Source organism: Pollicipes pollicipes, unplaced genomic scaffold, assembly GCF_011947565.3.
Source record: "Pollicipes pollicipes isolate AB1234 unplaced genomic scaffold, Ppol_2.1 Scaffold_4219;HRSCAF=4965_pilon_pilon_pilon, whole genome shotgun sequence".
In the NCBI taxonomy this organism is placed as follows: domain Eukaryota; kingdom Metazoa; phylum Arthropoda; class Thecostraca; order Pollicipedomorpha; family Pollicipedidae; genus Pollicipes; species Pollicipes pollicipes.
In genome coordinates this window covers 35,423,753-35,495,012 of record NW_023596448.1, presented here as the reverse complement: position 1 = coordinate 35,495,012, position 71,260 = coordinate 35,423,753, and the positions used below count along the sequence as shown (strand labels likewise).

General features: G+C 48.4%; 4 protein-coding genes and 1 pseudogene across 6 annotated transcripts; 3 read left to right on the top strand and 2 right to left on the bottom strand.

Annotated features, from left to right (window-relative positions):
- LOC119095522 (sialin-like) overlaps positions 1-4,175 on the top strand; it is an 11,136-nt pseudogene extending 6,961 nt beyond the window's left edge.
- Positions 4,176-8,028: 3,853 nt separating this feature from the next.
- LOC119095261 (C-type lectin PAL-like) lies at positions 8,029-8,541 on the bottom strand. The gene has a single exon (XM_037218122.1). It carries the CDS (start codon positions 8,539-8,541, stop codon positions 8,029-8,031), a length of 513 nt encoding a protein of 170 aa, XP_037074017.1.
- A 6,238-nt stretch (positions 8,542-14,779) lies between these two features.
- On the top strand, positions 14,780-35,073 carry LOC119095260 (putative inorganic phosphate cotransporter). Its single transcript, XM_037218121.1, has 12 exons — positions 14,780-14,819; positions 21,406-21,488; positions 25,349-25,542; positions 26,876-27,020; positions 27,595-27,680; positions 28,068-28,155; positions 29,043-29,281; positions 31,909-32,061; positions 32,413-32,545; positions 33,040-33,276; positions 33,627-33,673; positions 34,870-35,073. Exons 1-12 carry the CDS (start codon positions 14,782-14,784, stop codon positions 35,071-35,073), a joined length of 1,647 nt encoding a protein of 548 aa, XP_037074016.1. The 5' UTR covers positions 14,780-14,781.
- A 6,173-nt stretch (positions 35,074-41,246) lies between these two features.
- On the top strand, positions 41,247-49,785 carry LOC119095506 (protein disulfide-isomerase A3-like). Its single transcript, XM_037218348.1, is given in 11 exon segments — positions 41,247-41,507; positions 43,686-43,773; positions 44,120-44,240; positions 45,200-45,348; positions 45,716-45,903; positions 46,669-46,769; positions 47,235-47,251; positions 47,253-47,471; positions 47,865-48,059; positions 48,539-48,676; positions 49,412-49,785. Coding segments are annotated over 11 exon segments (1,455 nt in total). The 5' UTR covers positions 41,247-41,373; the 3' UTR covers positions 49,517-49,785.
- Positions 49,730-53,879, bottom strand: LOC119095507 (U6 snRNA-associated Sm-like protein LSm6). 3 transcript variants are annotated; one of them, XM_037218350.1, is made up of 4 exons: positions 53,700-53,879; positions 52,652-52,714; positions 50,952-51,059; positions 49,730-50,130 (listed from the first exon to the last, which is right to left on the bottom strand). In XM_037218350.1, the coding sequence occupies exons 3-4, from the start codon at positions 51,052-51,054 to the stop codon at positions 49,985-49,987; spliced, it is 249 nt and encodes an 82-aa protein (XP_037074245.1). In that variant the 5' UTR covers positions 51,055-51,059; positions 52,652-52,714; positions 53,700-53,879; the 3' UTR covers positions 49,730-49,984. The 3 variants fall into 3 exon arrangements, with proteins under 3 accessions (XP_037074245.1, XP_037074246.1, XP_037074244.1); XM_037218351.1 differs by having other exon boundaries at positions 50,952-51,056; XM_037218349.1 differs by lacking the exon at positions 52,652-52,714 and having other exon boundaries at positions 53,700-53,878.
- Between the last annotated feature and the right edge of the window lie 17,381 nt (positions 53,880-71,260).

Below are 71,260 nucleotides of genomic sequence, written 5' to 3'. Positions count from 1 at the left end.
TCACCCGTACACATCACACATCCACCAAGTCTCTGACCTTTCAAAGGAGTGAGGCATACCACTGGGCAGATCTTGCGTGAAACGCGTCGCGTTTTATGTTCAGCTTGCGCCGCGACCAAAACATTTGTCGGATTCGCATTTTCCACAGCTTTATTACGAACCACTCCACTATCGCCTCATGTTCGTCTCGCATCGTGGCTTCGAAAATATATATATATATATATATATATATATATATATATATATATATATATATATATATATATATATATATATCCCGAGTCCGAAGCCAGGCAACCTGCAAGGAGAAAGTCGGACATTCATGCCCATTGGACATACATGAATCCGTGTGTCCATACAAACATTGTCCATGTTTTGACCCGACCCCTCCCCCTGGCGGACAGGCAACACCTGGGGCACTATACTGGGGATGCCGATCTCTGGACTGCTGGCCGGCTCGAGCCTCGGCTGGGAATCCGTCTTCTACTTCTTCGGCTGCAGCAGCATCTTGTGGTGCTTGATCTGGGCGCTGCTAGTCTACAACTACCCGCACCAGCATCCGCGCATCACGCAGCGCGAGAAGATCCTCATCGAGACCAAGAAGAGAGAGTACAGCGAGGCACTTGGCCAGGAGCACAGCGCGGTAGGTGGCTGATTCACTGACCCGGTTGTTCGGCGTTTGTTGGAGGGGGGATGAGGGAGGGGAAGCGAATCCGAGTCATAATCATCCCCATTGTCCGACAGCCGCATTGGAAGCTGTTGATAGCCCAGTCTCCTTTTAGTCAATACCTTAACACCTTAGATGGACTCAAATGACCTCGTGACGTTGCTAACAAGGCATGCTTACCAGTCACCAATTGTAATGAAGTCGTTAACCGGACATCTGAGGGCGACCACTAACTGGCGGGCGGTGCCGGCAGACGAGACCGCCGGTGCCCTGGAAGGCGATGTTCACCAGTGTGCCCTACATCGCCTCTGTCTTCGCCGCCTTCTGCTACAGCTGGGGCTGGTACATGCTGCTCACCGAGCTGCCCACGTACATGAACAACATCCTGCATTTTAACATCGACCAGGTGTGTGTGTGTGTGGTAAGGCGGTTTGCGGCTTGAGCGGTTTGTAGACCATGACGTGAGGCCGGTCTCGAGAAATGGTCTGACATTCAGAAACTCAGACTGCTTGACTGCTGGACACGTGGGATAATGACATCGAGCAACCTGCATCGTATAGCGCACGGTACTATTTCAGTCATTACGCAAAATTCATAGCATGCACGTATTTACGAGTCAAAGTGCCCGCAGAAGAAACCACGTTCCGATCAGGAACGCGGTTCGAGGAAGAGCACTTTCGTGCGGCGCGGTTGGCTTTTTCGCGATGTGTCCTCAAGCGCCGTGGTCTCCAGCTGGCATGCTGATTGATATCCTATTTGCAGAACGCGTTTCTCTCGGCGCTTCCTTACTTGTTTATGTGGATCGTTTCGAACATAGCCGCCGTGAGCCAGGATAAGCTGATGAAGCGCAAGACATTCAGCAAGACCGTCGTCAGGAAAATATTCGCAGTCAGCGGTAATTGAAATCTTACCAGCACCAATTCTTATCTCAACTGGTGAACTTTGTCAATACCCCTGAGATATTATGCATAAGCCACATGTTGAATACCGTCTTGTTGATACGCGAAATTCATTCGGATAAGACCCGAATGTTCATAATTAATTTTGCAAAGGTATGCGGACGAACCCGAAGGTACCACCCAGTCGTATCCTCAACTGCGCTTGGGATGTAACAAACTTGTCTGTTACAATGAAGCCGCTGATGAAAGCCCTCCGTTAGTCGTTCAATACCGACCCTCTCATTATTGAATCTCAGTTCCTGGACCCCATCGCTTCGTTGCCCTCGAAACCTGTTGACGTTGGGCGCCGGGATTCCCGGGCCTATCTGGGACACTCACTGGCTTGACATCATTGGGGCCAAAGGTTGTCTTCACCGGGGCGTGGCTTACTCCAGGCTGTAGACCTCTGATGCCGTCTTAACCACTCAACCCTGAACGCCACCCATTCCAGGTCTGCTAGGGTCAGGCATCTTCCTGGCAATCGCCTCATTCGCCGGATGCGATCACGTGGTTATTGTTGTACTGCTCTGCATCGCGGTGGCTCTGGTGGGCTGCATCGCCTCCTCCCTGCTCGTCAACTACCTCGATCTGGCGCCCAACTTCGCCGGCTCCATGATGGGCGTCAGCAACTGCGTCATGACCATCGCCGGCATCGTGGCGCCGCTGGTCACCGGCGCCATCGTGACAGGTGACAAACAGTGAACGGTGGTCATAGTGTCAGGCGGTCATGGTGATAGGTGGTCATGGTGACAGGTGGTCAGGTGGTGACTGGTGGTCAGGTAGTGACGGGTAGGCAGGTGGTGATGGGTGGTCAGGTGATGACAGGTGATGATCAGGTGGTGACAAGGGGCCAGGTGGTGGCGGGTAGTCATGTGGTGATGAGTGGTCATGTGGTGATGAGTGGTCATGTGGTGATGGGTGGTCAGGTGGTGACGGGTGGTCGGGTGGTGACTGGTGGTTAGGTAGTGACGGGTAGGCAGGTGGTGATGGGTGGTCAGGTGGTGACAAGGGGTCAGGTGGTGGCGGGTAGTCAGGTGGTAACCGGTGGTCAAGTGGTGATGAGTGGTCAGGTGGTGACGGGTGGTCGGGTGGTGGCAGGTGGTCAGGTGGTGACAGGTGGTCAGTGAGATCATGCAAAGCTATCACGTATTTTTACTCCTAGGACCAGAATAATGCATTAGGTTTGCTATCAATATTGGCACTTATCACGTGAGCTAAGCAAGGCAGAGCTGCGCAAGCATATGTGCATGTGATCCGTGGACTTACTTATGATGTCAGCAAGATCGATAATAACGGTTTATGGTCTCGGTGTACTAAGTGGGGCTCGCTTGCATCATTGGTGCTCGAAGGGACAGATGCGGACAGGACAGATTAAGATACGAAGCGGCCATGTATAAAGGAGACACCGGTCTGAATAACGAGGTCATGGGTTGCATGGGAAAGGGGTATTCTCGTTGCATGCATGATGAAACTCCAAGTTCGTAGGTCAAAGCATACGGTGAGGCAAGACATGACTGGTACATGACATCTTGGTGCATCACCTGGCGTGCACAATGTATGGAGGAATTGCATTTTCCCATGCTCCCGCTCTCATCATTCCCGCGAATTCCAGCATGCTATTACACGTGAATTTGGGCGGCATGCCAGTCACGTCTTAGGTTACGGAAAATGTTATCTGGCGCGTTAAGACGCATGTTGGGTTTGGAGGAGCATAGTATATCCTACTTCTTTTGTAAATAGCGTCTGAAACTACGATACCAATGACTTGTCTCACTGACTAAAGAAGGGCTAGTTAGAGGCAATCTGCGCGGGCAGGGTTACTCACGCTTGCCGTGTGAAGATTCATAAAAGTTATTCAGTGGCCAAAAAGGAGCATACAGCTTTTATGAGTCCGAAGGTCGTTGAATGATCCGACACTATCTGTCAAATGGGAAAATTATAGGTTCCTAACATTACTGCGGAGCAAAACCAGTAGGTAGGCGAGGCGCTACGTCGGGTGGATTTTGTTCCTTCTATACGGCGAGCTGCTCTGAAATTCCTTCTGCGTAGCGTTTATAGGCGTGGGAATCAGAAAGCCCATGTAAATTAAATTGACTTTAAGCTGTTTCAGTCTTAACTTGAACCATTCTAACTTCGCTAGAGCTGGCAACTGATATTGCAGGGAAGCCTTCCCGGCATTTTAATCTCTAGACGATGGTGTAAAATTGTTTAAAATAAGCTGATTACGCACAAAATCACCCTCCCTAAACTGAGCCTCATTAGCATTCCATAACCTCGTTCCTGGTGTTCGCAGGACACGAGGACCTGGAGCATTGGCGGATCGTCTTCTGTCTGACAGCGGGCATCCACGCGGCGGGCGCGCTCGTGTTCATCATCTTCGCGTCTGCCGAGGAGCAGTGGTGGAACCGCTACCCCTCACGGGAGGCGGCAGAGCTTGCTGCCAAACAAACTGAATTGAAAAAGGAGCGCTACTAGAGGGTGATCACCCTGCTGTGATAGCATCTTTAATATGGACTGTAGCTTCGCGGACACATCTATAATAAATGCAACATCAGCGGTGGCGACACCTATAAAGCCGTTCGTGGCGACTTCGTGCCGCGTTTATGTGACGGCCGGGAGCGGCGCAACTAGGTGGCAAGGACCAGCCGCCCCCCGTCCATTTTGTAGACGGTAAAAGCATAACAATGTGTTCCCTTGAAATTTTGGGGACCCACCAAGTCGGCATACAAACTGAGACAGAACGTTTTATCGAATCAAAAGACATGCAGGAGATAGTATCTGTCCGTAAAATGCCTCACAGAGCCAATGTCAGACCATTTTGGTCTCAGGAGGCCCCAGATGACACAAAGGAGGTCCACCAGATCACGGGAGGCGCCGTGAAAAACACGAAGCACCGCTAGCCAACGATTAGGTCCCGATGAGGAGTCCTGACGCGCCACCAGCCCAAGAGAAGCAGCCCCACGGAAGGCCCTTTAACATGGATATGTTGAAAGAAAAGTAAAACATAACTAATCTGAAATCTAGTGGAAACCACTTTGCTAAAGGTTAGAACATGAAACCAACAATTCTGCTTCGGGGTCCGTAGGTCTCCTCACCTTGGCGTATCTCCTGATGCCAATTGAAGGCGCATCTCCTGATGCCTTGCTGTTTGACATCGTGCAACTGACGAATACCAGTAACTGTAATAAGGGTGTCAGAACCAGGATGAGACCGCCGAGACAGAGCAGTTGCCTCTGCCCGGCTTGGACAACCCAGCATGAGCACTGCAGCTGCGATGGGAAATGTGGCGGACATTATGTGTCGTTCGACGCTGAAAATGAATTCATAAGACATTTAAGCCGTCCCTTTTTACACTTTTCGTCAGTTTCCGCGCCCCTGATGATTCAAGATTAAACGGGTCTTAATGTACCTTGGTGACATCTATGTTCCTTGTTTCATGTTAAGGTCAATGTCAGAGCAGATCTGTGTTAGAATGAATGTGTGGAAATATATATTTTCCGAAATCAGATACCACTTCAGGCATGCTGTGTGCAGAGGCCTTAACGCCACATGCTGCGATTGATAATACGTTGAGAGGAAATTTCTTCAAGTGAAGTCCAAACGCAACATTGCCGCAAATATTCCCAGTGAGTGAATGAAAGACACCGTCAGCCATAGACCATTGCCTGCCAAACTCCCAATGTCGCAGGACCATCAGTAATCTTGAGAAAGTTATAAAATCTGTGATGCACTTTTCGGCCGCTAAAAAACTTTCATGGATCGTCATACAGAATGTGCTTGTAAGCCTGTCTACGTAGATGATATCTGACTAGATGTATTTTGACTCACTGTGATCATTCATTAGCATCGTCTTGCCAGATGAGGATAATTGAGATCTGGTCCGTTTCAATCACTGGTTTTCACTCGCGGGCCAGAAAACCAGTCTGTTGTGTTGGCCATAACAGGCCAACAAACTATTGCTGCAATTTGTGAGCAGGCCATATCCGCTTGGTAAATGCTTAACTGTTTACAGGGTTTTTAGACAATTGCGCCTTTTGCTTCTTAACCCTGCATACAGCCACCATCAGTGACTGGAACACTAGTACCACCCACTAGACGGACATATATTTTTGCCGACCCTGAAGCTTTAGAACGTCCTGGCAAGCCACGTTGAGCCTACCGCGTACGGTCAGCGGCTACGGTTTGGCCAGGACGACTGGCCGTAGCCCATGGCATGCATAATGCTCGACGGAAGGCCCAGGCTATAAACAGATCGGGTGCGCTCTGCAGAGGTGATTAAGTATTTGCTGTCACCGATTCAATTTGGAACAGCCTAAATTGACACCTGAAGCCAAATCTTTCAGAAGCCGTCACAATTTATCTATAAATGCGTACAACCACACGCAACAAAAGGTAAATAAAGCGCGATGATTGACAAACACCCAGATAGTTTTATTTCAGACCCGGAATGACAAGTAATAAGCCCATGCACTATGTCACAACAAACTGCGGCAAACCCAGTGATGGAAAAAGAGTTTTTACAGGGTTTAATCCATCCATAAAACACAGGTTCCATTGCTTTGCTAGCAGTTGTACGTCACAGTCATGGCGTGTTTGTGATGAGAGCTTCTTTACACATCATACAAAAGTTATGTCAAAAAGCAGGCAAATGTGCTTGGAAGAAAAATGAGTTCCAGGAAAAGATAGACCAAGGTGGTACAAGTCTAATGGTAGCATCATTTTTGTTATGGGAGTGCTCCGCCCGCACGAAATATTCTAAAAATGGACCCGCCGTCGCGGTCGTTTCGGATACCATGAGTTTTTGGGGTCTTCCTGGCCGTATTCTCAGTAGGCGAGAGAAGCTATGCCTCTTCTCCAAAAGTAACATAATTTTTAGATGACCATGCCAGCATTGCTGCTTGCCTTTTGAGCTGCAGCAATGACACCCTATTTAGGCTTGTTTATTCATATTTAATAACAAAGTTTCACATGTTAGCTTCACATCTCAAATGGGATGGTCTGACTTTTTGTTACTTACCAATATTCAGCTCATATTATAATTGCCATGCAGCTCAGAGTATCCCTGTGTTCAAAAATATAGGGCATATATGCAGTACAGTCATTTGCAAGCCAGCAAACCATGACAACTATAGAAAACGTCTGGTTAAAGCAACCATGAGGGACCACTTCAAGAAATTTGGGGCAGTTCATCAAGAATATGGAATAAAATAAGCCCGTTCCATGCCTTGTGGCATCATAATTTATCTAAAACTCGATGCATTAAAACGGAAAATGGCTAACTCTGGCTAACGATCATGTGTTGAAAGAGTTCTTACAGGGTTTAATCCATAAAAAACTCGTTCCATGGCTTTGCTGGCAGTTGTACACTCATTTGCATGTTACAAACGGCGTTCCCTGAAGTTGAGAGCTGTTACGTTTCATGTCACACCTCTGGCGTGTTTGTGATGAGAGCTTCTTTACACTTCTAATCTACACAGCTAATTCAGTGTTTGTAATGAGAGTTTATACCTCTCCATGGTGCCTAAAACTCAGATTTTACACTCGGCGCCTGGCAAGTTTGAAAACCACAATCCAGAACCACCGACAAGAAATCCAACACTGGGTAGCATGGATAACTGGATAACTGGGTCGCTGGATAACAAGTTCACGTATAGCTATTGGTGCATTTTTAAGTGGAAAAGACTACCTTAGACGGCAGCAAATCTTTGTATAGTAAATATGCTCTAAAATGCGTCATGGTTTGATTACGCCGTTGCACCTCGCACAACATTGATTGAGAGCCAATTGACGGCCGTCATATCCGGTAATCGTACTCAGGAACGGCAAATATAAACTCCTCGACACTACCTTGTATGACCTTATTCGCTGCGTGGCTTACGGAATGACAGGATTTAAACACAGTTATTATGACGTGAACGTCATATTTAGAATGGAGTCGGCCGTGCCTACAGTGAATCGACTCAGATAAAAGCGTATGCAACAGCGTTTATTACTAGCAGCTCACACAAGTACAAGATACGAAGGTCAGCCACACATGACTGGATTGGAGTGAAAACAAAGACCTATTTCAAAGCACTGTGCATTTACAAAAATTATCTCAAAAAGCAGGAAACGGTATTTGGGAGAAAAATGAGCTCCAGGACCAAATAGACCAAGGTGGTACAAGTCTAATGGTAGCATCATTTTTGTTATGGGAATGCCCCGCCCGCACGAAATATTCTAAAAATTGACCGGCCGTCGCGGTCGTCTCGAATACCATGAGTTTTTTTCGGGTTTTCCTGGCCGTATTCTCAGTAGGACAGAGAAGCTGTGCCTTAGGCCGTGCGGGGCTGGGGTCACGTGCGGGGCCACATAGCAGTGCCTGGAAAGGGTTATCTCGACCAAATCCGGCCGGCTGTGGCTCCACTGGTGCCCAGACCACTTTCAGGCAGCGCGCCTCGGCAGTCGGCACACGAACGGCAGAGGCTCCTCGCACGACGCGACACTCGCCACGGCCGACGGCACGGCCATCTTGGCGCAGTTGGCGGTCGGGCTTGGCCCCAGGTGGGCGCCGGACGCGTCCCACTCGAGGTACCATGCCCTCCTGTCCAAAGCCTGCCAGCTGCCGTCGGTGACCTCGTCGTACACGCCGACCCAGACGTGGCCGGTGGTGCCCGTGTGTGCGGCGTGCGCGGCCAGGATGGTGTGTACGCCCTCCTCGGTCGGCTGACCCAGGCGGGACCCCTTCGCCAGCTGGCGGCAGTGCTGGTCGGCCGCGTGGAAGGCCAGCGGTGCCGTGACCAGCATGTAGCAGCGGGCGTCGAGATCCAGCCAGTCGGGCGGACAGCCCGACAGGTGTCCACGGGGCAGACGAAACTCGCATACCGCACGAAGGGTAGAGCCAGAACAGTCGCCATGCGAGAGGTCAGAAGAGATGTGTAGGTGCCGCAAATGCATGCAGTCGCCGCCACCACTTGCGGCCAGTACAGGTATGGGAGTTTGAAAGAGCGTTTCGTCTGGATTTATCCAATCCGTCGTGGTTGATGATCGTTTTGGTCCCACCCATTCCGCTACAGTCGGCCGACTGGAGTGGTACAGTAGAAATTTCAGTTCCACCTCGTCACACTGGCTCCCACCAGACTGCGGTACCAGGTTTTGTCTCCTTGGCTTTCTAATGAAACCCGGTGGATACAAAATCGTACTGGTCAACATTTCTCAAGCGACCTTCGGTCGGAACACGACAGCAACATGCCTGGCAACTGAACATACAGGCAAAGCTTCAACACAGAATACTCAGGGCTATAAAGGGACAAGCTTAAATATCCCAGCTTAGTCGAAATGTGCGATTGATAGACAGATAGATAGATAGATAGATAGATAGATAGATAGGTAAATATAGATATACATATATATATATATATATATATATATATATATATATATATATATATATACATATATGTATGTATATATACATATACGTATGTATATATACATACATGTATATATATATACATATATACATATACATATATATATGTATATATATACATATATATATATACATACATACATATATATATATATATATATATATATATATATATACATATATGTAAAAACACCCAATACTACGCATGGCCAGTAGGCACGTAATGCATTTCTCCGGCACAACAGCTCGCAACGCCAGCCAAACAGCAGCACGTGTCACATAAAGCGTCAGACATGTAGCGTGCCGAATGGCGCTGAAAAAAGCACGGTTCCAGGAGACAGGCGATAAGGGTTAAATCCCTCCGAAGCCCGAGCAAGACAAACCCCTATGGAAATTGTCTCCGTCTCGTCGAGTGATGCCTTCTGGCCACTAGCGGCTGTCTTCTTACTGATATGGAAACCAATACTAAGTTCAGCGCAATTATGTATGATACCATTGCTGTCCATGACTCCACAGCAAACGCGTTTATCGTTGAAAAATGGAAGAATGACTGAGCAAGAAAATACTTGCAGTCTGTACGGGTAGCTCTAGGGCAGTTTTATCCTCATTTTTTCTGTCTCTCACCCTGGTAGTCAAGTAAGCAGGGTTTTCACCTCTGCAAAGTTGAACGCTCGCATGACTCTTTCAAGTTATCTGGCTCTCTGCTACTGACAGCTCTGAACTATGCGGCCTGAAGATGAGCCGTATTGCCCTCCGGAAGTCAAGTGCTTCACAACTTTGAGTTGAAAACATGCCGCACTCAGGGACGTCACCAGGGGGTCACGGATGAAAGCGTCCCCCTTTTTGAAACAGGAGGGGATCGTTCCCTCTTACCAAGAGCGAGATGAAACAAGAACATAAGTAACAAGTATGCAAAACAATACTCCGCTGAAACTGTTGGCATTATTAGCAACTGTGATAAAATAGTGGATATAGTTCCAAAAAAAGACAAATGAATTGGAAATGGCAGACCTATTTGGTAAAAAATGATTGGCTTAGAACTAGTTACGCTTCTAATTACATCTGCGCGCGTACAATATGATGTGGATGGTGTAAATAACGCCAAAGATAGGTTCGCAAGCAGAGTGGTCTTGCGTTCAGGGACGGAGTGGGCACAAACAGAAGGCTGATCCAAACACTGTGCGCTACCGGCATTGCCCAATCGCGCACAGATGTGAGGCGACCACATGTAACCACTGTAATGGGGCCATGGACATTCAGGTTGTTGTCACTTTAAAGCCAATACAGAAAGAAAGACCCATTGATCAGGCTCGCAGATACAAGACAAGGCTGTCGTATAACTAAAGTCATGGAAGTTGAACAGTGGTTGAGACTGGCCAACGTTTAGGCGATTAGGGGTTCTGTCTCATGTATGGCGACAACAGAGGTGAGTCAATGAATTGGGAGATAGGTTGGGTTTGCAGGCAGGATTAAAAACCTTCCCTAATCATATCAAGCTTGAGACGTTTTGGGTGCGCATGACTGGGAGCCTAGAACAACCCCACGGTGGTCAATGCAGTGGATAAATAGCGGTCAAATTTGGTGCGCCATGAGTCTGCCGCATGAGACGTGCTCAGGGGAGTGGCTGGGGTGAAAAGGCTTTTGTCTGTCACCGACGAGATTTTAAACAGCCTTAATAAATTCACCTAGAGCTAAGTCTACTCAACGTCGCCACAATATAGCTATCAATGGAATGAACCACTCAAAACAAAGATAAATCACGAACGATGAGTCATAACCGTGAGAAATGTGTTCGCTCCGGAAGCCTCATTTCCACTTAAGTGTCATCGTCTGGCAACGCTAAAAGCCCCGGTGCTCAGGGCGCAGGTCTTAGCGCATAAGTGGCCGGCGTAGCCGACCCGGACTAATGGGCATTTCGGTTCGCTTCAGACGGGCAGCCAGAGTCTTGACAAAGGGGGTGACACCGGGCTGACAAGAGGCCCCGGGTAGTGAAAAGCCCACCCAAAATGGCTTGCTGGGTATCGCCCAGTTGTTAATGAGGCCATTCTTCTTTGATAATTCGTCATTTTTGCTTTTGTGATTTAAAAAGAAGCCAGGGACTACCTCGAGAACAATTCTGCTTGAATTGTATGGTTAATTAACTGAAGAAGTCGTGTTTCAAGCGACTGCATGAAATAACAGCCCGCGTTCTTCATTGCACAATAGCCCGATGGATTCTTTCTAAGCCGATGAGACGCAGAACCATAATCAGAATGTGTAGCTGGGCAAAAACCGAAATACATCGCTGTGAATTATCGAACTCATGAGGCGAAATGCGTCTGCTGTTCAAAAAAACACAATGCGATGGAAACATGCAATGCGCTGGTCCTAACCCACTTCTCTGGTCTGGCTCACAAAGAGCTTTCTTTTTCCTGGCCTCACCTTGCTCCTCGCGAATCTCTGATCGTTCTATCTTTATTTGCTCCGTCGTGACCAATCAGCACATTGCATGACATATGTTAAGGAAATTATCCCGATCACGTTGCCGTGACAGTTCATCGCTTCCGGCACACTTTCAGTTGCACATCCATACTGCAAATACGGTCTGAGTAGCTCATGAAAGATAATTTCATAGCACCTGCTCCGCCCGCGAATCACTCGCACAACGCACAATAAGTGCTTTGATTGCACAAAATCAAGGAGGCAATAGTCTTTGCAGAGGAGGAACGCGCGAGGACCGAGGAACATCTCCTGATGACTTGATGCGCATCTCCTGATGCCAACTGACTGATCATCTCAGCAAATCTCTCCAAGCGAAGTCCATACGCAACACTGTCGCAAATATTCCCAGTGAGTGAATGAGAGACACCGTCAGCCATAGACCATTGCCTGCCAAACTCCCAATGTCGCAGGACCATCACTAATCGTGAGAAAGTTATAAAATCTGCGATACCCTTTTCGACCCCTAAATAATTCCCATGAATCGTCACACTGAATGTGCGTGCAAACCTATACACGTAGATGATCTCTGACTTATTATATTTTGACTCAGTGTGATCATTCATTGGCATCGTTTTGTCAGATGAGGATAATTAAGATCTGGTCCGTTTAAATCATTGGTTTTCACTCGTCATCTGACGTCTTTCGTTTGGCTCGTGTTTGTAGGCCAGCAAACCGGTCTGTTGTGTTGGCCATTACAGGCCAATAAACTGTCGCTGCAATTTGTGAGCAAGCCATATTCCCTTGGTAAATTCTCAACTGCTAACAGGGTTTTAGACAATTGCGCCTTTTGTTGCGTAACCCTGCATGCAGCCACTACCAGCGACTGGAAAGCTAGTGCAACAGACTGGGCGGACATATATTTTTGCCGACCCTGAAGCTTTAGAACGTCCTGGCAAGCCACGCTGAGCCTACCGCGTACGGTCAGCGGCTACGGTGTGGCCAACTACTGGCCATAGCTCATGGCATGTATAATGCTCGACGGAAGGCATAGGTTATAAACAGATCGGGTGCGTTCTGCAGGGGTGATTAAGTATTTCCTGTCACCGATTCCATTCGCAACGGCCTAAGCTGACACCTAAACTGACACAAACATGAATGACCGGCGTAGCGGGCTGGTTAGCACATCAGTTCACTTTAAACCTAACATGTCACATGTACGGAGAAAGACGATGATATGTTTTCTCAGCGGCCGTATGAAGACCCTAAATGACAAATAACAACCCCATGCACTATTTCACACAAAAAACTAAGGCAAACCCAGTGTTGGAAAAAGAGTTTTTACAGGGATTAATCCATCCATAAAAAACACGTTCCATCGCTTTGCTAGCAGTTGTGCACTCATTTCCATTTTACAAACAGCGTTCCCTTAAGTTGAGAGCTGCTACGTTTTTTTCACGTCACAGCTATGGCGCGTTTGTGATGAGAGCTTCTTTACACATCTATTCCACACAGCTAATTCAGTGTTTATAATGAGAGTTCATACCTCTCCATGATGCCTAAAACTCAGATTTTACAATCGGCGCCTGGCAAATTTGAAAACCACAATCAAGAACCGCCAACCAGAAATCCAACACGGGGTAGCATGGATAACTGTATAACTGGGTCACTGGATAACAAGCTCACCTATAACTATTGGTATACTTTTGAAATGGAGAAGACTGCCCTAGACAGTACAAATCTCTGTTAAGTAAATATGCTCTGAAATGCGTCATGGTTTGATTACGTCGTCGCATCTCGCACAACATTGATTGAGAGTCAATTGACGACCGTCATATCTGGTAATCGTACTTACGAACGGCAGATATAAGCTCCTCGACATAACATTGCATGGCCTTTTCCGCTGCGTGACTTCCGGAATGGCAGGATAGAATGCAGTTACTATGACGTTGTGAATGTCGAGGTAACTTCAAAATACCCTCTCCGAAACGCTTCCCCCGTTTTCGCAGGTGTTTGGCTCAGAAACTACAGAGCCTAATGTAAAAAAGGCATAGATGTGAACAGCACCGACAGGTTTTCAAGATGGCTATTTCAGTACAAACCCGATGGAAATGTGTAACACTCCCTTCAGGAGCCTTTGTCACACGCCACTTACACGATAAAATATGGGCGTACGTCCAAATTACCACGCGAAGCTGAGTGGGGTCGGCGGGTGGGGACGAGGTCAGCGAATCCTCGCCCTACTCTGCTTTTTGTGAATGTACCTAAAACAAATCAACAAATCAGTCTAAAAGCTTGTTTAGCCAGCCAGTGACATACAGACCTTTGCTCAAACCTCGTTTGAAGCCAAGAACAGCAAGATCGGCCAGATGATCTCAAAATTACAGGGTGGCGACGTCAATGATAGCGTCAGAGCCCGAAAATCGCAGCTGATGCGCTTTTAGCATATTTGCAGCAAGAGAAAGCTCCTGGCAACGTCAACGATTGTTTTGGAAAACACGACAATGCCAGAGCCATGCTGGGTTACTGAGGCCAGTTTAGGTCGAGTTTAGGCCTCGCAGTTTTCCCTTTGGATCGCACTTTCCATGACCCAAGTCACAACCCGTTTATTTGTGTGTGACCTCCGGGTCAAACGGTAAATAATGCAAAGTAATTGTAACGTGAGTATTGTGACCGTATTGCTGTATTATACCTAACTGCATTTTAACGCGGGCTCAGCCCTTCACACCTTGGAGAATTGGCCTAGGATCATGAATGCTTTACATGACATAGTTCCTTGCTGTACCGACACGCATTGCTGTCATTAACCAATACTGCTGCCACCGTCTTAGGTCCCACTGTTATGGTGTCACACAGTGAACAAAAAATAGAAAGATAGCATCATTGGTGATGTGGTACATTCTTCAAGAATGAAAAGCTGCTCTCTGGATCAATTTTTGCCGTTCCAAAAAGGGTAAATGGAGATCTCATTTGGCTCAGACCAAATTCAGCCCACCTACTCGCCAAGTACACCATGTCACTAGTGGGTGGACCCGGGCGAACAGACGTACATGCACTGTAGCGCACCTGCAGCGGGCGGTAAAGCCTCAGCTGCGGGGTTAACTGCCGCTTAAAACAGCTGCTGGTCCAACTCCGCTGCTGCAGGAAACTCGGGCCCTGGCAACACTGGTGACACACGCTCGTGGGCGCGTTGTTGCAGCGCGAGCCACGACCCTCCACAAAGAGCTGTCAGCTAACAGCTGCCGCGACTGTGGCTTTTGGTGACCGCGATTCTGGGGCTGCTGTTCTCTTTGAGCTCGGACGGAGGGAGCATTGCTCGCAGCGCCGGACTTCAGCAGTGTGAAGGGATGGCGCCAACCTCAGCGCGGACACCACTTTTGAAGCGGTGAGAGGCAGCTATGATTTCGTTACTCTGCGTCGCTTTCTGGCGGGTGTTACTTAAGAGAGGGATGTTCATGCTGCATGGTGCAATACCAGGGGCGCCACTTTGTGCACCTTCGGGGCCTGAGCCGCCCCCCCCCCCCTCCCCTCCAACCCGATGCTGACTTAAGCCCCACCTACCCCAGCCCTGGCTGATTAGGAAAAAGGTGTAGTGGACCACGGAAATGCTTTTGATATCCCGCGGTGTCGGAGTACTAAGTAACTAAGGACATTACTGTTAATTTCATGCTAATTTTGTGCCACGCAAAAACGTGTGGACACCATATATATTCGTGTCAGGCCAACCCCTTGAAATGTTGACCAGTCCGAAAATACTGGCTTATTCACGAGATGTCACCTGTAGCTGGACAACAAAAAATGCGATATGCGAGAGCTTTAGGCATAAGATTTCATGATAAGGGAGTTTTACAAGGTTGAAAAATTGCTTACCACGAACATCACAGTCCAACAACAAAGCATGAACATCACGCCTATCCCAGTGATTCAGACTATCACGTCCCGTCACCCACATCAGCGGTTTTGTGCGGAGGTCTTGCCGGTTCGGTTTCACGTTTATGTGCAAGTATCTCCTGGGTTTGCAGAGGATGCATTTTTCATAGAATCTCCACGGAAAATATACGTTTGCGCCGGGACAGCCTTCCGTGAACAAGAGAGTAGACCTGTTGCCGGTGACTATATCGTGTCATTTTGATGAAGCGTTTTTTGTAAATCATACGAAATGCTTAACAGTCCACAAAGCCAAAATTTGACATGAGCTTGAAAGGGGAAGTCATTCTTCCGTGACGATTGTATCACGCGATGGCAATTCCTTGACATCAGAAACGCAAATTTAAGCTGACAAAATTAAGAGATAAATGAGGTCTGGGATAGATTAGGTCAACCGTATTGGCTGCCCCCCCCCCCTCCGCTCACCATCTTATTTTAAAGAAGTGGCACTCCTGTGCAATGCCTACCTAGTAGCACTAGTCAGTACATACGGTGGCACCGTATTCAGGTAAATGGAAAGTTTAAGGTCGTCTGAACACTAGGAGTTCTATAACAATTAGTCCATTTGTCATGATGCGTTGTAAATAATGGATCCAAAATGCTTTTCGATAACCCAACATTTGTGTTAAGTGTTTTGTTCATTAACGGTAACTGTAAGACCCCTTCGTTTGGAAATACATACAAACAGGTATAATTAGTCCAGGCAGCACAGCTTTTAAGGAACATCGCGACTTGTGACGAAAAATTTCATGAACCAATGACTCACATTCGACCAGTGAGTGTAAATATATACACCTTGAGGCGTGACGAGCCGGGCCGAGCTCAGCCGGGTCGGGCCGGGCCGAGCTGCTTAAGACGCACAACTCCCTTCTAGTCGATGGACACTTAAATCATTTCTGACTTGTCAGCCCAAAACATAGGGCAGAATAATGTATAGTGTGCTTTTATGTCCCGTTTTTTTGCATCCAGATCGATGGCAAATATAACGTTATGCCAAATTGGGCCGCTACCGTAATGACGGGGAAGAGTTGTGACGTCAATGAAGCACAGTAACAATGTGGATACCGCCCGATCCCACCGGCCGTTGGAAGCTCGTGAAGTACGCGGCGCACGTTAAGCGTAATATAAGCTTAAGCTTGTATAAAGGCGTAAAACGTAAAAGACGTAAAAGCATAAGGTTGAAATATGCTTTAAGAAAACAGAAGCATTTCAAAATATGAGCTTGTATATTGCGTTGTGCTCGTGTACGATATCGGCAAGCTGATTTCAAATGATTTTATTTAATTGCCACCATGTGGCCGTCATACCTGTATGAGTCATTTGGCTATGACTGATTTGCTCGGCATTGGCTTTCACCAACACGACAGTAAGCTGTTAAAGCTAAAAAGCATCCGACTTTACGCACGCTAGTGGCTTTTATCTTCCCGAAAGAACCGATCAGTTCATCCAGAATTCACCTTGTACACACGTGTCATCATTATCTCTATGCACTACGATAGTCGCTCTAATTCCTCCGACAGAGCCGTTGTCTCCATCTAGCACCAACCATTCATCCACGTATTAACCATTTTTGGACATCTGATAACGTTTAATGAACCCACATCAGATGATGTGTTAGGGTATGCCTAAGTGAATGCTTTATCTGCGGCGATGCTGATGCTAAAATCTTGATATTAGCTGGTTTCACGGTGGGTCGGGTCAAATAATAAGATTTTGAACTAAAAAAAGACAATATTTGACGCTAAGTACAGACTGAGCACTTTGACGAGGGAAAGATTGCTTTCATGAAACTCCATTAACACGCAACAGGTAAACGACATACAGCCAGCTAAAAGTAAGTTTGTTATATTAAACCAGACCCTTTAAAGACATTTTCAGCCCATGCCCCCAGTTTGCACAAATAGGCCTGGCCTGGCCTCGCAATCAGTAATATGCATCGGTCGAGCGCGCTGGATGCCGGCTGCCTCACCATTGCTCACATCGGTGCAGTGAGTGGCAATGCCGGCTTTGAGGATCATTTTTTCCCAGGATCATTCATCTTGGGCTATGTTAGGGTAAGTAAGCCCTGTAAGCTCTGCAATTGCTGTGAGCAAGCTCTGTAAGCACTGTAAGTCAGATCTGCAAATAATGAATAACTATAAACAGGAACTGTACAAGGACATAAGAGTTTGTTTTGTCACGTCTGAGTCAGAGATGCCACCAAATGTTTCTAACAATTTTGGAAAAAATTTGGTACTAAGAGATCTGGCAGAATACCTGTTCATGGAACCATGATTTAGAATAAAGCCAGCTACCCCAATTTTATCAGATTATGGATTTTTAATGAATATGTCTTTTAATCTCTGCGAAACATTTCTAACCGGAATCGCTGATAAAGGTGTGTGGTTAGAAAACAAACGCCAATTTTTTGTTAAAGTTTTTAAAAAAAAAATTGTTCCATAATCCTTCGTGGAAACGACCGTTGACTTGGACTGCGCGCTATACTTTCTTTTTAGTGCAAGTACCGCTCACAAACGTATCCAATTGCAGTGGAATTAAAAGAAATCTTGCCGCGTGCACGCGCAAACTGACAGCATGCAGCATGTATTTTCCTATACAGAAGAGCGACCATCGTCTTGAAACCAGACGTCGTGCGATGTCATACAATGCAAACGCACTAAGCCTGTGGATTTCACAGTTGTTCAGGGAATGCCTTTTTCCTGCCAACCCGAGAGCTTATCGAGTTCAGCTTGACAACCGCACCGCAGGGTCAGGGTGCCAGAAATAAACGAAGTGTGGATGTTGTAGGTGTCCTGCAACCCACGTCGTGTGTCCCAACGGCGCACGTGAGAGTAGGTCAAGCCTGTTGAAAAAGCTGATAAAGCCTGAATTGCATTTGGATGATTCTATTACCCAGTCTGTCACCCACTGGTTGCGCTAGCGGGGCAGGACGAGAAGCCATCAGCCCCTATTTGCATGTAAGTAAGGACCATTTTCTGCACAGTTTTGGGGATCTGTGCAACCACAGGTCCCGATGAGCACACTTTGCTCCTTCTGTTTTAAATCACAATTCCATCTATGGCCCATTTTGTTTGCTGTTGCTGTTCATATAACTGGCTGGCCCATAAATCATTTGGTGTTCATCCCCCATTCAGATGAACGAGCCGGGTGTGGCTGATATGGTGGGATAATCACGGGTGTGAGGGCACGGCGCTCATGACATTGCTCTTCGTCGCCGCCGTCGTGGTCGTTATTGGTGTTTTACTAAGTCCGACAGGATGGGCACCGCCGGGAATCAAGCCCGAACCTCTTGTTTCCCACATGTTCAGCTTAGCTGCTACATTTTCGGCACTCATATGGATCCTCGTTTGTTGTTAACGTGGTCATTGCCAAAGTTGGCACACTTTTCTGGGGCATCCAGTGTAATTGCATTTCTCATGATACCGTGAAGGCGATAGGCGTAAAGGTTTTGATGCATGACGTGATTCTTGTTCCAATGACAATGACGTTTTTCGCAATCGTTCTTAAATATTTCGCCCTATACCGTTAAAACATCTGAGAACCACTGCATTACCTCATGAAAAACTGTGCTTAATACGTGTTAAGTTGCTGAAATATCCTTGGTTTCATTGTCATCCGTGCAACGAAACATACGTATGAGAATATCTACGACAAAAGGCATGCACCACGCTGATAATCATTGGCTTGAGAGTGCGGTGAACTGTTCAAAAAACCTCTTGCCCGTGGAGGGCTGTAAACGAAACTCTGTCTTTGGTCAGGGCTTTTACGCTAGCCAAGTTCCGGTACGCTTCGCAGTGCCCGTTCCACGAGTCGTCAGCAAAGGCTCCCTCGTAAACGGCGCAGGTTGACATCCCCAGTCGAAATCAAACAACGCTTCGCGCCCGTCGCTTCCCAAAGTCCCACATGTGTGGGAGTGCAGCACCCACTAAATCCTCCCACGTTCGGCAGGTGTGCGCGGACACTTACACGGCCGTCGCGGGCCTGCTGAGACCTCACGTCTGCCGCCGTATTCCCCGCCCAGGTGTTCGGTGCGGCGTTAACCAAGATAAGGGGTGGTGGGCTGTTTGCGTGCGGCCTGCCCGCGTCCAGTGATCAGAGAGCTCTAGTGAGGAGAACCAAAGGAAAACCGGACGTCACGGAGCGTCCAAGTAGCGCGCGTTCGGGAACATAGTCACAGGAACCAACATTGGAATACAACGGCACAAAGTGTTCCTTGACTGGAGCTGCTCTCCGATGTTGCCGGCTCAGGGCCTTGGCAGCAAGGAAATTTTAGCTGCTGCACTGATACTGAAGTCATTCATTTGTGGCATTCAACCCATTTCTTTATCATGTATTTGTCGCTAGAGCATTGTGAGCCGACGGGAAGATTCGTCAGGCGAGATAAGTTTCGCTTTTGCGCATGCGCAATCGGTGCCAGTCTGTATACTTGCAGATATCCGGCATTGTTGCTTAGCCGGATTATATGATGTTTATTGATATCAGCTTATCTGATTAATATATTATAGGATGTATTTTAGGCTTAGGATATGTTTCTTCATGCACATTGTCATCTGGGTCCATGGACTTATGTCCATCACGGGTGTGTAGACAGGGATGCGCACCCAGAATATACGACGGAGGTGAGGCTACCGTGATTTGAGACGAACGGGAACTTTTACTTGCGATTGCTAGACCCACTGACAGTGTCCACACATAACGAGCACACTGAGAGGCCCCACAATCGCTTATAAGTACAGCGCCTAGCGTATCAGGGAGGTATCGATGTTGGTTTGTCCTAGTGCCTGAAACCATTGTTTCAGCTGCGTACCGTATACATCTTCTCGGCTATTGCTGGCCTTATTGCTGACGACCGTGAACCCGCTGGTAACGACCGACCTATTGCCTCTCCTGGTTGGGTCTGCTGTGGGAGCTCACGGCATGGGGTGGTGATGCCGACGCCCTCAATACACTAAACTACGTGAAAACTGTTCATGATAGCTTTCCCCGTGCGAGAGAGCTCCTGAACTCGGTAAACGAAGCTGTCTCTGAAATTCTGTTGCGATGCCTACATTAAAGGCACGAAATGAAGAAGACAAAATGAAGACAATGCTTGTTATTGTTGTTGCTTTTTCCGTGCGTGCATGAAAGGATCTAGCCACTTTTGCGTTTTGACAAACACTTTCTTTTGCCGACTGTCTGCGTACCACCTACAGTGCTGTCCGCGGATAATTTCTGTGCCGGACTTCTCGTATGGCTGTGCATACTGGAGTCGTGAGCGACACAGAAAGGTGGAACGAAATTGCCGAAGGACTCTCTAGATAGAGGTGGTGTGCAATCAAGCTGTGGGGGACCCGCGGCCTAAATAAATCAGATTCCTAAAAGAGCATTGCTTATAAAGAGGGCTTGGTTATGATGGACACAATCGACACGTTGGTCACGCCAAATGCTTTACACAGAACAAGGAATGAAACCATTTAAATAACGGGTTGTCCGGGAACGTTCTCCCAAGCACATGTATTCAAAAAGTCTCGGCAAATGCCATTTTTTCAAGAGCTTCCAAGAGGGGCTTCAGCCAAGATTAGGGGCAATAGCAAGAGCGGTGCTACCAAGCTTCGATATGGGGAGGGGGCAGGGGGAGAACGAGTTGATAAAATCATCATAACAAGCCTTAAATGACAAATGAAATCGGTCGTCTCAGTCGTTCGGAGCAATCAGTCGTTTAATCGATGACGTTCTCATTGCCGATCACTGCTACGCAAATTCTTCCCGTGCCTTGCGCTGCACCACCGTAGGGGAAGGGGATGCGGGAATCACGGGTGGGGTCAGAGGTTCAGACCCACGACTTTCTGAAAATGTGGCATTGGCGCTGTGGGCATTGACTGGAAATAAATAATCCAAGCGGCTATCATCCGATTTCTCTCCCAACGCGAGTGGAAGTCCGTTGTCCCGTGTCGGCGGACGTTTTTGTGATCGCAATTTAGCAGTTTCTCCTTAGCACGGCGCCGACAAGGAGACAGTAGGGAGACAACTGGGTCCAATTAAAAGTATGTGTGCACCAGTTTCAGATCGATCTCGCCCGCCGGGGCTTTGCAGGAAAATGAAAGCACAGAAGCCCTCGACGACTTAGAACAGGAGCAAAACGACAAATGTGAGTAACATGAATGGAGCCTTCGAATACGGGGAGGCCAAGCATACGAGGGCTCGGCGACCATGTAGTCAGCATTCAGTATACATTTAACACGAACACCATATGTTTACCTCTAATGTCCGCCTGGCTGTTTGGGAGAGTCGCCAGCAAAACTCATAGCATCGCTGGTTAGATCGATAAGTGAATATGTGAAGCCTCATAAGACCTTACTGGTAGCATTATTCGTCATCGAATAAACAGACGAAAGGAAAGAGCGATGCATTGATATGTCGGTTACATGCCTTTGTCAAAACGATTGAGAGTAAACTTAAGCCTGCCTGCCGATCCTACTCGATTTTTAATTTTGTTGTTGTTTGCAACCGCGAGCCCCAAGTTTTGGAGGTCACCAACATTCAGGAAACTAAGGTAGAAGCAAGTGTCAGCGGTTATAACGAGGGTGTGCTTAACAAACAATTAAAAATATGTGAAAAGTTTATGGTTACGCAAACGTACTCAGGTAAACAGGCATCATGCATCACGCGCTATACACACATGCAAGAGATGACCAGCAAACAGGCATCACGCATCATTCAAACATGCAAACGATTTCCAATAAACAGGCATCACGCGTCACGCATCAGGTGTCACTCTTGGATGGAAACGATTTCAACCTAGCACGCATCACGCATTAAGGATTTGCCTCGCTGTTTCGACGGGAAAAATTAGAGATTGAGAGGGATTGGCAGGAAATTTTGAATGGGCTGCGCACAATCGTTTTGACAAATGCATGAGGGCGAAATATTGAGGCGTCTATTTCTCCTTTCTCCTGGTTACTCGGCGAGGAATGATGCTAGCAGTACTGTGTTATGTAGGTGTAATGTTCCGCTCAAATGTTCTTCACAACTTTAGTGGTTTTGAAGACTCGGGACGCGGCAACGCACACATGGCTATTCCTTCAACACCCGAACGGTCTACCTTGTGCGGCTTTAACCAGTCTGTGGATGGCATGTTCTAGATGCTGAAGTCGTCCATGGATGCAACATGCGCAAGTGCTTTGCTCACAGTTCCTCAGGACAATAACACTCTTTGAGGAGGCTCTGCTCAACTCCTACGTAACTTTTTTCAGCTGTCATGCGGTGCTTGCGTTAGTGCGCAATGTGCTTTCGGTATCCTCAGCATACCAATTTGGTCGTGTCATCTTCAGGAGACGTGGCAAGCGTTCCACATAAAATTGCCGGCCAGTTAGATGTTCTCCAAGGTGTGTTCACATTTAATCTCTGATGTCTACGGCGTTGTAGCCTGATGTACACTTCCTCTGTGCCAAGTTCTAGCAGCTTTATACGATGAGGTGTATCAATCGGATGGGCTATCTTGTTATCGATTATCATTGGCGACATTTAAACGCTACGATTGTGGCTGGCTGTTGGTTTCAATCAACTGTAGAGTATGTAATTACATATATACGCAATTCGCGTGCAACATTTCCTTTCGGTTCAGGTTGTAATGCCATTTTTGAGCGCGGCTTCGGAAGGGTGGCATCGGCTTCTTCCCGGCTTATTTTAAGATTGGGTCGAACAGAGTTGAAATCACATGGTAAGTTGCAGATGACACGCTCGTCAAACCTTGTGGCTGATTTTACGTCTCTACCAGCTTTTTCTTGTTTTATTTTTTACATTTTCCCAGCCAGACTCGCATATCTTTCATCCGCCACTTGCACCACGTATTTCCGAATGTAATGGGTATATCAGCATTTGGCCCGATGTCAAGAGGGTATCGAGGCAAAAACTTGACACCAACCACACTGTTACACTCTGCTCAATATACAATTTCTCAGTTATGTGTTTATTAACCCCATTAACAATGTTCATAACCGACATCGACTCAAAATGATGTGGTATGGTATATTTTTTATGATGGTTTAGTTGTATAAATGGTAATGGTCGGTTTCTCGTTTCGTCGTGGTTGCAATATCAATATGCAAACAATGCGAAAAATAAAGGAAAATGTGATGGATATGAGTGGGCCCTTGGCACTCCTAGAACTTTTTTCTGGGAGAAATGTTGCTTTGGATCTCGAGCTTTCGACTGCAGCCTAGGCTGTAAGAATCAGCCTAATCTGTCCGACACGTGAAGAGCTTGAAATATGCTCTAAGTCCACATTCCAACTGAGATTCACCGCACGCAGATGCGCTTTAAAAGATGTAGCATACAGAAAATGGCGTGGGTTTTCGGAAGACTTAGAATAGTGTTCCCAGATTTGGAATAGTGTCCCAACTAGATTTTAACTCCAACAAATTCCGAACTCCTGAAATGACAACTCATTTGCGTGTTGTATTTGTTCGTGGCGCTATCTACTGAACCGCTGCAATACTGATTTGTCACTTAGCAAAGAGAAAACTACCAAAGAATATTAAGGGTGGACCGCAAATTTTCACTCCATTTACTCCCAAGAAATTTCGGTAACTCCAATCACTTCAGAGAGTCACCGTTTTGTTGCGTGGTTAAGTGCGAAAAGGATCCCGGAGATCACAGAAAAGAGTGCCGACAGTGTAGTGCTTAACGCGTTGGCATTAACCACTGTGGGTCTGGGGAAACCAGAGGTACGGGGTTCGATTCTCCGCGGTGCCCACCCTTTTTGCCAGGGTGAGAGGCAGGTCGACGCCATACGCACTCAGCATTTAAGTGCATGGTAAAGTCCTAATAGCGAGGACGACCATCGCGGAGCTGGCTAAGCAATCACACTCCTCAGACATCCGTCCGACGCGTGTGATTGCTTTTTAACACATCCGTCATATGCATTCGCATGCATATGGCGCACATGCATCATATGCATTCGCATGCATACGCATTTTTAACATATCCGTCACCCGTGTTTCTGTCATATGCACTTGCTGTCCATTCACAGTTTGTCGTATACATCACTTAAGGCGACTGTTAAGCGTTTTCAATCTTTCGGGACAGACTCCAGTGTTAAGGGAACTTTAAGCCTATCTACGTTATGTTTTGTTCCGATATTTGCAGTCGTTGTGTAAAAGGATATCGATAAATGCTACAGCATATATTATGTGGCATGCCGTGATGGATCTGCACGACGCTTATTGGAGTTTTTAGCCGTCCTGTAACCATGCCGTAATTCTCACGAAATGCCTACCCAATCCAGGCCATTGCCCACTGTCCATCCGATGCAAGTGATCAGACTTACCCAACTCGTCATGACCCTTAGACCAGGAAGCACACCCCGAGGAACGCGTTTATAGAACACACATTTACGCTTAACAGCTGCCAGGTTTCAGGTATGATCATATCAGCTTCCAATTTCTGACCCCAATGCGCGGCGATTTCTTCGGGGGACAGATCTGGCTTTCTCGCACTTCTGACTGAAGGCGGTGGTCACACAGGCGCTGTTTGCGATGGGTATGGAGTCTGGCTTACTCAGCGTTGGTGTGTGACTGGCAAACATCCCAGCGGCCTGGAAATATTCCTCATAGTGATGATACTGGCTCGTACTGTCGCCCTCTGCGCCGCTCTGTGCCTGGCAAGTAATCTCTTGCCCCTCCCGTCCCTGATAGCGCCGGCCTGTAACGCCGCGCTCTGCTCCTGATATGTAATCCCTGACCCCTCCCGCTCTGTCATCGGAAATATGTCCTGCCGAGCGCTGACAGTGTCGGCCTGTAACGCCACCCTCTGCTCCTGACATGTTATCCCTGGCCCCTCCCGCCCCGTCATCGGAAATATCTCCTGCCGAGCACGACAGCGCCGGCCTGTAACGCCGCCCTCTGCTCCTGACATGTTATCCCTGGCCCCTCCCGCTCCGTCATCGGAAATATCTCCTGCCGAGCACTGACAGTGCCGGCCTGTAACGCCACCCTCTGCTCCTGGCAGGTCAGCTCATGCCCTGCCTACCGTGGCGGTACGCCATCGCCGTGGTAGGCCTCTTCGGATTCGCCTCCGGCTACGCCATGCGGGCCAACATGTCCGTCGCCATCGTGAAGATGGTGAAGAACTCGTCATCTTCCGGTGAAGGTCATGGCTCCGCCTGCCCAAGACCCCACACCAACGGCACGGATGAAAGTACGGTACGTTCTACCCCTTCCACCCCTTCCACCCTTTCTACCCAAGACCGGATCTGGCTTAGTGGTGGGCATGCGATCAGGCGAGTTTGTTTCCTTTGTATGCCCATTTTGCAGAAATCGTGTATGACTAGCCATCTGAGAGCAACTCACTTCTTAACCCGAAGGCTACTGAGGTATTTCGTCACCTCTCATCTGCCAGTTGGCACCAGCGGTACATCCAAGGTGACTATGGAGGTCGCAACCGCTTTCTTTGGACCCACACTGGACCAAGCCATGAATGAAAAATGTGGGGCCCAAAAAACTGAGCCAACTAAACAATGCCAATGAAATGTTGTCCAAAACATTTCCCGATGGCGAGACCATGAGAGGACTCCAGAAGCAACAGGTGTTTAAAAAGCACCAGGGCAGAAACAGGATCAGAAACACACGGAGCACAACCAGCAGCTGGAGTACAACGGGCATCATTGCCAGGACATGAAGGTCCTCGAGGACACCAGTGCCCAAAATATTTCATGACTCAATAGTTTCAAGAAATTGTTGGTTTTCCAATAGCATCATGTGCATCAGATGATCAGGAATCTCATAAACATCAGGGTTCCTAGAGTCATCAAGGGACGTCCCATAATGTTGACGTCACAAAGCATGCAGCTACGATTTTCTAACACATAACTGGTCCGGTGAGGGAAACCGTGCATTTACGGTTTCCGTTTTTCCGTTTTGGCACGGATGACAAAACGAGACATAACTCAGGGAACCATATTTGGCATTGTTGGGCATTCATCGCGTAGGGGCTCTGGAGAGACCAGTGGTTCCAATGTGGGAACATGTGGCAGCCCTGGCGGCGCTATACCTGGATGTGTTCAAATTCGATTTCGACGGACTAATTTGGCTGATCCAAATTACCATAGATATCATCGGATTGCACGGCAGACATATACCAATTCATCCGGTCAGCCGACCAGTAATGGTTCACAAATTATGCTTATTTAAAGAATATTTTAGGATTTGTTGTGAGCTGTCAATACCTTTGTGCGTATGTGCGTTATCATGCACACGTTGATAAAACAGTATTTGGCTGAAACGGATAAATCGTGGTGTTCTAAATGACGGATGCGATTTGGACGCATGAAATTCCCGCTAATGCACGCGGTGGCTACCAACAACTCGGATCTATGCCGGTAAACACGATTTTTGACACCACGCACGTATCTGGACGAAGCTTAAAACAAAAAAGCAACAGAACACGCGCAACCAGACGTATCTCGCTGACATCAAAAGTCGTCACTCAGGCAGGCCTCACACACTGACCGCGCGCTTCCGTTCCGGTGCTTCGCAGGGTGACTTCGACTGGGACGAAAACACGCAGGCGCTGGTGCTGAGCAGCTTCTTCTTGGGCTACGCCGTCACCCAGTTCCCAGCAGGACGAATATCAGAGGTGTACGGACCGCGGCTCGTCTTCTTCAGTGGCATATTCCTGTCCGGTAGGTGACGTCAGTGCGGCACGATGTCATGTTATGACGTTAACACGGGAAGGTTGACGTCACACTGTGATTTCGGAGGACAGTGACGTCACGCTGTGACGCTGGAGCGGAACAGCAGACGTCGTGAAGGTACACGGCTGGTTGGCAAAAGCGAGCGAGGATAGGAAGTATCATGATTGAATGCAGCTGATAGATCGTATGTCGGAAGTGGCGTGAGGATCGTCGATTCAGAATTACATAACAACGCCATTACCATGCATTTCGTCCATGTGGTTCTGGTCGGCTCATCGAATAGTTTCGAGTGATTATTAACTGTTTATTTCTGTCTCATCGCCTGAGCTCGTTCGAAGGAAACCAGCTTTCCATCCAGGCTGCATCACCAACGAGGACATGGGGACCGAGGTTTCCACCCCACCACCGTTGTCTTGCCGTCGCGTAAGCCGCCGTATCAACCGCGCCACGTTTCTCGCTGATGTGGGCCACCGCTTTGTCAACACTGCCCTTGTCCGTTTGTGACGAAGATCGCCATGGTCTCATCTCCCGAGCTCGGGCAGTGACCTGTGCTGACCTCCAGCCATCGGGAGCCTGCTGACGCCCATCTGCGCCCACACAAACTTCGGCCTGCTGATCGTCTGCCGCTTCGTCATGGGCCTCGGAGAGGTCAGGACAGTACAGGACAGGTCATGGGCCTGACGCGGTGATCCGGTCCTTGTCGGAGCAGAGTGCACATCGCTGCTCTAGTTTGGCCGTCGAAGCATTCGACAGGCTATTTCGGACGCTCGTTGGGTCATTCTTGGGGAAATGATCATGTTCCGGCCATAGCCGTTGTCTATGCCAGCCTTCGTGAAGGTTACTGTGATAACAAAAGGGAATGCATAGCATTCGAGATAAATAAAAGGCGCATATCATGGACTAGACGTAAGCACATCAAAATGCAGAGCAGTTCTCGCCGAATCCTACCGACCAAGCACCACGTGATCGCATCTGGTGTCGGTGCGCTGCCATTGGTCTACCACCTCGAACCCTCACCGCTGGCTGGTGCCCCAGGCGGTGCTGTACCCGTGCTACCAGGTGGTCGTCAGCAACTGGGCGCCACCCACGGAAAAGAGCCGAATGACTGTCCTAGGCACAACAGGTTAGCGGGCTTGGGGACTGCTACCCGGCGTCCAGCGATTCGCTGAGATGTTTGGGCACTCCTGTTCGGCATGGGGTCTGGGACAGAAGAAGTTCGCCCGTTGCAGCAATGAAGTAAATTGTAATGGGAGACAAATAAGTCTCTATTTTCGCCGTTGCGTGTCCGAGACTCGAAGTCTGCCCAGATTCCAGATCCAAAGTATTCGCCTTTCTCTTCACCTCCGCCTTTCTCACCCGTACACATCACCCATCCACCAAGTCTCTGACCTCTCCGAGGAGTGAGGCATACCACTGGGCAGATATTGCGTGAAACGCGTCGCGTTTTATGTTCAGCTTGCGCCGCGACCAAAACATTTGTCGGATTCGCATTTTCCACAGCTTTATTACGAACCACTCAAAAGTTGTTCGCCCGTTCTAGCCAGCCAAGTGAATTATAATGGGAGACAAATGTGGCTTTCTTCCGTTGCGTGTTCGAGACCCAAACTCCAAACTCCAAACTCCAAACCAAACTCATCCATCAAGTCTCTGAACTTTCTGAGGAGTGGGGCATGGGATTGAGCAGATCTTGTGTAAAATGAGAAATGAGTGAAAATCAAATCTTAAATGTGAAAGTCAAATGTGAAATGAGTCGCGTTTTATTCTCAGCTTGTGACGCGACTTAACATTCATCTGGCTCGCATCTTTCGCAAACTTATTACAAACCACTCCAGCATCGTATCATATGCCCCGTATCACGCCCTTGAAAGCGTCATGTCTCGAGTCCCAGGGCAGGAAACTTGCGAGGAGAGAGTCGGACATGCGTCGCCCATCGGTAACGTGCACTATGAATCAAGTGTCCATCCAGACACCGTCCCTGTTTTGACCCGGCCCCCGCCCCCTGGCGGACAGGCAACACCTGGGGCACTATACTGGGGATGCCGATCTCTGGACTGCTGGCCGGCTCGAGCCTCGGCTGGGAATCCGTCTTCTACTTCTTCGGCTTCAGCAGCATCTTGTGGTGCGTGTTCTGGGCGCTGCTAGTCTACAACTACCCGCATCAGCATCCGCGCATCACGCAGCGCGAGAAGACCCTCATCGAGACCAAGAAGAGAGAGTACAGCGAGGCACTCGGCCAGCAGCACTGCGCGGTGGGTGGCCAGAGAAGCACCAGGGGAAGCCACTGTACAAACGGCATCCGAGCCGGCCGACAGGCCTGCAGCGCACAGCGGTAGGTAGCCTAAATAAGGTGTTGTATGGAACCATTGTCATTTGCACACAGCAGCAGACGACTAGATGGAACTGCAGGACATGGGGTATCGCAGCCGGGCATCAGAAGAGCGCAGAGGCACTCGGCCAGAGGATAACGGTGGACAGAGAGGCTCACGGTCGGGAGCTAGGCAAGGAGCACACGGCAGCAGGCATCCAGGAAAGATTTTTTATGCTTCGCATTTTAGCCCGGCGCCTTGGTAGGGACACATGGAGCTGGCTGATCAGGGGAAGCTTACGTATGCCGTGCGCTCTGTCGCCCGGCTCGGTGCCAGGGGCACGCAGCATTGGATGCCCAGGGAAAGCTGCAGTGCGCTGTGCAGTGGACGCCAGCGGCGCGCTTGGACTAAGGGGGAAGGGGCACTTGACATCCCAGGCCGAGTCCCGGGAGCAAACAGCGTGGTGGTGTGCGGTCACTCCTGACACCACTTGACATCCCAGGCCGAGTCCCGGGAGCAAACAGCATGGTGGTGTGCGGTCACTCCCGACACCACTTGACATCCCAGGCCGAGTCCCGGGAGCAAACAGCATGGTGGTGTGTGGTCACTCCCGACGCCACTTGACATCCCAGGCCGAGTCCCGGGAGCAAACAGCATGGTGGTGTGCGGTCACTCCTGACACCACTTGACATCCCAGGCCGAGTCCCGGGAGCAAACAGCATGGTGGTGTGCGGTCACTCCTGACACCACTTGACATCCCAGGCCGAGTCCCGGGAGCAAACAGCATGGTGTCGTGCGGTCACTCCTGACACCACTTGACATCCCAGGCCGAGTCCCGGGAGCAAACAGCATGGTGGTGTGCGGTCACTCCCGACACCACTTGACATCCCAGGCCGAGTCCCGGGAGCAAACAGCATGGTGGTGTGCGGTCACTCCCTGACACCACTTGACATCCCAGGCCGAGTCCCGGGAGCAAACAGCATGGTGGTGTGCGGTCACTCCTGACACCACTTGACATCCCAGGCCGAGTCCCGGGAGCAAACAGCATGGTGGTGTGCGGGAGCAAACGGGAGCAAACAGCATGTCCCGGGAGCAAACAGCATGGTGGTGTGCGGTCACTCCCGACACCACTTGACGCGGTCAACGATTTGCGTAATTAATGGGAAGGGGGATGAGTCGAGAGCCCAACAGTCCAACATCCCTTTAATTTAGTTGTGTTTTCAACGGAGAGCCCATCTGCATTTGATAAACAACAGGATTATGTCTAATTTCAGTGTCATTTAATACGAAGGCCTTCACTTCATCATCATCGTAGCGATGAATATAACTGAGGATGAATATAAGTATAAATACACAGAGAGGCCATAACTGTTTAACATCAATTGTCGGGGGTTTATGCCAATATTAAGGTGCCCAGGTCATGTGTGAGACTTCTTGCTGATGGCGTGATAGTTAGGTTAGTGAAGACCTTGCTCGTGCCAGTCTTTCTCGTGAGTCGGAGAAAGACAGTTTATATCAATCAAAAGCTTTTATTTTCAGTAACTCGCACTCACTAACACTATCACCACAATGTTAACGTGCATAAACAACAGCAGTCTTGCGTCTTCGCGTCTAGAGAGTGTATGAGACTACACGGTCACCAAAAGTGCTCCGTATATACTACGCGCATGGGAAACGAGCCAAGACCACAGGTTCCGGAAATGATGTGATATCTATCCAATGAGAAGCCAGTACGATATTGTACGATGGTCGGCCTAGCCAATCACAAAGTAATGTATCGCCTTGCGATGCCGGAACTATCTGATGTAATGGACGGCTAGTGAGGTGTTGAATTTTAAAGGGAGCATCGAATCTTCTACGGAAGCCAGGCATGGCCAGGTTCCAACGGAACAGATGGCATGAGGTGAGTGATGAAGCCTTGGCTTGAACGGAAGCAAGCCTAGTTACTGCACATAACTCACCTGGCCGCTGCCTGGCTGACGCAACAGCACGCCATTTGACCGAGGATGAGTCACACGGCCGCTGGGTCCAACGTATGCAGCGGGCAGTTATGAGTGGCTAATGGACGGTAACTGGAATAGGGCTACAGACAAAGCTGTTTGAAGGTGAAAGGTGGCTTTTATTACAGCACGCACACACACAAAAACATAAATCCATCCGCGTGCTAACCAGTCTCTTTTAGGCCACTTGACTGAAATCTTGAAGTTTCTTACTGGACACTTGAAGTTTCCAACTGGGTGGGCAGCCCCGAGCGAGCCAGTCACGTGACTGAGCGGTCACACGACCGACCGGCCACGTGACTGAATGGTGTGACTGACTGACCGACCCGGTTGTTGTGCATTTGTTTAAGGGGGAGAACGAATCTGAATCATCATCACACCCCAGTTTTGGAGGGAAACATTGGAAATGCTTGATATGCCCAAGCTCTTTTTGGTCACTGACTAAACACTTTAGATAAGCCCAAATGACCTCGCAGCGTTGCTTAGGACATATTTACCAGTCACCAATTGTAATGAAGTCGTTAACCGGACATCTGAAGGCGACCACTAACTGGCGGGCGGTGCCGACAGACGAGACCGCCGGTGCCCTGGAAGGCGATGTTCACCAGCGTGCCCTACATCGCCAATGTCTTCACCGCCTTCTGCTACAGCTGGGGCTGGTATATGCTGCTCACCGAGCTGCCCACGTACATGAACAATATTCTACACTTCAAAATCGACCAGGTGTGCATGTGGTAAAGCGGTTTGCGATTTTAGTGGCTTGTGAACAATGGCGTGACGCCGGCCTCGAGAAATGATGTGGCATTCAGGAACTCGGATTGCTTGGCTACTAGAGAAGTCGGATAATAACACTGAGTAAGGCGCATTGTGTACCTACAGCACTCATGCAGTACTCACGAAAACTTCATAGCACGCACGTCCTTACCTTTCAAAGTGACCGCAGAAGAAACCACGTTTCGGTCAGGGACGCGCTTCAAGGAGGAGAAATTTCTTGTGGTTCGGTCGTTTTTATCGTAATATCTCTTAAAGTGCAATGGTCTTCAGCTGACATACTGAGTGATTTCCTGTTTGCAGAATGCGTTTCTCTCGGCGCTCCCTTTCCTGTTTATGTCCATCGTTTCGAACATCGCCGCATTCAGCCAGGATAAGCTGATGGAACGCAAGACATTCAGCAAGACCGTCGTCAGGAAAATATTCGCAGTCACTGGTAAATGAGGTCTTACCAGCACCAATTCCCACCTCGATAGTGAGCTTCGGCAATAGCCCTGAGATACGGGGCATGAGCAGGATGTTGAATACTGTCTCGTTGATCCGTGAAATTTATTTGGATAAAACACGAATGTTCATAATTAGTTTTGGACATGCACGCGGACGAAATCGAAAGCGCCATCTAGCCGTTCTCTCAGCTGCGTCTAGGATGTAGCAAACTTGTTTGTTGTAATGAAACCGCTGATCAAAAAGCCCTCTCTTAGTCGTTCAATCCGCGCCTTCTCACTGTTGAATCCCAGTTTGTGGACCCCGTCATTTCCCTACCAGTAAACCCCTCGACGTTGGGGACCGGGATCCCCGGGACTTTCTTGGACACCGACCAGCCTGACAGCATTGGGGCTTAAGTTTGTCCTCACAAGGACGTGACTTACCGCAGGCCATAACCCTCCGATGCCGTCTTAACCACTCAACCCCGGACACCATCCATTGCAGGCCTGCTGGGGTCAGGCATCTTCCTGGCGCTCGCCTCATTCGCCGGGTGCGATCACGTGGTGATCGTTGCGCTGCTCTGCATCGCGGTGGCTATGGTGGGCTGCATCGTCTCCTCCCTGCTCGTCAACTACCTCGACCTGGCGCCCAACTTTGCCGGCTCCATGATGGGCGTCAGCAACTGCGTCATGGCCATCGCCGGCATCGTGGCGCCGCTGGTCACGGGTGCCATCGTGGCAGGTGACAGACGGTGACTGGTGGTCGTGGTGACAGGCGACAGATGGTGCTAAGTTGTCATTGTGACAGGCGATAGACAGTGTGGTATATGGTCATGGTAACAGATGGCCAGGCGTGACAGCTGGTCAGTTGGTGAGCGATGGTCAGGTGATGACAGCTGGTCAGCTGGTGACAGATGGCCAGGTATGCCAGTTGGTCAGGTGGTGACGGATGGTCAGGTGGTGACAGTTGGTCAGTTGGGGACAGTTGGTCAGGTGGTGACGGTTGATCACGCTGTAAGGTGGTGATGAGTTGGTGACTAGTGGTTAGGTGGTGACGGGTGGTCGGCTGGTCAAATGGTGACGGGTGGTCAGGTGGCCAGGCGGTGACAGGTGGCCAGGTGGTGATGGATGGCCACGTGGTAACGGGTGGCCAGTGAGACCATACAAAGCTATCACGTACATTTACTGGTAGGACCAGACATCTATCTTTTAGATTCCCGATCGGTATTGACACTTGTCACGTAAGCTAAGCAAAGCAGAGCTGTGGCATTAAATGCGCATGTGATTTGTGGGCTTTGCATGATGCCGGTACGATCGAGATTAATCGTTGATGACCGTCGTGTCCTATTTGGTGCTCACTTGCATGATCAGTGCGGGACGGGGACAGATACGGACAGGACAGATACAGATACACGGTGGTACTGCATAGCAGGGGTACCAGTCTAAATGCCGATGTCACGGGCTACATGGAAGAGGGGTATTCTCGTTGTATGCATGATGAAACTCCGACTTCATAAGTCAAAGTATGAAGCGAGGCAAGACATTGCTGGTGTCTGATGTTTTGGTACGCCGCCTGGCGTGAGCAATTTATGGAGGAACAGCATTCTCCCCTTTTCCCGTTCTCATTATTCCCGCAAATCCCAACATGCCATTATTTGCGAATTGGAGTGGCATACGTCAATCATGTTTCATGTTACGGGAAAGCAATTTTGTGAGTTTAGAAACATATTAAGAATTAAAGAGCTTAATTTATCCCACATGTTTTTCCCCAGATAGCGTGTGTGAATACGAGACCAATGAATTGTCACACTGCGTCAAAAAACAGCTAGTTGGAGATCATTTGCGTGTGTAGGTTTACAAACGTATTCAGAGGGAACATTCAGGTGACCTTCTCAGGTGCCAGAAAGGAAAACACAGATTTCAAAATTGTCCTAAGGTCATCGAATGATCAGGCACTATCTGTTAAATGGGAAAAATTGTGCGTTCCTAGCATTACTGCGGAGCAAAACAGCAGTGAGGAGAGGCAGTGGGTCGGGTGGATTTTGTTCCTCCTATACGGTGGGTCATTCTGACAACCCTTCTGCGTCGCGCTTATAGGCATGGAAGGCAGATAAGTTATGTCAATTATATTTACCGTTAATTTGTTTTAGTTTGAACTTAAACCATTCTTACACCGCTAGTTCCGGCAACCGATATTGCAGGGAAGCCTTCCCGGGATCGTAATCTCAAGACGGTGGTGTAAGAAGCCGTCAGGAACTGGCTTAATACGCACAAAATCACCCTCCCTAAACTAAACCCCAACAGCGTCCCATAACTCCGTTCCTGGTGTTCGCAGGACACGACTGACCTGGAGCATTGGCAGATCGTCTTCTGTCTGACAGCAGGCATCCACGCGATGGGCGCGCTTGTGTTCATCATCTTTGCGTCCGCCGAGGAGCAGTGGTGGAATTGCTACCCCTCACGGGAGGCGGCAGAGCTAGCTGCCAAGGAAAATGAACTGACCAAGGAACGGTACTACAAGGTGGTCGCCCTGCCGTGACGACAATTATAGCACGGGTTGCAACGACTTGGAGACCAAATGCTAGTGGGTGTAAGCTGTAAAGCCGTTCTATAATAAAGGCGATATCGACGATGGCGACACCTATAAGGCTGTTCGTGATGACTCCGTGACGCGTTTAGGTGATAGACGGAGGCGGCGCAACAAAGGGGCAAGGGCCCGCCCCTCCCTGTCCATTTTCCAAGCGTTAAAAGCATGTCATTGTGATTCCTTGCAATTTTTGGGGACCCATCATCAGACAGTGTCCGCCCGCGAAATGCCCTATATGGCCAACGCCAGACCCTTTTGGTTTCAGGAGGCCCCAGATGATACAAATGAGGGCCATCAGATTCATGAGAGGACCTAAGAAAAACACAGAAAGCACCGCTAGGCCAACGATTAGGCCCCCTGCCATGCCACCATCCCAAGAGAAGCCCATAAAAATTAACAACTTGAATAAGAAGTAAAACATAAATGATTTGAAACCTGAACGAAACCATTTTGTTAAAAGTTTGGATAGGAAGCCCCAGGTCTGCCCCGGGGTCCGAATGTCGGCTTTCCACCTTGGTAAAACCCAGCGGCGCATTTCCTGATGACCTCCTGTCGTCTGACAGCGTGCAGCTGACGAACGCCGGTAACTGTAATGAGGGTGCCAGAACCGGATGAGGCTGGCGAGGAGGGAGCAGTTGCCCCCGTCCGACTTGGAAAACCTAACACGAGCTCTGCATCTTCAGTGGGATATGTGACGAGTGTTCTGTATCTTAACACGCTCTCGGGCGGGAGGGGGTCAAATTGACCCTCCGAAGGTTTTTCCAGAATGGTTTACGAACGGCGCGGCGTAGCCGCGCCACATTTTACATAGCTGTAGACAATTGAATAGCGGATCATTTGGCATCAACAATTTAGATGTGCCTTGTAAGGTCGCTGACATATGGCAGGTCAAAGTCAGGCCATGGCTTCAGCGAAGGCAATTTCTAGGGAATCATTTAATCTGATCCAGCAACGGAGTGTTAGAAGAATCCATACGTCTCTGAGATGCTTTCTCAGGCAACACAACAGTCGAATGAGCAAATTACATTGACCTAAGGTCAGGTATGAAGGTCACATTAAGGTCAAAACCAACCTGTTTTGTTACTCTGGGGCTTGCCGCATGAAACAGTTTCTGATGGTCATTTCAAATTTGTTGATGGTAGGAACTGCATTACACATCTTCCATGAACTTCTTAGAGGTCAGAATGGACCATTGACAAAAAATGACCCATGTCAGCATTCTGTTTTAGGAACATACTGCCTAGCGTAATCTTTGTCATATAGTCAAATGCAAAACTTAAAGCAATCTTGTATGATTTTGGTCACCTCGACCTTCAAAAGGTCAAAAAATGTCACTGACCTTAAATGAGCATGTGACATTTTGCTTAGAAACAATAATCTAGGTTCTGGGGGCATTTTGGAGACCAGCCTGGAATATTACCTTGTTTGACCTTTTTCCGGAAGGTTATGACCTAGGAGCCTGAAACTTTGACCTAAATGAGTTAACGTACAGGTCAATACACCCTGGAAATTTGGTGTCTCCAGCTTTCTTAGTTCCCGAGATCTCAGGGGAGGGGCAAATTGACCCCCCCCCCCCCCCCACATCCGAGCAAAGGGTGTCTAGCCGGCCACCCGGTCGCGTGTTAAGGCACCTTAGTGACATTTGTTTTCCTTGTTTTGTGCAAAATCGCTGTCAGGGAAGATGTGTGTTATACAGAATGTGTGCAAATATATAATGTGTGTGCTGTTGCACGCTGGGGTGTCTTTGAATAGGTAACGGAAGTGCATTATACGTTACTGGTAACGGAAGCGCTTTACTGACGTGTTCAGGAAAGGCCCAGCAAAATGTGACCGCAGCAAAAGCATACAGAGCCTTTATGGGCTGATGTGAAGAGTCCGTAGAGGGCTTCTGATTGATTAAGAGTACCCATGCATGTTAGCAAATAGTGCCACAACAGCAGCGTATGGCCCTACGAGAAAATACAAAGATATCAAGGCAACGCGGAAGGCTCTTTAGCGATCGAATTGACCCAGCGTGTGGACATATAGGGCCCCGCAACAGGGTAACGCCTCTAGACATCGTGATCAGCCTCACATTCCCCCAATCAACATTCTCCCAATCAGCGAAGAATTTATCTTGTCTGCTCACTGGCTCTTCACTTTCACTTGCAACTGTTCTTGGTCGCTTAGATGACCAAAAACATCCAATTTTATCGTGTATAGTGTTAGAATACTGCGTCCTTCCTGCCAGTTATGGGCTCCTTTGGAGCCTACGGGTCCCTGCGGGGCGCAAGGGGGACAAGGTCCGTGCCCCACCCTCTCTGGATGCGCCACTGGCTCGAGCAGCTTAATAAATGGGGCGTCGAAGAAAACATAGGGCCATCCGTTCACATGAGTGGTAGCCAAGAAACAATATGGAGAGCCGGACATGATCAAGTGTCCGAGTATCTTACCAGTATATTATCAAGTATAGTATACAGTATATTACCAAGTATCTGGTGACCCGAGCGGGTCACCTGATTGAGTCCTGGGCAAGCGCATAGGGCCCTTCATTCAAGCAAGGAATACTCACGACACAATTTAAAGGACTCCGAACGATCGAGTGCAACAAACAGGAAGGGCCCCGACAAGAGCACAGGGCACTTCATTCAAACTGTAAGTTCGCAAGACCCAATGCAGAGGGTCCCCGGACGATCGAGTGTACCCCTGCAGGTTATCAGATAGGGCGCCCGACAAAAGCGTAGGGCCCTCCACTCAGATAAGAAGTACCCGAGACCTAGTGGTGAGGACCCGAGCTTACCCGAGCGGGCTATCAGATGGCCGGCGACAGGAGCGCAGGGCTCTACATTCAAATACAAAAATCCAATGTGCAGGGCCCACCAAAAATTTAGTGTGCCCGAGAATGTTAAAAGATGTGGCACCTGACAAGTGCGTAAGGCCCTCTTTTCAATTAGGAAGAACCCAGGACCCGATTTGGAGGCTCCGAGCGGCCGAGCGTGCCCAAGCAGGTTAACTAATGGCCTCCGACAAGAGGATAGAGCCCAAAGCAAATGCCAGAGAATTGGAAGGGCCCTAGACCAATGCAAAGCATATCGCGGGTGTGCTAGTACGTTAATTGAGACCAACGTGAAGGGCCCCTGGACAACCGAGAATACACCGGCAAGTTAAGATATGGGGCCCGCACTTTAGCATATAGAGCCGGTCAGGTGGGTGGGAAGCATCCGTGGAAGGACTCTGATTAAAAAGTGTCCTTGCACGATAGCAGGAAGGGCAGCAGCGCGGGGCCCTCCGAGCAAATGCAAAGAAATCAAGGGCAAAGAAAGAACATTTTAATCACATCGGCTCTGCAGGTTGACGCACAGGTCTCCTGTAAACAGCATAGAGACTCCGAACAGCGTAATGAGCACTAAATTATCCCAGTCACAACCTTTGAAATCAGTGAATAACTATTGTTGTGTACTTGTGGACCCCATACTTTGCCCTGCCCCTGCCTGTGGTTGTCTGAAAGCCCAAAGACGCCTAATTTTGTTCCATGTTGTTGTTTTTTTTAAATGCGTCATTTCAGCCAGCTATGGGCCTTTTGGAGCCTATGGCCCCTTCGGGGCCAAGGAAGGGATATGACCCCGAACCCCTTCCCCCATTCTGGATCCGCCCCGGGTTTCAGCTCAAACCACATACAAATGTGGAACACTCCCTTTAACGCGGCCACTACTATACCTGCTCTGTCGTTGAAAAGAAGTGCAAGTTGAGTCTCACACAAAGTCCTCCGTCACACCCGCACACCCATATATATATATATATATATATATATATATATATATATATATATATATATATATATATATATATATGCGTACATCCAGGCAGTGTCGTCAAGTCAGTCTTTCTGCAGAAGTCTTTTTTGCACCCCGGGCCACATTTTATGATGAAAAACACCTATGTCCACGGGTGTCGATTGGTATCCTTTTTTAAGAGCCCTGCCCTCCGCCCCCCCCCCCCCTTCTATGTTGAGTGACACCCCAATCTTGGCTGCCCCCCCCCCCGATGTTTTTGGGTGGAATGCTACCAAAAAATGTGGGTGGAGGATGATCATAACACGAAGACTATCTTCTTTGATCTTTCTGCCTGTTGGCGTCTCATACCACTATCATAGCAAGAAGTCATGGCTGCTCTCACCACAATATACAGATCTTAACAGCTGAGCGAATAAACGATGCAATAAACATTACATACCTAGCGCCATAAGACACGCAGGGGTTTGTGAGGTTAAAGTGAAAAGCTCTGGAATATGGGAATGACCTAAGTCCTTCATGGTTAACCTCGTCCCCGTTCCCTACAAACAAAGTGCTTGCCGCCTCCAATAACCGCCAAAGAAGATCACCATCGGCGCCCTGAGGTGGCCTCTAAAGGGGCGCCTTCACGTGCCGATCAGAAGAAACGTGTACGTCCAGTGACTGCTCCTTTGATCCAACCCTGGATGACTTCTTCACTGCTTATATTAAATAATTTTTTTTAAATTTTACAAAGATTAAAAACGTATATTGTGTTTGATCTAAATTAAGCGGGCTAAAACAGGTGAGGAAATTGGGGGGAGGTAGGTTGCCGGGCCTTTGGTTCGGCACCCCAATAATTTGCAAAAATTGACACCCTTGCCTATGTCCCTGACCACAATCGGTCGGTTTAACAAGACGCTTTCCTACGATTCTACCCCATTTTAACACGCGCTCGGGTGGGGATCAAATTGCCCCCCCAAAGATTTTTCCAGAATGGTTTCCAAACGACGCGACGTAGCCGCGCCAAATTCTGCATAGCTGTAGACGATTGAGTAGCGGATCGCTTGACATCAAAAGTTTCGATATACCTTAGATAGTCCCTGATCTACGGCAGGTCAAAGTCAGGCCATGGCCTCAGCCAAGGCAATTTCTAGGAAATCGTCCAGTCTGATAAGATAACAGAGTGCTTGACGAAACTATACATCTCTGAGATTCTCTTTTAGGCACCACAAATATTGAATGAGTAAATTACGCCGAACTGAGGTCAGGTATGAAGGTCAGACCAAGGTCAAAACCAACCTGATTTGTCACCCTAGGGCTTGCTGTATGGGATAGTTTCTGGTGCTCATTTCGAATTTATTGACGGCAGAAACTGCATTATGCATCTTCCGTTGACTTCTTAGAGGTCGGGACAGGCTATTGACCTAAGATGACCCGAGTCGGCATTTGTTTTAGGAATATACTGCCTAGCGTAATCTTTGTCGCTTATTCAAATGCAAAACTCGGAGCAGTCTTGTATTATCTTGGGCACCATGACCTTCAAAAGGTCAAACAAGGTCTCTGACCTCAAATGGGCTCGTGACCCTTTGCTTAGAAACGGCTGCCTAGGTTCTGGGGGCACCTTGGAGACCAGCCTGGAATTCGACCTTGTTTGGACTTATCTGACCTGAAGGTCATGACCTAAGGAGCTCAAACTTTGACCTAAGTGAGTTAACGTACAGGTCAAGACACTCTGTGAATTTGGTGTCTCTAGCTTTCTCAGTTCCTGAGATCTCAGGTGGTCAAATTGACCTCCCACCCGAGCGAAGGGTATCTAGCCGGCCACCCGGCGTGTTGGGCGTTTCACAAAAATATGTCTTCATATTACAATGAGCTCGAAATGAGAGATGATTATGCAGCAAAATAATGTTAGAACCAATCAAAGATGAAAGCGTTTTAGTTTGATATCGAGGACGCAAATTAAAGCGACCAAACTCTGCGGAAGAATCAGGAGGGGGGACGGGTATTAAGTTAGGTCAACTGTATCGGCCCAGCTTCCCAGCCGATTTTGGAACGTGTTGCCGCTGTCCGGAGGGCATTGCCCCCAATACAAATCAGTTCCGTCTTACGGACCAATGATATTGTTGCACCTACTTCTCGCTTAGGAAAATTATTTTCATGTGAAGGGAGCAGGCAATATTTTTTTCACTGCTGATTTTATGCAGCTGGGCCTACTCCACATTCTCTCACGTTCCTATCGTGTTATGGATCACATATGTGGGTGAGCTACGGAACAGCACGCGCGAATCCGGTGAGCCTATCCCGATGCCACGTTGACCAATCAGCGATCGCCAACGAACCAGCAAGCGCCAGGCATAGAGCGATGGTGCGCCGTATTTGTCGTTCGTGTCCTGGAGCCGGCCGGCCGTCATTGTCGGTACCGTGGGCATCGTTGACTGATACGGTTGGCCCGCATTTGAAGACTATAGTATACTAATTGTATCTGCTCTCGAGATCAACGATGCTGAAATATTTACTGTTGTCGATTTTGGTGGGTTATACGCTGGCCGATTCTGTGCTGGAGCTCGTGGACGGCGACTTTGACAGCGTCATTGCTGAGCATGGCACCATCCTGGTTATGTTCTATGCTCCGTGGTAAGTACACCAGCTTTTGCGGATTTCCGTGACCATTGTGTATGAAAGAATGGTCGTGGTACATTACTAGGCTGGGTTATTGCGACAAGGCACTTGTCCACGCAAAGCATGTGTCCAAGTGTCAAGGAGGGCTTGTACTGAAGCAGAGGGGTGGGTAAGGCCTGCCTATAGATATGCTTAATGCTGATAACGGTTATTACGTGCAGTGTCTGCCAGTGGTGATGAGTAGTTTTGCCATGATTCAAAGGGTTAGAGATACCTGGTTTTGAAGGGATTCATTTGGCATAAGTTACCTTGGTCATCATTTCTTAAAACCTTATTGATATCTTATGAGAAGTTTTGTTTCATGTAGCGCAATGGTGCAATGTTGAGTTGAGTATGCCTGAGGAGAGGGAGGTATGTGTGAAGACAGGTGTGGCACCACAGATTTTGAATTTGGTTGGTGGGGGCAGGATTTTTCAAGGGACTCCTGCATAAAATGGGGCCCCTGGGGGCTTCCTGGGCAGTGCCATATTCAAGAAGAGAGGCTTTGAAGGCACATGCCTCTCCATCATATTATTGCATATATCCTAGAAAGAAACAAAAAATATCCAGAGAGGGTCCTGACTCTTGGAAAACATCTTGCTTTCCAAAAACAGGGACTCCTGTAAGGAAAACTGATTCATAGATGGGCCTCCTTATTTGGCTCAAGATGCTTCTGATGCATGAAGAGGCCTTGAAAACCTAGTCAAGGGACATTGTTATCCAGAAACAGGGCATTTTGATCTGGAACTGCAGACATCTAATGCATAAAATGGGTGTCCTGTTCCCCACTTCTCTTCAAGAAATAGGCCTCCTGAATATAGAAGATGCCTCTAAACTCAGAACAGGAACTCTGTAGTTTGCAATATAGCCTTTGAGTCAGCAAAATGGCCTCTCAGCATGCCATGGGGCCTACTAATCTAGAGCATGGACTACTTTTTTTCATAAAGGTGGCATTATAACCCCAAATATGTGCCTTGTGATATAGGAGATGGTCTTTTTTGCCTGATTTGTTGGCCTCTTGCTCAATTATGAGGGCCTCCTTGGTCTGAATATAGGTAGTCTACAGGAGGCTAAAATGCCCTTAGCTTGTGAAATAGGAGCCTCCCAAAAAGTTTGGGAGGACAAAAATATACTTTTGCACAGGTGGAGGAATCTGACTCCCTACCCCCTCCCCCCCCCCCCCCTGCTGCACTATCCTGGTGAAAAATGAATGTGGGATGCTTTGATAGAATAGATGTCCTGATAAGCAGGACAAAGGTGGTCTGAAGATGTGATTTTAGCAAATGATTTTATTCGGGAGGTCTCCTTCACATCAATTCTGGTGTGCATTTGATTATAATTTTTGCTACCTGGCTTTTTGGTGTGTGTGTAATATGACTTAAATGTGCTGTGCTTAGCATTTGCCACAAGACTTATGTTCTGGGTGTGATAGAACACTGTTTGGACCATTGTTAGCTGGTGTTACAGTTCATGATGGTTTAGCCTATATCCCTCCACCCATCATCAAGTGTTACATTGCCTGTAGGTAGTGAGGGTGTTTGGTATATAGTCCACTTGCATAACAGCTTACCAAATATTTTTGCAGCTCTGTGTTTGAATGCTCTGTCACGAGATTTGAAGATAGGGACATAACCCCAACAGCATGGAACAGGGCATGTATTCCTGACATAATGTGGTGATTATAGGAATCCCTTGTAATGTTTTTACCATTTTATTACTTGCAGTCTCTGTCTGTGTACTGCATGATGGTTGGGTAAACACCCAGAGCTGTTGGAAACTCCTAAGGGTGTTGATGTATATATAGTTGTATGTCCAACACTGAGAGGTCTACTTAGAACTGGCTAACACATGATTGAAAGCTGGAGAAGGAACTGACAATAATTTGTGCATATAACACTGGTTAATCTATCTGAACACAGTCATGCACTGTGTAAGAATGTTTTTAACTACTTTTGTTTTGGTGGGCCAGAACTTGCTGGATGTTATTCCTTGCCACATATTACAGAAAATTGGTTCTATCCACTGGGACAGGGAATTCTGGCCACCAAAGCTTGAGTAGTTGAAAAAGCAGCCTCACGCCAGCATCAGTATATTGAGTTCAGATAGCCCTAGTCCTGCATTCTTAAGTGTCATAATGTTCACCTTGCATTTCAGGTGCGGGCATTGCAAGAAACTTAAGCCCGAGTTTGAGCAGGCAGCTGCAATTCTCCTGACAAATGAGCCACCAGTGGCACTTGCCAAGGTAGGTATGAGCGGGTGCTCCAATTCATTTTCTTGAAGCTGTGACTGAGTGGAAAGTGATTTGAACAGCATCAGACCAGAAATTGGTGTGATGTTTCACACTTCTGGGCTCTGGTACCCTCATGACTCAATGGATAGTCAGGTAAAATTTGCATTTTGCTTTGTTGTTTGTGCATATTGCATAAGAAGTGTGTTGTTCTTCACAAATGACTGGCTGGTCTTAGGATTTGTTTATGCTGGAGCTAATGGCCTCAAAAGCTTCATGGATTGACCAATGGCTTGCTTCCAGAGCATTGCCTTTGAGCTATTGTTTTGTCAGGATGCCACCAAATCATTGAACATTTCAGGTTGATTGCACAGAAGGTGGCAAGGAGACTTGTAATAAGTTTGGTGTCCGAGGCTACCCAACAGTGAAGATCTTCAAGAATGGAGAGTTCTCACAGGAGTACAATGGGCCAAGAGAATACAGTAAGTGTGATTCAGATTATCTAGATGCATTGTCTGTATCACATATCATCAATCTTTATATTGTGTACCAGCAATATTTATATCATGTCATGAGTATCTGTATCATTTGTTATCAGTGTATGTATAATTTGTCATCAGCTGCTGCATTATTGTTATTATTTGATATGCATCATCAGTCTTATGTATTTTATGTGCTGTAAATGTATGGATTGAGCCAGTTTGCAAATCGCATAACTGGTCATGTAGATACAGGCTGGCAGGATGCTATACCTCCTGTGCTAAATGGTAGCCAGTGCTGTCACAGAGCAAATGTGTGTGCGTTGGGGGAGATTCAGTGTTTTGAAGCATCTTCTGCCATGGCACCATAGGTGACTGGGTGTAATATTGCATTTCTTAAAGTTGGGGGCATGGCTTTTGTTCATCATTGGCGCAGTCCATGTTGGGAGCATGTGATAGCCAAAGCACTTGAGAATGTTGCTTGAATGCCTTTGAAGATCTGGATCACTCATTCAAAATGACAAAATGTTTAATGATGCTGGAATATTCTGGCCAGCCATCTCTCTGTCCTCTCTCTGTAGATGGATGCATGGGATCATAAAATTGCCATCTGTGTCAACATAGCATAAAATGACCCCCCCCATGGTCAACACACCTTTCAAAACCAAACTACTGGCACCAGCTAGACCAGGCGTTTCAGGAGGTTGCCTTGTCACTTCTCATTTTTTTGCTGGAGGCACCTGTCCTGCCCAAGCATCACTGTGAGCTTTGCTGCTTGATGCCTGTTGCCACACTGAGGATTGTTTACAACTTGTGGCATTGTTCATGGGATGACACAGACTGCCTGTCAAGACAGCTGTTGTGTGAAAATGCCAGCTGCCAGGGTTGGGCCCAAGGGCCTTGGTGCATGATCATTAGTTTGGAGATTGTTGATGGCTAATTGAGCTTCTCTTTCCTTTCAGATGGTATCGTCAAGTACATGCAGGCCCAGGTCGGCCCTGCCTCTCAAGAGCTGACGGCAGATAACATCGAGAAGTTCCTGGCCAAGGATGAAGTTGGTGTGATAGGTTTCCTGAAGGAAGGCGGCGACCTCAAGTCGGTCTTTGAAAAGGTTCGTGTCACGTAATGTGTCGCCGGCATAAGGGAGGGTGCTCCGGAGAGCTCGTGCTCGTCGAATCGGCCAACGCTGTATGCCCGGGCTCATGCTTGCGTGCTACAGATGGTCTGCCAGCGCTCAGAAGCAGGCATGCGTTTCAGACTGCATTGGTCCAACATGTCTTGCATCCACTGAACTATGGGCGCCATATAGCCGTAGTCAGCGCGCCCTAAAGCTGAATCATCAGCGTCGCGTCCGCTGCGCTGCATCGCCACCCCGCAGCTGATCTTGGCGGACCCATTGTTCGCCTTACTCGCCGTTGCTAGCGGGTGAGCGCGCCGTGCGGACCCGGCGACGTTAACGCCCGCTGCCGGCGCGCCAGGTGTCCGACAAGCTGCGTGAGAAGGTGCGGTTCGGCCACACGAGCGAGGCGTCCCTGCTGAAGCAGTACGGCGAGGACGTGATCGTGCTCTTCCGGCCCAAGCACCTGAAGAACACGTTCGAGGAGAGCAGTGTGCAGACGGACTCGACGGACCGCGCCGAGATCGAGAAGTTCATCAAGGTCAACTAGTGAGTCCGGACGCTGGTGTGCGATGTCGCTCTCTGGGACGGGACAACGTAGGCGTGGCGGGGGAGGGCAGCAGCGGCGGGCGTGCCGTTCGGGTGCGCCACGCCCTGTTGTGAAGCTCGGGTGACGTCGGCCGCCCGCTGTTTGTGGACGTCGCCAGTCACGCGATGCGGTGGGCATCGGATGTTATCAGCGAAGGCGGCGGCGATGCGGCGCTCCTGGACTGTAACCGTGTTCTCCGGGACAGGAGCGGTGACGAGGCTCATTGGCGACGTCCTACGTTGCATTGGCAGTATTGCCTCGATGGCGAAGCACCGCGTCGCCGCCGCCCATATGCTCGCGTGCTGCTGCAAGCAGGGTTCATTGACATTGAGTGGGGTCGTTATATAACCACTTGCGTGCCTGCCGCGACAGCAGTCGCGTTTCACAGCTGACCCGTTGCCGGCTGGCTTTGTGCGAGGATACCACCTGTGCCGTCACGCGTCCGAGCCGTGGCCTCACCTGATTGCGTTCCGTCTGTTGGTTCGTGTTATTATCCTAGTGTTGGTCCATTTGTCGGGCGTAAGTGTGATTAAAGACGCATTTTGGAATTCCCGCCATTTCCCCGCCACATCATGCCCAGCTGGCTGCACAAAGCAGTTCTCGCCCCTCCGCCGCCTCTTTGCTTGTTCGAGACTGGTGAGACAAGTTCTGGGCTGGGACGCCAGCTGCCGATGACGCCGCGCCGGCCGTCTGTCTGACCCGCTCCCGTCCCCGCTCCGCCGCAGCCACGGCCTGGCAGGTCACCGCACCACCGAAAACGCCGCCGACTTCAAGGCGCCGCTCATCATCGCCTACTACAACGTCGACTACGTGAAAAACCCTAAAGGTAGGCGGGCCCGCCGCGAGCCGCTCTGCCCCGCTCGGTCCGTCGCAGGGCTGGCCGCACCGGAAGTGGGCCGCTTCCGGTGCGGCATCCGGCCGCTGACTGGCACCCGTGTTTGGTGTTGCCGGTGCTGACGCGGCATGACTGAGCAGCATCTGATACGGGAGCGTCCGGACGGCAGCGGCGTAGACACCGCCTAGACGCGGCGCGAGGGGAGGGCTGGGGGCTCGGGTGCGCTTGGGACTGATGAATAGCCGGCCTGTAAAGGAGGTTCATGGTTAGCACATGCTCGAGTACTTCGTACTTTGCCTGCCGTACAGCACGTGGCGTGTCGTGCGTCGCATTGTGTTATCGTAGTTGGCCGCGTGCGCCCTGCTCACGCGTGGGCGTATGGTCCGTCGCAGTCGTGCCGGGCGCGCGACTGCCGGCCCCGCAGCGCCGCTGACGCCCTGGTGACCCCTCCGGCAGGCACCAACTACTGGCGCAAACCGCGTCATGAAGGTGGCCAAGGCGTTCGTGGGCCAGGGCCTGACGTTCGCCGTGTCGCAGCACAACGACTTCCAGCACGAGCTGGAGGAGTACAACCGCGGCTTCGTCAGCGGCGAGAAGCCGGTGATCTGCGCGCGCGACGCCGAGAACAAGAAGTTCGTCATGGAGGAGGAGTTCAGCATGGAGGCGCTGCAGAAGTTCGTCGAGGCGTTCCAGGTAGCTGGGGGCACTGGTGCTGCGGTGGCGGGGAGCTTTGGGCGGGTCGGTGCATTGAAACAGCGCTGGAGATGTGGGGACGACCTGTCTCGGTTTCTGTTAGGCACTTGCATTTGTGTTAATGTAACGCCGTACGGTTTGCCAGTAACAACTGCCTGAATAACGTAACGTCTGGTTCTGTCGCGGCCGTCCAACACCGCACTCGGCGGCCATCCGCCGTCATCAGGCGGATGGCATCAGGGGTTATGGTAGCCATCCGCGGCAGCAGCGACAGTTGATGCCAGTGGCTTGTGGCAACTGCGATGAACCTTTTCATGTCGGTCTGACCAGCTCTAGACCGTGGCGAGCTCCGTGGGCTCTCGTTTGACGCCGAGCTGGCACGTGCCGCGACAGGAGGGCACGCTCACGCCATTCCTGAAGTCGGAGCCGGTGCCGGACAACAGCGGCGGCGGCGTGACGGTGGCCGTGGCCAAGAACTTCGACGACGTCGTCGTCAACAACGACAAAGACACGCTGATTGAGTTTTACGCGCCCTGGTGCGGCCACTGCAAGAAGCTGGCGCCCGTCTACGACGAGCTGGCGGAGAAGGTGGGCTGACGGCCGCCGCCACCGGTCGCGGCGGACTGCCGGGCTGGGTCAGGTCGGTGTTTGTGAACACCGTGCACGTGAGACCCGGGTTCGATTCTCGGCCGTGGCTGCTTTATACCAAGGAGGATCATGCCGTCGCTGCACATGAGCGAGGGCTGCGCGGTGTGCGTTGTGAATCCCTCTAGCGAGTGTTGACGTCCCTCGGTTGGAGCTGCGCGGTGGTTGTGCGGTGATGCAGTCTGCGCAGATCGTGCCCGCTATGCTGGTTCCGACTCCTCTATTGCGAAGATCACCAGGGTGATCTTCGCCGGCGATCTGCTCAGTCTCGAAATCCCGTCACTGATACCAGCTGGACCCCGCCTGCGGCGTCTGTGACGCCCACTGTGCCCCCCCCCCCCCTCCCCCTGCCATTTGCCTGGCCGTGTCCCCCCCCCCCCCATCGCCTGGCCTGACTGACCTTACTCTGACCTGACCCGCAGTTGAAGGACGAGCCGGAGATCGCCATCGTCAAGATGGACGCCACGGCCAACGACGTGCCGTCCACCTATGACGTGCGCGGCTTCCCCACGCTGTACTTCGCACCCAAGGACAGCAAGAGTAGCCCGAAGAAATACGAGGTGGGTGTGCGACGGACGCCGAGGCCGCGCCGCCGCCGAGACTGGGGTGGGCTCGGAGCTGGGGCTTTAAGCGCTGGACATTGTTTAGCGTACCGCTCTGGGTTTACGTCTGGCAGCTCCTCGAAGTAAAGCGTGGCACGTGTTTGGTGTTTGCCGCGGTTTTAAGAAGGACGAGCCTCGACTTTGCAGAGTATTCAAGTCGGTCTGTGGGTAACCACTGGTCTGATGTGTTCTTCGTTCGGGTGCTGCCATTATCGGCATATCTCGGGGTTTACCCGTGCATGCCAAATTGTGTACGTGCAGCTTAAGTCTTGCGACCGTTTGTCGTGTTTTTTTTGTGGTGTTAGTCTTGGCATGCTTGGCCCCCTATCGTTGGTCAGCAACTGTGTAGGGTTATTACAAAGCCGGGTCCTGGGATCTTGGTATCGAGTAATCTATCCTCGCTTGCGGTTGGCGGCTGCAGTACCCGCGGGACTACGAAAGGGTAGTGGCATTTTAAGATGGAAAAGACCAGGGCCTGAGCGCGTTCAGATTTTGCCGGGTGTGGTGTTCGTCTCCTCGAAAACCAGCGACTGACTGCAGCCCCGAGATGGACTGCAGACTGATCCCGAACAACGCCACCTATCGTCCGGATGTCACGAGTGCGCCCTGCGCGACAGCGCCCTGGCTATGTATTGAGATATTCCATCGCTTTCGAGGCGTGCAACTAACTGGATGCGTCCTTGGCGTCCGCAGGGCGGCAGGGAGATCGACGACTTCGTCAAGTACCTGGCCAAGCACGCCACCAACGAGCTCAAGGGCTACGACAGGACCGGCAAGGCCAAGAAGACCGAGCTTTGAGCGGCGGCCTGTCAGCCAGCCTGCAGAGATTCCGCGCGCCTCTCGAGCCGCTTGTGATACATGTTGGGGCCGGGGTGGGCCTGGTGTGTTCGTGTCTCCGCTTCTGGGTCGGCTCCCGCGGCCAGTCACAAAGTTTTCGGCGCTGCGCGTTGTTGCCCGTTCCATTGCGTTCCATCTCTGTGTGAGTGCGTGCGAGTCCGAGTCCCGCTGCACTGTTCAGCACCGGCCTTTATTTTTTATTGATACAAAATATAGTGGACAAAACAGGACTCGCGTGTGTGTGTGTGTGAAGGGCTGCGGCAGCGCGCCGGCCATCGCGCGTTCGAAACGGCACGTCCGGGGGGCAGGATGCGCCCGAGAGCGAACACCGCGCCACGCGGCGGATGTCGGCGCGTCTGGAGCCACGCCGTCGTCGCGCTCCGCCAGTTGCGCGTCCATGATGGGGGGGGATGAGGGTAGCCGCGGAGCTCAGCGTCGCTTCTGCGTGCTGATGTAGAGCACGTTGTTGCCGCGGATGAAGGCGTCGCCGTACTTGTTCTTGAGCTGGCCGTTGTTGTACTCCTCGGTCTGTTCGAGGGCGATGTTCATGTAGCCGTCCAGGCAGGCCAGCACGCCTGCGGGCAAGAACGCCGACGGGCGTCAGGCGCCTGCTCGGAGGGTGGCGGCAGCAGCGGGGTATAGTGCGGTCATCAGGTGCAGTAGGCGCGTGAGGTCTTTGTGGTTGGTAGTGGAATGCTAGTGGCGAGTCATTGCTACAAGCACGAATTCGCCGACGTGCGCGGTTACATCTGGAACACATTTCTTGCGTGAACGAAAAGAGACGCCATGGTTAATCTTACCTCACTTGCGGCTCCTTGACGAGCGATGGACAAATGCCTCACAGTATGTGTACGTGGGACCCCGGAGCCCTGTTTCTCATTGGTTTACGACCCAAGCTCCGCCCGTTGTGGAGGCGTCACAGATACACACCAATGAAGAACGCCTCTAATAACAAATTGGGCGCGAGCAGAATCGGCTGATTCAACAATGGGAGCATGCAGCGCGCAATAATCGCGCCGTTGAATGTCATTCGAATAATAGTACATGGGAAGTGATCCGCACCAAATGACAATCATCGATTGCAATATCCACATGGGATCGAGGTCTGTCTAGTTGCCGGACGTACAAGACCGTTATCAGAGCATCGACCGTTGCTAGGCGCTGCCATGTCGACATCGACGACTTACTCGGTAAACACATGCACCTACTTCGCCTCTCGGCCGAGTAAGAACTGGGCTTGGGCCGTGACGTCATAGGTAAGGAAGGGGCTCCCTCCAAAGTAGCTAATGGGTTCCCACTGGCCAATGAAGAACGGGCCCCCGGACGGAGGGCTGTCCGTGTGAAAAGCGATCACTCTGATTCTCGCAACTGCGGCATGACGACGCCACCGACTGACCTCGGTAGTCGATGCCGTTGTTGAGTTTGACGACCACTGGTCGGCCGATGACCTGCTTCAGGAACTCATTGGGCGTCTTTCGCTGTCCTGCCGGCGCGCTCATGGCTGCTGTGCGGAGGAGCACGACAACGTAAACATCACTGGAGGGCCAGCACCACCCAGGCACTGGTACATGAATAGGCATTCTTAAGTCCACAATAACAGCAGCCCACTGCCCACAGCAAGAAAATGAAAGATGTGACTATGCCAGCTAAATTCTGGAAGGCCCACTCAACGCAAACACGGTAATGGCCGATGCTAAATCCTGCCAGCATGTGCCCACATCCGTGAGGGACGCGTGGGGACCGTCGGGAGTGCCTTCCACATCCATGAGAAACGCGTGGGGGACCGTCGGGAGGGCCTTCAACATCCGTGAGGGACGCGTGGGGACCGTCGGGAGTGCCTTCAGCACCCGTGAGGGACGCGTAGGGACCTTCGGAAATGCCTTCAACATCCGTGAGGGATGCGTGGGGACCGTCGGGAGCGCCTTCACGTCGCAACAGTCCTGGAAGTGAGGCAAGCATACCAGCAGGCACACGGCCGTATGCCCGCCCTCAGGCGCTGCACGCGACGAGAAACGTCTTGGTGGCATGACACGCATCACGGCAAAAAAAAAGTGGGAAATGGTGGTGATTTCGTCATTGAGAGGATATGGTTTAGCCTTCATTGTAATGAACATAAAATAGACAGTCTATGGTCATGCTATGAAAATAAGGCTGGAGAGCATAAACACATATTGGTTTGCAGCTTTGTCAACAGTGGACAAAATATGTTTTAGTGCTGCTCATTACAATGTGTAAGCTGAAGAGTTCTGATGATGGGCTCAGACAGACACATACTGTCTATTTAACAGCAAGTTTTTATATCCTGCATGCTGAGTGTGGCTGCAAGGTTGTGGCCTTTTGCACCTCTCCACCAAGGTCGGAACATTGGTTCTGGCTTTGAAACTCTGAGAAACCTGGTCTCAACAAGATTTTAAAGATTTGATCCAAACCTTATGGATGGATGGATTTCTGTGATCTGAGCTAACACAGAGCAGGTTTTGTGTGAGCCTTGATCCCTACCATCCCATTGTGCAATTCCAGGTAAACAGCAGAATTTCATGGCAAAAATTTAAGGAGAGTCTTCCACATTTGTAAAGGTTTTGAATTGAGCTAGCTGCCTTGAACACCTTTAGGGGCTGTTCACAATCCTGCCCTTCTTACGACCTAAGTTCCTCCAGTTCCTGAGCTACATGCCCACAAAAATGGGGAAGATATATCACACAACATTTCAGAATGTTGACATTCATGACATGATAATAATGTCATTCAAATTCTCCCATTCCATTAGCCATGTGCTGCTCCAGGTCAGTAAAATATGATGTCAGGGGCATTCATGAGTGCAACATCCATATGTAACCCATCACCATCAGTTGTCTCTCAATCAATGTTGTACCAGGTATGATGCAATCAAACCATAACACAATGAGGAGCATACAAGCTAAATGGAGAATTGTGCTGTCTAAAGCAGTCTTTTCCACTTAAAAAGTATATAACTAGTTATAAGAGAGATTATGTTATCTTATCTGATGTTTGCTTTGGAATCTTAAACATGTAACATTCCTTTTAACTTGCTGTGACACTCTGCACAGTCTGTCCTGTCCTCTGCCATAATCTGACCTTTAAGGATGCTGCTGCTAGCTACTAGCCTTAGGTCTTGCTGTCAGGGACAAACAGCAGTACCTGAAACAACTCTGTAGGTAACTCACTACACCAGGGGTGGGAAATCAGAAGGCAGGTGCTGTAAACAATGGAGCCACTGGGACAGGAATTTTGGGTGAATGACACAAATAAACTTATTTTTGAAACAATTAATGGGACCTGTCTGGTCCACTGATATTTCACAACAACTAATTACATTTTATAGCTGCTGGAGATCAACAGCAAGAGCTGAATTGGTCCACTTATTGCTATCAGATATCAATGAAATGTGTCAGAAGTCTGAGTCAAACTGGTATACCTCCAGCTATACACACCAGCAAGCATTTATGTGAATCAATTCAGGTTAATGTGAGCTATAAATAGAGAAACAATGTTGGAGTATGGCTAGTGCATTGTGGCACTGCCATGGTCTGCTTATGTTTTGTATATTACTTTAATATCTTGTGATTTGTGTTAAGCATTTGGGTTCTGTCTCAAAAGAACTGTTTTATACATGAAACTGCCTTTTCCATGCCTTATTTACACAAGTGACACATGTTCATTTGACCTGAGCATTTAACATTACCTACATGCATTGAAGGTCCACAAACTTCTGCACTGCACAGATAACTTTGAAAGACTAAGACATTTTTCTCTGTTCATAGGATGGACATTGACATGGACAAGCACACTTGTTGTCACATGGCACAGAATATATCAGAGCCTTAAGTCAAATCATTCCAAAAATCTCACAAATTTGGAGGTATGTACCTATTAAATGATCCACTCAGACAGGTGCAAACCATTTTTTAGATTGATGTGCCCTTGTTAACACTTCTTTTGACACAGAACATGTAGATACAGTGAACAGAATATAACATAAACTCATGCGCTGCATGACATATACATCATATGCAAGGCATCAAGTTAAAAAAAATTGCGCCAACACAGTTCAATCAAAGATGAATTTCTGGAGACGTGACAAAAGTAAAATGCTCGAATCTGCTTGTCACAATTATTCACTTACTGCTTCTCAACCAACGACTGCAGTCAATGTGACAAAAGGGAGGGTCCGGTTCTCTTCACTCGTTAAGAGCCTGAATGAACGGACTAAGCCCTGTTCAACACCTCCCAAACGAATCAGGCACAACGGTCTTACGTTTTACGGAAAGTATTAAACTTACGCTGAGTGGTACAAGGCTGAGTGGTAGAGCATGTACCACCATTGGCTCGAGTGCGCCGAGAACCCAGACAAAGAATGAAGTACATCGATCTAAAGTACTGCTGAAAAGCCTCACACAGATTTTACTGGTATTGATATGCGCTTCGGGAAATATCAGGGTTCTCTTTAACTGTCGCATGACAAGGAAAAAACTTTTTGAGTGGTAATTTTTCACAATTAAAGATACAGGGTACCTTACGACACGCTGCAAAGTACGGCGTGTCTCGACGCACGTATGCTTCGCGCAGGACTCTGATTTCTAGCCCGTGGCGTCATCAGCTCGCCTCGGGTAACTCGAGGCACTGTGTAGGGTAGGAATGGGCATTTCAGCTAGCTAGAAATAACGCTGAATTTTTTCACTACCCGCAGTAATCGAGGGTCGCAGCTAAACATACGGGAGAGTATCTAGAGGGGGGCGGGGATCATGGAGTCATGGCGCCCTTGGCCCCATGAGGTTTTGGCGCCCTTCCTTGGCTTCGGGATTCTTCGGGACACCAAGCAGACTACGTCGGGCCTCAACACCTTTGGCTTAGAGTCATTAAATCCAGGTTCACCGTAATCTGTTAACCTGCCACTACGACAAAACCTTGGGTAATTTTTTCTTATACGAAGGGGCACGATAACCTTTCCTTGGGGGCGCCTGTAACGTTATGCTTTTATCGCCGTCCCGCGGTGCGCGAATAACAGTAATGAATGCAGGCAGTCTTCGTACTGGTACGTGTCAACTCAGTGTCTATTTGGGAACACCGCGCCTAGTTCGGCGCCCCGACCTAAACAGCCCAACCTCTCGCACGCCAGTGTGTGCACAGCTGTCTTCTACCACGCGACCGGTCGGTGCTGCGATCTGGCCGGCCACAGTCAGCGTAATCTCTAGTTACCTCATCGCTCATGAGATATCGCCAGGTGTACGGGCCACACTTCGCACGCCACACGTCACCGTACATAAGTTGTATTTTCCAGAAGCATCCAGATTTAGGGACAACACAAAGAGCCCCAAACCTTCCCTTCCAATAGCGAACTAACTCCAGAAGCGTTGGAATGTCTGTGCCTCGCCATTGATGAGATCCTATATCGGCCCATCCGACGGAGAGACTCCAAAGACCTTATTTGTTGGCGCCGTAGACTTTATTTTGAAGGGTCACTCTTCCCTAGGGTCACCACAAATGGCTCAAACCCTTCATTTTCAAGTGAATACAGGTTTCGGGGGCGCTCCAAATGAGCCAAAAATCTTTATTTTCGCGAGGAACAAATTCCGACCCCTCGAAACTGCCACGCCGAGCGTCGGTGATTTTCTTCTTTTTCATGATTGTGATTCCCTACCGGCAGTCACCTTTTTGAGGCACGCAAAAATCGTATGTGATAAATACCCTCAGGTACAGTAACAGATAATGCACGTTCACCACAGCAAAACTGCGCGTGCCCCCGGACACATTTGGTTGGACACTGGCCTGAACAAACAAATGCGGATGCAAAAGTTCGAGACACACGAGATGGCATTTGTTCTTGACAGCTTCGCCGCTGGAAACAGCAACCACGTATTTCGATTCATGCCGACATAACAATGCAAGACGTTGCGTGCCGGTGGTGCAATGTATATCGGATATCCGTGGGCTGTGGATATCTGCGAACCCGAGGCATGGCTGGAGTTACATTCCTCAGTTCGAGTTCCAGCATTTTGTTCAAACTCCTTGATGATGCTAAGCCATGCAGTGCAAAATTTGCTTTTTTCCGTAACACAAAGCATTCTGCATATGGTAGTTAGGTGGTCCTGTGTTTTACTGCAAAGCCTATCACATCAAAAGTATACGCATTTCAACATGCTCTGCCGCTTTCCGTTGCAACCACAAGTATGTTAGACATTGTGTCATGCGATGTCATTTGAGTCACCGCGACTTGGAATTCGTGTGCAAGCTGCTGCTTTCGCTTTCAACTATTCATTGCAAGATCAGTGACATACAAAGTCAAATTTTGTTCTTGTTTCGACGTACGTAAGTAAACGATGGCTACTCATTTGAGCCGCGTTGTCGTGCCTGACGTCGTTTTTATTTAGGAGCTATCATTAACCCGTTATGTCATATATTTTCCAAATTGCTGAGCTAAGAATGAAAGGGTTCATCAGTCTCTGGAAAAATGGACGCGCGCCATATACATATCCACCTACTCTGCCTTTTCTGCCATGATGCGCAGAGGAAGATAGTTTCCGGATTTGAAAATAGGAATCTGAAAATGAAGTGGTCAAAATTTGGAAAACTCCCTGAGAGGGAGGGAACCAAGATCCAGGGGCACCACAGTGAGGCGTGCCCCTCCCCCCCCCCTGACAAAATCCTGGATCCGCCCCGTGAACACAAGCCAGGCAAATCTTGTATTCGGCCAACAGTCAGCATCGATGGAAGTTGGCATTGTTTTTATATGATGCTCAGGGACAGCCAGGCCGGTATTTCGTGACATATTACGAACTGGCCGAGTTCTTCGGTCATTCCGCCCGAACATGATTCTCTCACGCACGTTTGCGCAGCGTGCTGCTATTCCTTGTTTGTCTCCATATTGCACCCGGCCGTCAACTGTGTTGTACCATGCAAGAAGTTCACGGCATTATTGCATTTGAACCCAATACACCGTTGCAGACAAAAAGCTAACCAGTATACATGAAGAGCACAATTCGCCGCGCTTCGGTGGCAAGCTAACAGCACGACACAAGTGTGTTTCCGCTCTGTATTTGGTGTAGTTGATTACATTGAGCAGGAAACGGATCGAACGGATAACATCAAATGCTAACACACGTCTACAGCGCAGTGACCAGCATATCAGAGACATATTGAGAACTCTGCTGGACCCATTTTGACGAGATCCCGACATTAAGTGGTTCCAATACCAGGGACACCGAAATCTCGCTTTGCACAGGGGCTTTATTATGGAGGAGCCGGGACAGCAGGCGGCAGATTCCTTACGAAGGAGTCCGGTACAAGAGGCGGAAGGTTCATTACGCAAGGGCCTGGTATAGGAGGCGGGAGGCTCATTACGCAGCAGCCGGGTACAGGAGGTGGGATGTTCATTACCGAGGAGCCGGGTACTTTCAGTACAGGACAGTGCGGGGTACGGGAAGCGGGAGGCCTGCCTTCCCGAATACTACCGATGTTCCACAATACGTCCATGGCGATGCATGAGCAGAGTGGTATCAAATGCCGTATGCGTCCCTGGCCCAACTTCCCCAAATTCATTCATGCGATGTCGTCACCTTTCTCTTCCTTTTTCGTTTTATTAGGTGATTTTTGAGGAATAAACTGGTGTAAAACAAGTGGTCTTTCAGCTAGAGCAAAGTCAAGTAAGGATGAAAATATTAGTGTCTGACATGCTGTGAAATACTGAATAGCAAAGACCATCAACAACAAACGCCACAATGTGAGCTGCCTGTTCAATGCTAGCCGACTGCCGACATATACGGTTGTCATCACACCATCAAGCTCTAAACAGCACTTCGCCGCGTCTCATCAGGTGCGAGCATTCCTGCCTTTTGTGTGCAACAATCCGTGCGTCTCATCGCTGGCGAACACAACATGTGGTCTTTTTTGGCTTTGAACAGCATACTCACGGTGGTAATCAGATTGTGCCTCCATGTGGAATCTTTGGCATAATGGCTCCCATCCATGCACTCTTCTTCCCCCCCCTCCCTCCCTCTCTCTCCCTCTGTCTGTCTGCCTGTCTATTTCTCTCTCTGTCTCTCCCCCCTTCTCCCTCTCCCTCTCTCTCTCTCTCTCTCTATCTCTTCTATCTCTCTCTCTCCTCTCTCCTTCTCTCTCTCTCTCCTCCTTCTCTCTCTCTCTCTCCTCTTCTCTCTCTCCTCTCTCTCTCTCTCTCTTCTCTCTCGTCTCTCTCTGATCTCTCTATCTCTCTCTCCTCTCTATCTCTCTCCTCTCTTCCTCTCTCTTCTCCCTCTCTCTCTCTCTCTCTCTCTCTCTCTCTCTCCTCTCTCTCTCTCTCTCTCTCTTCTCTCTCTGTCTCTCTCTCTCTCTCATCGTTGCAGTGGCTGCCACTTCGGCCTGCTCAGGAGCCGGTACAGTCGGGCTACCGCTCGCGCAAGCGCCATCAGTAGTCGACAGCAGATGGCTCTGACGACCGGCTGGTTACACTTGGCTGTCGCTTGCACGACACCATCAGTAGCCGACAGCGACGGTCTGACGACGGCGCGAGCATAGCATGAGGACGCCGGAGAAGACGAAGTCGATGATCTCGACGACGGTGAGGATGGAGAGGCCGAGGGTGATGCCGAGAGAGCCGCCCACCTCGCCCACCAGCGCCGGCAGCTCGTAAGCCCACTTCTCCTCCTGCAGCACCAGCTCCTGTCGGTAGGACTGAGGTCAGGCAGAGGTCAGACGCGGCGACCCGACGTCAGGAGCGGGACAGGCTGGCGGCTGGTGGTGCAACCTCACCCTCCCCACCCACATCGGTGCGGCAGCGGAAACGACGCGGAGGCACTGACCCCTGAGGGCATGTCGTGCCATGCCATGCTTAAGCACGTGAAATGAGTCGCCAACTGAGGCGCTTTCCACAGATTGGCTGAAATGCTGCTCGGAGTCGTCGAAACAAGAGTGAAAAAATTTCAAGAGCTTGGAGTCACTCTCAGTGACGGTTTTCGCCATTTGCTGCTGGCGATTATTCTAGCTGGATGAAATGAGGTGACGTGAAAGGCGCCCCCTCCCCCTCCAACTTTCCACGCAAAAGTTTTAGAACCATTATATAAATGCCGTGGCCTACAACAGTAGCTCACTTATTCCATCCTCACTCGTATAACCCTCGAAACCCCCTTCCGATTCCACCCACCCTTGCTGGTGTAGAAAAGGCGTTAGCGAGGCTGTGACTAGCATGAACGGCATCCTCCACCGTCTTGACCTCCACCGTCGAGAAGTGGACAGCATCACAGCGAGGCGGGCACCGCCAGGTAGCCAGTCGTCCACGTGATCCGTATCCTGCCGACCGGGCGGCGGGTTCACACCACCGACCAAGCAGCGGAGGAGGCGCTATCCTGCCGACCGGGCGGCGTTTGTCACACCACCGACCAAGCAGCGGAGGCGCTATCCTGCCGACCGGGCGGCGGGTCACACCACCGACCAAGCAGCGGAGGTGTGGCAGCGGCAGGGTAATCTGATCTTGCTATTGTCTGGTCTGGTTATATGAACAGTTATTGAATTCTGTGCGAGTCAGCTGCATTGGGTTGTGCCTCTTCTGTTCTGGTCTTACACATATATATATATATCTATATATATATATATCTATAATATATATATATCTATCTCTCTCTCTTCTCTCTCTCTCTCTCTCTCTTTCTCTCTCTCTTCTCTCTCTCTCTCTCCTCTTCTCTCTCTCTTATAATCTAATTTAATTATTATATTATATCTATATTATATATATATATATATATATATAATATTATATAATATATCTATATTATCTTATTATATATATATATAATATATGGGGAATATATCATGTATGTGTGTGTGTATGTGTGTTTGTGCGCGCGCACGTGTGTGTGATGCTGTGTGTTGTGTGTTGTGGGTGTGTGTGTGTGTGTGTGTGTGTTGTGCGTTGTTGTGTTGTGTGTGTGTTGTGTAGTGTGTGTGGTGTTGTTGTGTGTCGTGTGTGTGTGTTGTGTGGTGTATGTGTGTGTGTATTGTGTGTGGTTGTGTGTGTGTGTGTTGTTGTGCATGTGTGTTTGTGTGTGTGTGTGTGTATGTTGTGTGTATGTAATGATTGCATAATACTTCGTAGATTCTTTCAACCAGTGCTTCATGGCATACTAGATAGCAATTAGTCGCAGCGTAAGAGCTCTCAGTGCCAAAGGACTAACAAAACCTAGTTTTCCTTGCGTTTCTCGTAATCCTTCGTTATATGCAGCTTTGCTACCCAGGCGTAAAACATTCTGTCCAGGGCTAGAGGAAATTGGGACTAGCTGGCAACTGGTGATCACAAATTAGATATAAAAAGCTAAGTTCGCGGGGTGAGGTGGATCATGTGTCGGTCAACTGCGATAGGCAATGGGACGGCATCACCGCTCCAGCGGCATCTACACCGTCGAAAGCTCGGCACGTCGACTAGAGGGCGCCCGATGCGACACCAAGCTTTCCAAGTTAAGCGATGGTAGCGATATCTTAGTGAATTCACACGGGGAGCCAATCGCCCTAAAACGTACAGAGACTACCGAAACGAGCAACAGAAAAGCTACGCAATAACGAGAAAAGATCTACTTCCGGCTGATGCATTTTACCAGCTAGGTGTAAAATGTTTCGTCCAGGGTTAGGAGAAATGGGGCGAGCTTGCAACCGGCGACCATAAATTAAATGTAGTCTACTCTGAAAACCATAGCATGCACAATGCATGAAATGCATTTAAGCATCGAGAAAAATGATATAAGGCTATCACGGAGTGCACAGCTAGCCTGCCGAAGAGCAAAATGCAGGCTCCGTGATACCTTCGAAATAGCAGCGCCTGAAAGATATCGCTTTCTTAAAACGATGATATCTCTGACGCCTCCAATCAAAGCGCCGCGTTTATTACTAAGAACACTGACATAAACTCACAAATATAGTATTAAAGAGCACTCTTACAGGCTTCAAATGATACATTCATGACGATGGCAATGGTAATGAAAATGATAATGATGAATGATAATGATAATAGTAATGATAATGATATCAGAGCGCCCAGTGCTGATGTCAGTCACATCATATGTAAAATATTGATCCGCATCAAGCTCATAAATCAGGAAGGCCATTCGTGATTTATGTCATGGGAAGTTGCAAAGGAAAGACCCTTTGCATTGTTGACTTGTACAGACAACGTACCCCTTACAACTCCAATCGCATGGTTTGTCCAAGCAGACGTTTTTATACGCGCATCGGACGTGCGTACATAACCCCGGGCCATAAACCGCGCCTCTGACGAAGTCGCATCTTTGCTCAACGCGTCATACTGAGGGATCACTGTGACGTCATTTTTTGTCACCGCTACCAATTGCTATTGACGCTGTACATAAACCGGCATCTGCGAACACTGCTTCTTCTTCCCATCTCCCGTCTGGTTACGCCGGCATTATTTTTACAGCAGAGAACCCAGGGCATGTTTGTTGTACGCTGAATGATTTTCATGCAGTTTACCTTTGCCGAATTTGTATACGATTAGGTGTTCATCGACAGAAGGCCTCTTGTGATGCACGTTTGACGCGCGTCAAAAAACCGGTGGGGGCAAGCCATCAGAATATGAGGCGACCACCGAGTCAAGACGCCACGTTTCTATGACTGTGGGTTGCAGCCAAAGATATTTGGCCGGGTCGGGTCTGACAACTTGGCTCATTCAAACACAAGGTACTTTACAATGTGTACAATATTTGTAACTCGTTACACGGCTCGCTCGCAAAAACGCTACGGCAAACGGTTCACTTGAAATCAGCTGATGGAGCAACCATGCCAGTAACATGAGAGTGATTGTTAGTTTATACGCGATTCGCTCGCACGGTAGGGGCAGATAGGCTCGGTGAATACTCTGTGGGGAGCGAGACCATGTGTGGTGCGGCGGGCACCGTGGTCGGGCGCAGCCCGTGAAGACTTCATTCAGCGACTGAATTCCACTGGCTCGTATGTTTTGTACTGCTTTAACCCTTAGCTATGACACATTCAAACGTATAATGAGCGGTATGCGCAAAAGGTCAGGGTGAGGTGAGGATGACCTGCGAAAACGTGCGTGGATGCCTTGTTTACGCTTTTTGGCGTGTCGCTTCTGCACGTCAGCAGCGTTGATTTCAGGTTTGGCAGTACGACCTACACTTTTGCCAGTGCGAACCACGATTTACCGGCACAGCCCACACTTTTGCAGGTATAACCCACACATTTACCGGCACAGCCCACACTTTTGCAGGCATAACCCACACATTTGCCGGTATAACCCACACGTTTACCGGTATAACCCATACGTTTGCCGGTATAACCCACACTTTTGCCAGTATAACCCACACATTTGCCGGTATAACCCATACTTTTGCAGGTACCACCCATACTTTTGCCAGCACGACCCACAATTTACCGGCACAGTTCACACATTTGCCGGTATAACCCTCACTTTTGCAGGTACAACCCACACTTTTGCGGATACGATTGTTCGTTTTATCCTCAGTCAGTTTTAGCTGGTATTATGCTGCGACGTTCAGCTTTATTGGCGATCGGAGAGATTTATGTTTGCGTAATTCAGATACAATGGTAATGAGCGTATGTGCTTTTATCGACTCATGTTAGGAGTATTTGTGTAAAGGAACCTACCCTTATCCTCCTCTAATGGTACATGCAAGGTACGACCTCAGTATCATCTCCCTGACCGTCGTTTTCGGGGGTCAAATTGCACCAAAACGCGATGCCCACCCGGTGCGTGTCGTTTTTAACCATTAATGCGGCCCGGGGCTCCGAGGAAAGACAGATAGCTTAGCAAAAGAGGAATTTGCAATTTTGTTGTTCAAGCAATTAGGGTTAGGTAAAGCCCTAGAGTGTATTCAGTTGCACGCGTAACCCTTCCCAAATGAGCTTTCAATGTTGCAGAGTTATGACGTTAAGTGATGGTATATTCTTTGCCCCACGGGATGTATTTCAGGAGCATCGTTCGTAACTTGATGTCTGCTACACCCGAAATTTTTTATTGAGGAGGTCGAACAAAATCGAGAATTTTTTTTAGATACCCTGGCACTCATCCTGCTAACCTCAATGGTTTGGATGTCCGCAATATCTGCAAGCCTCCCTTCGGCGTAAAATTCGCATTCTGGAATATCGTACTTCATTTTGTGACTGAATGAGCACACAATTGCGTTATACATCAGATTCAGCGCCATCCACATCAGACAACAATATATGCTTCTTAACCCTTCACGTTCCTTGCCTGACCGTACGCTAGTTTCGCCTTCTCTCACCCCCCCCCCCCCTCCCCTAACCCAACCTAGTGCGTCAAGTATCGACCTGTTCGTGGTCCGTTACCGAGTGACACCGATGCTCGAGAACCTTCCTACCGAAAGCCCATTAAGTAGAATCTCATGAATAATCGCACCAAAAAGTCTGCACACCTTCGTGGGAGTGTGGCTCAGACACTTGAGGGTTTTAGGTGTTAAGAAGGACAGAGCTGTGAAGTGCACCGAATGATCTTGAAGACGGCTATTTCGGTTCAAAATCCATGGAGATGTAAATACCCTGACCAGTGTAGAAGCACTTCCTCGGATTTCAACGCGACAAGTTTTTTCATGCAATACAATCTTTTTTGTCTTCCATGGCAGTCGTGACGCGGAGTTTTCGCACTTCAGCTGTTAAAAACGGCGCATAATGTAACGCTCGTGACGTTTCTGATTATTCCTCTCCAATCTCATTTACACAAACGGACCTCGGAGGGTGTGGCTGACGTTTCATGTGAAGTTACAGGCTGGGAAAAAACTTGCATGGATTTGAGTGATGGGCATAAACGAAAAATTTTCAATTCGTGCTGCCCAGCCAGGCCGTGCGCGGCCTGAAAGGTGGTGCTGCCCGGCCCGGCCTTTGCGCGGCCTGAAATGTGGTGCTGCGCGGCCGGGCCGTTGCGCGGCCTGAAAGACGATTGATTTGCAAACACTGTTCGCAACTTGATGCAGTTTTAGTAGGATGTTTCGCAATGCCCACGAAGTTATCCTGTAAGTTTTTGTAAGCATGCAAGCGTAATGGACACAAGCTCCTCGGTTGATCGTTGCAATCCAGAATCTTAACGAGTTCAGTGATTGCGATGCGCGGTATTGTTACGCCCGGCCATACCATGTTACCCATGGCCAGCCAGTTTTAACAAATGGGATTCGTGATGATATCGCGCAAGCCGCACAACGGTGAATGTTTGCCTGCTTTTTGCATGTGTTTATGTTCGTCGGCCCAAAGCCGTCTATGGTATGACTAGCACGGCTTTGCGTCATCGACATGTGGCACTACATTTTAAAAGCCTAGTTATCATAGCTAAGTGCTCAAATGCTTGAACTTAAATACCAGATCAGTTATAAAATGTAAATACTCCACAAAGCAAATAGATTCTTTATGGCAGACGGACAACTCTCGAACGCATTAACAAATCCATTAGTATGATGTCCCAAAGGTGTCTAGTTTCATTATCTTACCTTCGACATAATCTACATGATGGCAATTGGTAACTCCAACTTTTATTATCACATGTCTCGTCAGCCGCTGTGCCAGATGTCTTACTGATGTGACTTGCGCAGCATCGTGCGCGGTAACACATCACGACTGGGTCCCGACCTCCAGGCCGCCTGCGCACACCGTTGCTCTCTGTCACTGTCGTTTTATTCAAAGGTAATAATACTTGCGAGCTATCGACGCGTGAAGCGGAACTCTAGGGTGCCGACCGTCCTTTATCACAGCCGAGGGTGGGACTGTGGTTGATTATGGTCAACTTTTGGCGTTTTCGAAATGGTTGAAAAAAATGCTCTTTGTCCACCGCGAGCAGACAATTTTCAGCGTGCTACGCGCTACGATTTGACAAGCGTGGACTGTGCGCATCGCCGCCGCAACCAATCTCCATCGGATGGACCGCTGGGGCGCCGGAAGATTCCTTGAACACCTGTTCTGAACTAACAAACGCGCGATGCTGAAAATAAACTCGATCCTCTGCACAATAAGTACGGAGGATGGTAACCACGCATGAGCATTAAGAAAGGGCAATTCTGTTTTAGCGCCGTTTGTGGTGGTCAAATGACAAATTCGTCCTGCCTACCCAAAAAGGCTGTCCTGTCACCGCCTGTTGTATTAGTATTCACACAACGTTTCCTCCAGCTAACTTTCCTACCGCCTTCAGGTGTTATGGAGGCCTGATAAGGAGTGGATTGATGCTTGTCTTTAAGCCATCTATGCGTCACAGCCCGAATTCCTTTCTTGCCATTGCAGGATTCGCAACTAGGGTCTCCTAATTACGAACCGGTGTCCCGCCACCTGAGCTAAGCGTAAAATACTTGTCTTCTTGTCTTCCCCGGTAAGCCCAGCTGGAAGAGCGTAATACCAATCTTTTCGTGAAGTTTTTCAGAAGGAAGCGACCAGTGCAGTGGTCGGTATGTGCACTGGCTGTGAACGCTTTTGTCAGAAGCGAAAATAGCGTCGGCCACTGCAGTAATAACGCAGAATTCCCGCCTGCGTTTCCTCAAGATGGAGCATAACATCAGCTAGGCATGCCATGACTGCCACCTCAAGATCAACTTCGGTATAAACATCAAAAGATGGCATTAGCGTTTGGACATGCATTAAAACCGTATGCTGATCAGGTATGATCCGGCATGCTTTGCAAACTCGTTAATGGTTTGTCCTCTGCTGAACCTTGAAACCTCGTACGCGTTCTGGGATGTTGTGACTTTATTCCAGAACTATCCACCGTTCCTGCGCCTTTTGTGAGATGTTGTGCCTTTATTCCAGAATTACCAAGACGCGTGTGTGTTTTCCACCAGGACGCGTCCATGCGTTGCACAATGTGAGCCTCTCTGGGATTGTGGGGACAGTGACCCACGCTCTGACAGTTGTGGGGAATGTGTTCCAGGCGTTCACACGGTGTCTTGTCAAATGTGATTTTGGATGATTCTGGATTGCTCATTGCTCTGCAAATGTCTGTTTTCCTCCAAAACAATAGCCAAACCTATCTAACCTTTTCAGCTAAAAATTCGTAGTTACATTTAATCAGAAAAATTAGGTGACCAACCCCCTTAACACATAACATGCACGCACATTTAACATCGGCAGCCTGCAGAAGCAGCAAGCCAGGACTCAGCCCGCCTGCAGTAAAGCGGATTCAACAAAACCGAAAAGCTCACGGGTTAATGCTGGCTCGGGCACAAAGGGTTCATGGAACCGGTTCACACTGGAATGTTTACCGACCTGCTCGCTTACTTACTTCCTCTGCAGCCTGGCACGCCACTGACAGTCGTGGCGCCACAAACCACATTCGTGCCTCCTATCCTCGGACTGTTCTTTATTCAGGGTAAAGCTGCGCGTGTGGGCAGTGAAGTAATAAAACGCTCCAAGCTCATATCTCTCAAACTAATGAAAATAGAATGCTGCTTGTACTTGCAAACGATGTAAAACGATGTTGCCACTTGTTGACTACGATCTTGATTACCAGGTGACGAAAAATTTGGGCGTGACCATTTTTAATAAAAAATGGAACACTTCAAACTGTGATTTTTGTTACAGAATGAAAGGGCATGGTCCATTTAGTGTGTAGATTAAAACGGCAATTGTTTCTGTGCATGTAAAATGTTTCTACAGCAATTGCAAAATCTACATCAAGCGCGGCCTATGGGTGTTTTGTTCGAATAACTTGGAAACTATACATGTGTCAATTTGTTAAGTTACATCATCGTGTTCGCCGGCCGATTACACGTCTAAATGCGTATCATACAATAAGATTGCGTCACTTGAAACATGCAGCATTCTTGATGCGCGCAAATGTTTATGGTTTTGTTTCTGAGACCCGCTGCGTTTGAAAGAAGATTACACGTGCAAACGATACACATTGCTGGAACAAACATTCAGTGCCGTTGTTGTCAATGTGCATGTGCACACAAATCTCGCCGCGGCCACTTTGTTGTGAAAAAGTCAAAATTCAGAACCGGATGTTTTGTCGTCTCAAATGAGGGCCGGTAGCCAATTCAGCGCGAGCGCGAAGCGGATGCATGTTCTGTGCCGGTTGACGCGTGTTGCACGAGATGGCCATTTTTCAACATAATTTTACGTTGGTTGTACCTAACTGAAAACCTATCGGCATTGGCCAGTTAATGTCGCACGATAGCACGGGATGGCAATTGTGCGTCAAAACAGGTGTGACGCAACACCTGTGCAGAATTGGAAAACGGCCGTTTTTTATAGTAAAAGGTTCCAAGCTCATATGTCTCGAACCAGTGAAAATAGAAAGCTGCTTTTACTTGCAAGCGATGTAAAACGATGTTATCAGTTTTTGAATACATTTTTGATCGCCTGGTGATGAGGAAAAAATTTGGGTGTGACCATTTCTTTCGAAAAAAAATAAAATTTTCAAAATGCGATTGTTTGCTTCAAAATGAAAGGGCATGGTCTATTTAGTGTGTGAATGAAGCGGCAAATGATTCTGTGCATGCAAAAAGCTTCCACAGCAGTTGCAAAATCTACATCAATCGCGGCTTGTGCGTGCTTTCTGACATAACTTAAAAACTATGGATGTGATAATTTTTTTCAAATTACACCATCGTATTTGAAATGCGATTATGCGTCTAATGACTTATAATACAATAAGACTGCATCAATTAAAACATGCAGCATGTTTGATACGCCCAAACTTTCATGGTTTTCTTTCTGAATCCTTCTTCCTTGGAAAGAAGATTGCACGTGGAAATGATGCACAACAAAGAAGCAGACATTCAGTGCCGTTGTTGCCACACGCAAGTGAACAGAAATCCCGCCGCGGCCACTTTGTTGCGAAAAAGTCAAAATTCAGAAACCGATGTTTTTCGTCTCAAATAAGGGCCAGTAGCAAATTCAGCGCGAGTACGAGGCGGATGCCTGTCGTGTGTCGGTTGGCGCGTTTTGCACGAAATGACCATTTTTCAACATAATTACACGTTGATTGTACCTAACTGAAAACATATGGGCATTGAAAACATATGGGCACTATTTTTGTGAAAAAATGAAACTTTTCCAAACGCAATTTTTTGTTTCAAAATAAAAGGGAATGGTCCATTTAGTGTGTGAATGAAGCGGCAAGTATTCCGGTGCATGCGAACAGCTTCTACAGCAATTGCAAAATCTACATCAAGCGCGGCTTGTGAGTATTTTTTCGAATACCTTAAAAACTATATATGTTTTGTTTTTTAAGTTGCACCATCGTGTTTGCCGTGCAATTACATGTCTAATGACCTATAATACAATAAGATTGCGCCTCTTGAAACACGCAGCATTCTTGATGCGCGCAAATTTCCATGGTTTGTTTTTGAGACCCGCTCCGTTTGAAAGCACATTGCACGTGCAAACGATACACAATGCTGGAACAAAACATTCAGTGCCGTTTTTATCAATATGCAAGTGAACGCAAGTTACGCCGGGGCCGCTTCGTCGCGAAAAAATCAAAAATTCAGAAACGGATGTTTTTTCGTCTCAAATGAGTGCCAATAGCAAATTCAGCGCGAGTACCAAGCGGATGCGTGTTGTGTGCCGGTTAACGTGTTATGCACGAAATGGCCATTTTTCAACATAATTCCACGTTGGTTGTACCTAACTGAAAACCTTTAAGCATTGGACAGTTTGACGTTTTCAAAAAAACAGAACGACAATTTTGAGAAATCCTGAGAGCAACTTTTGAGAAAACACGTCGTAGCTAATCTGCTGCCACGAACATCATCTACATCATGCTTTTTACAAAAGACAAATACATGGATTAGTAGTTTTGCTATACCTCGTAAAGTGAACGCCTTTTCCCCACAGAGTTTACATGGGACTTGGAAGAATCCCGGTGATTCGATGAAAGTTCGTCCATTTTTGACGCTTTTTAACTTTGTGCATAAGTTAGGTAAAGACATGCTGTTTGCGTTAGGTTATAAAACTTTCTACGCCTTAGCTTAGAAAAACCCAATTCAAACGCCTTTTTTTCGAAAATCCATTCCTCTTTCAAAAACCAACTTTATTATAAAATGTTGGCCGGAACATTTTTTTGAATTTTTCTTGAAACCAGCATTCAGCAGACACAGTTAAGTCGCAGTGCTACATGTTAGACTACACTAGTCACATGTTTAAACAATTCCATTATCGCCCTTTTTGCATGTCTGAATATTCACATGCAGTTTTTGACGTGTTTCTAGGCTTCGTATTGAAAAAATTATGATTGGAAACTTCCGTGCGGAAACTCTTTCCAGCACCGCTGCCGATTCAAATCGGTTCAGAAGCGAAGCCACATAATTGCTTTAATTGCAGGCATTTTTTCAATTATTACGCGTACAGCTGTTTTTGAACCGCACTGGTATCAAACCCACGAAACATAACACAACAAATGTACCACAGCAATAGGTACTTTTGCACGTTAAAATAGCAACGCTTAAAAAACGACACCATCTTGTAGTTTTATTTTTTTAATTAATCAACATGTTTGGCGACCCTATAACGCAGCATTCGAAACCGATAGAGACAAAGTGGCAACGTAAATTTTTAGTTAATTGTACCTGCCATGCAGTGCTGTTTCATGATTAGCGAGAGGTGAACCTCAAGGTATATTTTGAACACAACGTTTGGTCAAATTTTAAAGTGTCCGAAACTTCGAGACTCAAATTTCTGAAAACAGCTTCAAAAAGCAGATTTTCTTTCAATTGATACAGTCTGACAAAATTTTAGGTAAGGAAAATTAGGTTGGTTTTAGACCAGGTCAAAAATGAAACGACAGATATGACAACTTTCGAAAACATGTTTTCAAAAACACGCCTTAGCTTATCTGCTGCCACTAACATCAGCTATGTCATGCTTTTTACAGAAAACAAAAGGCATCGATTAGCATTCTTGCTATGCGTCGTAAGGTCGATGACTTTTTCCCCACAGACTTGGCATGGGACTTGGAAAAACTGCCGTTTCTTTAGAAACACGTCCATGTTTAACTCCTCATAACCTTGCACCCAAGTTAGGTGAGAACATGCCGTTTTCGTTAGGTTATAAAACTTTCTACGCTTAGCTTAGGAAAACCAAAGTAATTTTTTAAAAAAATTTCCCTTGTTTTAAAAGCCAAATTTTTTTAAAAAATGTGGACCAAATTTTTTTTGGAATTTTTCTTTTGAAACCCGTATTCCACAAACACACCCAGGTTCCACTGCTACATGTTACATATCATTAGTTGCATGGCTAACCAATCATATTGTCGTCCTTTTTACATTTTTTAATATATACATGCCATTTTGAGGTGTTTTTAGGCTTCCCATTGAAAATATTCCGATTGAAAACGTTTGTGTGGGCTTGCTCTTTCCAACGTCGTTCGCTGATTGAAAATCAGTTCCGAAACGAAGCCACAAAATTGCTTTGAATTCGGGCATTTTTTGAAGTTCTTGCGCGAACAGCTGTTTTTGAACCGCCACTGCTATCATAACCCACGCGACACAACACAACAGATCGACTACAGAGAAAAAATATACCTCAAAACTTTTTTTAAAATATAGTTGAAAAACAATTTCGACATGATTTCGTAAAACCGCCAAAATTGTTTTTTGCTTTTTGGCAACAACTTTCCTATTATTAATCCTATTTTTAATCGGTATTATAAATTATTTCCTATTATTAATCGGTGCATAAAAACGCTCAGGCACAAAGCTTTGAATGGCACGGTTTGGCCCATGGCGTTATGCGTGCACTTCGCGGTATGGGCGTTTTCAGGTTTTTCCCCTGATAACTTTTTAGCTCAATCCGAGATAGAGAACAATATCACACAGTTGCTTGATCGTTGTCAGCCAATACAGATGCTCTTAAGAGGTGTGTGCAAAAACCTCCCTTAACGTAAACAAAAGATCCGAAAAACCAACTCCATAAATCTGATTTTTTTTTGGATTTTGGTGGGCACAAGTTTTGAAAATCACTTTTTTCGAGACTTCAAAAGAAGCATGCAGAACCACCCGTTTTGCATCGAATGCATCCTCTTGTACTAACATAGCACCAAACAGTAGTAGCTAAATGTCAACGGTCCTAAATATCGACTGCCACTTTTCGGGATTTTCCTCATCTTCTTGTTGAGGGCTTGTTCGCATTTTCTTGGACCGTCTAAATCCTAGGACGGAGATCAATCAAGCATTTGGCAAATTTTGGAGAGAGGCTAGATTTGGGAATGCCGTTTTGGGTCGTTTTCATTCTTGGCAGTAGTTTACCTCATTGCAGCGTTTTACCGGGATGTATTCTGGTCTATAAAATGATAAATTCATTAGTTGTGACGTAGCGCATTGCGATCAGCTGGCTAGCTTAGGGTGTACTATGGTCCTTTCGTTCCCCGTTCGTATAGTCCGCATTCCTTAGCTTGACCTTTTCATGACCTAGGTTAAATTTGCGAAAAACAGAAGTTAGCCTGATCCTTTGACAAGACAAACGCATCTAGTGCATCTAGTGCGGCAAATACATCTAGTGCGAAGATTAAATTTTGAACTTTTTAAACACTGAAAAAACTTAGGCTTGAAGAAACATTTAGGCTGGTCCAAAATCAAGCCAATTTTTCTTTACCTAAAACTGTGTCAGACTGCATCAATTGAAACTAAATCTGGTTTTTGAAGCTGTTTTCAGAAATTTGAGTTTCCAAAATTTCGGACACCTTAAATTTTGACAAACATTGTACTTCAAAAA

Bases quoted from the DNA above. Each gene is read 5' to 3' on its own strand.
- LOC119095261 (XM_037218122.1), bottom strand. From the start codon at position 8,541: ATGCATTTGCGGCACCTACACATCTCTTCTGACCTCTCGCATGGCGAC.
- LOC119095260 (XM_037218121.1), top strand. From the start codon at position 14,782: ATGGCGCCAACCTCAGCGCGGACACCACTTTTGAAGCG. The intron at 14,820-21,405 runs GTGAGAGGCAGC...CACCAGTTTCAG, and splicing joins CGGACACCACTTTTGAAGCG to ATCGATCTCGCCCGCCGGGG. The intron at 25,543-26,875 runs GTACGTTCTACC...GGTGCTTCGCAG, and splicing joins ACGGCACGGATGAAAGTACG to GGTGACTTCGACTGGGACGA.
- LOC119095507 (XM_037218350.1), bottom strand. From the start codon at position 51,054: ATGAGCGCGCCGGCAGGACAGCGAAAGACGCCCAATGAGTTCCTGAAG. The intron at 50,131-50,951 runs GTCAGTCGGTGG...TCTTGCCCGCAG, and splicing joins CAACGGCATCGACTACCGAG to GCGTGCTGGCCTGCCTGGAC.